This window comes from Heterocephalus glaber, unplaced genomic scaffold (genome assembly GCF_053883595.1).
Source record: "Heterocephalus glaber isolate CG9 unplaced genomic scaffold, H.glaber_assembly_v1.0 deba00001553, whole genome shotgun sequence".
Taxonomy (NCBI): domain Eukaryota; kingdom Metazoa; phylum Chordata; class Mammalia; order Rodentia; family Bathyergidae; genus Heterocephalus; species Heterocephalus glaber.
In genome coordinates, this window is record NW_028258344.1 from 22,209,415 (window position 1) to 22,281,503 (window position 72,089).

A 72,089-nucleotide genomic window follows, 5' to 3' on the forward strand; every position below is an offset into this window, starting at 1 on the left:
AATAATAGATTATTAAAAACTTCTTAAATTATCAGAGTCTATGATGTGCCAGAGTGAATCCCAGTTTAGAAATAGGAAGAAAAAACAATCATTAATATATTCTATTTATTGTACAGTCAAATGTGTAGATAATGTTTAGGGCAGAATTTCAGTAATAAAAATTTAAAACAATTCAAATCCAGTGGTAGAATGATCAGATGCTAGCTGTATTCTGTCATATTTTATAATTATCCTTATAAAATAGAATGGTACCATAGGTTGAGAGAATACTGGCTATTCTTACGGGTGGCTGGTGGGGATAGGAAAAAATTGAGTGAGAAAACGATTGAGAAACAGGTAATTCTATCTTTCATTTTTCCACTTGTTCTTTCTGTCCCCTTCTAGCCACTTACCTCATCTTAAAGTTGGGCGATCAGAAAACTGCAGCCAAAAAACACGATTAGTTATTTGGCATACTAACACTCAAAATTATTGTCTTTATATAACTGTATTTTATCTGTGAGCTTATAACTTTCAAACTGGAAAAACAAATGTAGGAAAATTACTACTACAAATCCCTTGTTAATATTTCTCAAAAGAGGAAGATATGTAAGTAGAGTCAATGTATAAGTTTGTATATTCAATTTAATGAATTATGAATATCTGTCTAGGCAGTTGACAAATATATTCCAGTGATTAGCCTTTTGTCATTAAACAAGTTACATAAATTTTTTGAGTCCAAATTTCTTAATCTATAAAATGAGAGTAATCATCATTCATAAGTTGTTTTGAAGACTGTTACGTGGTTTTACAAATTTATGAATTTAAAGTGGTATGCAGAATGAACTAAATAAGCACTAGCTATTACTATCATAATCTATTTCTTTAATACCCACATTCATGCTAATAAGAATATTTAAGGATAATGTGTATCAAAGTATCCATGATGGTTATGGTGCAATAATTTAAGCAGGCTCAGGTTTTCTCAATCAAATATTTTCTGATTTGAAACTTCATGTCACTATTTTAATTTCTACTTTAGATTTTTCTTTCATAGGGAAATTTGTTTTTGTTCCTTAGCTGTCCCTGTATATTTAAGCAAACAATTCCCATTTTGGAATCACGATGTTTGAGTTGATAGCTAATGTTGTTATTAGCTATTTGGACTTTCTGTATTAATATCACAACCAGTCAAAGCTTTTAAGTTGTTGATAGCAATAACACAACTTATATTTAGTTCTATTTGAACATAACCTCAAAATGAACTGATTTGATCTAGTCCAGGTGATCAATAAAAAGAGCTGGTCTTTCAATGAAGAAATCTAAGTCCACACATAAAATGGTCTTTTAGAGAAAAAATAAAATGCGAGTTTAATTTCTTCCAATCAATCTCCCTTTCACCATTGCCTGCCATAATTCTAGTCACCCAGTTCTGCTTCCTCCAAGCACTTATAAACAAACTCCTCTCATACCATGTGGTGTGACTGATGGTTTCCATATATAATATAAGCTAAGGCACATTTAACATGAACTGGCTTATGTGAAAGAAGTTTGCTGTTCATCTACTATATACTGCCAATCATGTCTTCTAAATTCCAGTGACATCTAATTCCAAAGACAAGAATAATATAGCGTGAACTCCTGATAGATACCCAGATTATAGTAATTTCTTAACAACCATGAATGGAACTGAACATGGACAACCTTCATTGTCTATACAGCCATTTTCTAACTCTGAATGGAATCTTGTGCTGTACGTTGGGTATTCTACCCAAAGACATTCTCTATTTATTAGTTAACTAATGTATTTGTTATGTTTTATTTTGTTGTTCCCTTTGAAAATGAAAATGTGTAACAGCATGATATATCTGGCCTGCTCTGGTTAAAGTTAAATACTGCCTTTTTAATTTCCACTTCTAAAGAAGATATGTGACAAATGACATAGTAATTTTCCTATTTCTTAATGTTCATAAAACATTGATAATATGATTTTTACCTTCCCTTTGTTCTCAATTAAATGAAATGTTCCAATACAATTAACATGCTCTTGCAATTTAGGTTTTCTTTAGAGGTTTCTCTTGTCTCTGATTAACAGCATTTTCCATCCATTCTGAGAACCCCCAACTGCTATTCAGAATGTTCCATTATGCCTGCCAGCTATAAATACAATTGTGAACCAATATCATTTTAATTGTTTCACTAATAACTTGTTTTAAATGATTCAACAGTCATCAGGAAAGATAAGTGCTCTTGTACCCTGCAGGCTTATGGGCATGATGGTATGAGGCAATGTGGAGTGCTGTATCAGAATAATGAAACCGTATGCAGAAGATAATGACAAAGCACTCACATTGCTGTAAAGATAAATGAAAACAGTAGATCTTCTTTGCTCAGTAATATAACATCCATTTCTAGCTCCCATTTCAATCATTAGGCCTTCCAAATAGATTAATGCACAAATACACATAAGCAACATGTCCCATCCTAACAGCCATATGCTCCCATTTTTCCAGGCGGGCTGTGAATGATGGAGTTAACGAGCTTTACAAATGCTCTTGTTAATTAACAAAAATTGTTACTTTCTCATTTGGGGGGGGTTTATAAATTAGACTTAATTACACCAGATAATTGCAACTGCCAGGCACTGAGCAACTCCTCATTCTGCTCTTTCAGTGGCAAATCAACAATTGCAACCCTTGCCTATTTGTGTGGATGAATTTAATAAGCAAACAGCCCTTTTATGTTAATGGTTTACTGGCATTCATGGGCCTGGCAGGAGAAATGTGCTGGGGGAGGGTTTGCTAATGGCAGCACATAATCACATTAATTAAAATATAACTGCCATTTAAAGATTTGTAGTGTGGAATTACAGCATGTTGGGAACCGAGAAAATCAAGCTAGAGTGCATATTAGCACCATTACTCTGTGCTCCCTGCACAGCAGTCAGCAACCTCATGTGTCATAAATGTAATTTATGAGTACTATTTGCTTTGAAATATATGTTTTTAGTTCACTCATTAGAATGTAAAAATTTGTCTGCTTCAGGAGGTTTAAAATAAATTCACTCAAAGCTGAGACCCATGATCTGCTTTTAACAAATCCCTCAGCAATGATTTTTTAATTATGACTTTTATAATTTCTTATAGTAAAACCAACTGTCTCTTTTTCTGAAGACAAATTTAAGACATGGTGCTATAAATTATGGACTTTTAGTTATGCTTATATAATTTCTTCTGATTTTTATTGGGTCTTTAATAAATAGGGTCCTCAGTTTTGTCTCTTTGTTCTTAAGGTTAGTGGAAACTGATAAATGCTTTAAAGTTGGGCACATGCAGAGAAGAGAGTTGAGCAAATGTCTTGTAAAGCTTTTCATTAGCCTGTCTCTGGGATCCACTCATTAGTTTTAAAGCTGTCCTTGATCTAAATCAGTCCCATTTGTATTTCACCTACAAAGAGGCTATGAATGTACCCGGGATAAATTGCCAAGGGACCATGACAAGAGAACAGTTCTTAATTGATTCTTAACAATGTCGAAAGATTCTAGCTTCAGTAACCAGCTGACTGTGACCAAATTTCCCCTTACTTACAATCTTATATCTTTAAAAGTATAAAAATTTACAGTGAACTTTTGTTTTCTTTTGTTCAAGCAATCCATAAGATTCCTCCAAATTCTAGAACCACAATCTTACCCTTAGTAGGTGAAGTTTACTGAAATACAGTGTATATGACTATTTACAGAATATTTGTTATATTTTGTGTAAACTACTAGGACAGCTTTTCAAAGCCAGTATTTTGAGTATGTTACAGCTAAAGAGATGAGCGTTTTATCCAGTCACAGTAATACATTGGCCCAGCCACCCTAATGAGAGAGATTTTCATGTGAAGTAGAGTCATTGCAGGCAGTGTTTCTCAAGCTGACCTTTGTATCACTGATGGAACAGCACTTCTTGAAGCCAAGGATGGCTGCTCTTGTATTTTTAGCCTTGGAAGGTTTCAATAAGCTCCTTGGAAATCAAGATAGGATGCAGGATTTTCTGGCAACTTTACTCATAGATTAGAGAAGATGTTAAAATGCAGAGACTATGATATTGTCCCCATGTTAGTAGTGCTGTGTTGCAAATTTGCATCCACATTTTCTTCTAACTAGTGGCATGTGATATTTTAGTAGATCATTGTGACAAGGAGATGTTTCTGCCTACAATACAGAAGTTTTGCTAGGTTTTGTTTTTATCTTAAGCACAAATCTCTTGATTCAAATATATGGCCTCTAGAAGGAATATATCAAGTGAAGTATCATTTCTGGTGTTCAATGTAGTTATTGTGATAACCGTAGGATTTTATTCCTTGAGTGATATCCCTGGATGATGCAATAGTCATTTAATCAATTATGAAGTTGAGGCCTGCACCAAACCATATGTGAGTAGTCTGAGGTTATGTAGAAAATTAGCACAGTGATGTGGAAAGCCTGGGAGAAGTTCTTAGGTTTTTGATTTCTCATCATTTTTTTCCTCTAAGTTGTTCTCTTGGTCGTTCTAGAAAAACTAAGAATATCTCAGTTTGAGATTTTGTTTTGGTGTGGTAGTGGTGTTTGGTTTCTATGTTTTGCTGGCATTTTACTTTAATTTAATTTAATAAAAATGCATTTTTATGCCCTTGACTATGGATTGAAGGATCTCATTTGTAAAACACAGGGCCCTGTGTTAAAATTGTATAGTTTGCTAGGAAAGAATAAAAACACAAAATCAACATACAAAAGGTAAGATTTTACATTAGCTCCACTCCCATCACTGGAAGCAAAATGCCAGCACCCACAACATAAATGAAGGGAAGATTATTTTGGCTCACAGTTTCAGAGGATTTAGTCCACATGTGGTGCAGTGGCTCTAAGGCAGAACATGAGGGCATGGTGGAGGAAAGCTGCTCAACCAGGAAGCAGAGAACGAAAGAAGGGAGGAGCTGGGGACAAGGATACACCCTTCCAAGTCATGCCCCAAGTGATCCACCTCCAACCAGATCCTATCCCTAATAACACATTCAGGTATGTACTCATCAATGGATTAATCCACAGAAGAGTATAGAATTCCCATGATCTATTTACCTTCCAAAAGCCCCAATTTGAACATATGATATTTGTGAGACATTTTAGATTGAAACCATAACAAATTTATTTTGGCATTTTCAGAGGTTTCAATCATCCATAACTGCCTGACTCCACTATTTCCAGGCACATGGTGAGGTAGAATATCATGTCAAATAGGATGTAGTAGAGAAAAGTGGCTCACCTCACATTGAACAGAAGATAAGGATAGGAGGTAGAAGTAAAACACACAGTTCTAGGCATGCCCTCTGTGATAAACTTCCTCCAACTAGGTCCCACCTTCTGAAGTTTCCCCCACTTCCCAATTATACTACCACCTGGCGTCCAAGCCTTCAACACATGAGTCTTTGGGAAATATTATAGCTCTAAGCTATAACAAGTAGGAAATGCTAAGCTAAAGATGTGTGCTAGGTGTATCAGGAGTATAGAAATATTCTTCTTCAGATCCAAGGAGAAAGAAAGCATATGTGTAGAACATAAAATATATGAAGGAGAATGGTGTATGCCATAAAATACCTGTGTTGTTGTGCCATTGGATATTTCAGAAGAGAACAAAGGCATGGCAGGAACAGGTATAGAGGCTAAATCCCATGACATATATGAGGCATTAGATGATGGAAAATCATCAGCATGTTCTCCATATGAGGGTGACTCAGTTAGATGTGTATATTACATTGATTTCATGTGATAATTCAACAGAGATTTAATGTTATAAAACTTGAAGTAGAAAAATAAGTCAGGAAGCTGTTGACAGGAAAGCAAGAGAATAGACACACAGGAAGAGACATACATGGAAAAAGTGGGAAGAAAATTTTTTAGGACTTGATTACTTACTTACCTGTAAGGAATCAAGGGGGAATAACATGTTCTAATATGTTTCCCGATGCTGCTGATGTAGAGGCAGGCTTTACAGTGTCTCCATCTGCGCCATTCCTATCGGCTTTGATTTCTGCTCTGATTTGAAGATGCAGTAACTTCAGGTTAGATTTAGTGTTTGAATACAGTATAGTCTAAAGTTAAAATAGGCAATTTGGGAGTAAAAGAAACCTGAATTGAGGTGCTCTATAATTTTACTCACTAATTGTGTTATTACTTTATAAACTGGCTATTCTATTTTGGAGAAGATATGAGCTTTCAGATATTGTTTCTAAATACATAAAATTGTGGACTGGGGGGAGCTAATAATGCAATCAAGAAACCAATTTTATAAAATACTTAGCATGGTGCCTGGAATGTAAGTGATCAAAAAGTGGTTATCATTGTTGCTTCTTAAGAAGTGGAACTAAGGGAAACTCACAAGGCAACTGAAGATTTCAGTGTAGGCATCTCCACCTTTGAGATCATGAACATTTCTTTTATCACCCTTCACAAATGGTATCATATTGATATACAGCAGGTACTTAAGAAATATTTATCCAATGCATGCAAAGATGAATGAATGTCTATATCCATCCTCCAGCAGATACAGAGGACTCCAACTTACTGTTACAGTCATGTATTTAAACTGAAAGAAAATTTCACCTGCAACACTGCACGCTCCACTAAATGTTAAATGACAAGGCAGAGTTTCCAGTAATGAGATTGGGGAATGCCATCACTCCACAGGCACTGAAGCCAGGTTCATTGCAATTCAGCAGCATAGCATAGGGACATGAGAGGCTTAATTTAGTGCTATCATTATTGTTTTTATATGAAAAGGGAGTTAGAATTGGAAATAGCCACTCACAAGCTTTCCTGGAGTGCCCTTATTCCAGGAATGGGTAAGTGGTTTCTTTGGGCCCTTCCTGACATCTAGGTCCCATGTACCAATTTTCTGTGTTACAGGAACCTGGCAACCGATTATGCTTGTCAGACTGGTAAAGGTGAGGAGTATTTCCCAATTCTTCATATAAAGGTGAAGCTGAGTCCCTATAAAAGTTTGTCTTCTGCTTAGAAAATACATTTTGAAACTTAAAATAGAAAGTTTCTAGGGATCCTGTTTTATCCACCTTCACATTCTAAAGTGTTTTCAAGTAAATATATTTTTTTACAAAATGTCTCATTGTGGATTAATTGGGTAGTCTTTCTGTGCATAACATGATAACATGGTCAGAAGCACCTATTAGATACTGCATCGTCCATGCTATTATATTAAAACAATGGCAGCACAATAAAGTAATAAAGCATCAGCTGAAAAATGGCAATAACTGAGAAACTTCAGAATACTGGGAAATGATTAAAATAGAGGAGATTATAGTTATAAGCCATATGGTTCTTTACCAAATAGTCTGAACAACAACAACGATGTCTTGAATGACCATCTGGGAATACAAAATGGCAAATGGCAGCAGATTTCGTTGCGATGGCTAAAACAGACTCTCTGACAGGTTCGAGTTATGACACCTCCCAAACTTGGCAGTTATTCCAGAATTCTGATTCAGCTAGAAATAAAATAATCTAGGTGAACACTTGACCCAAGACCATTTGTCAAGAGTGAAAAATAATGTCTAGTGGAGGCACTGTGCCAAATGCTTCTCTACCTACCACTGACACACAAAGACAAGTGTGTGCATTTTGGTGTCCCCTGTGCTTTGATTGCATATTTTTTTGCTAAGTCTATCTTATCAAGGTGTTTTTATGTATATACCTATCTATCTATCTATATATCTGTCTATCTACCTGTCTTTCTATGCTATTTTGTTATGTCCCTGAACATTAGAACATTGGAAGAGTGCTTAAAGCATAATATATACTCTATAAGTAGTACAGAATTTTAGATGGAGGGGATTTCTCTATAGGTGTAAATGTTTTGATCTAAGAAACAGAAAAACAACATAAAATGTTTTTTATGATTTTCCAAAATAAAATAGATACCTGCCCAGAAAACACAACACCCTACGAACAATAAAACTACTGAAGAAGCTTTATTTCGACATTGTGGACTGTATCCATCTTGCTAGCTTTACATGCCTCTTCTAATTCCTTGGAAATGATTGATATACAATTTTTTGAAGCATAACTGCAGAAAAACAAGAAAATTCCCTCTGAGATGATCAAAAATCAAGATGAAAATTCCTACTAGACAAATGGAAGAGAATAGGTTGAAACTTCTGACAGATGTAGCAGAGTATTCAATTTCTTTTTGGTTCAGTTTCAAGTAAGGAATAAAATGAAGAAAATAAGATAATTGTCAACAATACTTATCTTCTCATGTTTAAAGCGCAATGTAAGTTCTTACATGAAGTACACACTAAAAAATGATAAAGCGTGTTCTGCAACCTGTTGCTCCTCACCAGCAATAAGATTTGACGGGCAGGGCCTCTAGAGAGGAAATCTTGAGATATACTCAACAGTGTCCTTTGTGAAAAAAAATCAGGAATTCTAGAAGCAAAACAGTGTACAACAGTTACCCCTAAAGCATGCAAAAAGTTTGATTTTTTGATCTCTGGAATTTTGAAAGTGTGGACAGGTGTTTGACTTTCATGGATGAATTTTAGTAGCATTTTATTGACCTGAGCTGGCAGAAAAAAGAGAAAGAGGCCAATTAAGAGAAAGCTACCTCCATTGGCAACTTGTTTTCCAGGAGATTAGATGTGAACCCATGTGAGAGAGTCTGTCTAGACTCCAGAAAATGCCTCAGAAAAAACCTTAAAAAGGGAGAAGTATCCCTAACTAAATAGACATATGTTGACTGAGAGAGAAAAATCTCTTAAATTGTCATATGAGGGAGATTATCCAATAGCACAGTAGCTGCAGATGAAGACCTCTAATGAAGCTTCAAATATAGACAAGGAAAGAAAGAGTCATATTGGAATTATGTAATACTCAAAAGGCTCCATTGCTAGATCACAATATAATTGCCTTGTAAGACCTGGGACACCACTTCCTTGTAACTCCCTTCCCCTTGGACTTTTACTTGATGGGACCTGAAACAGTGTAGGCTAGAATATGACAGATGAGCTAGATGGAAGAAGCTGTTGGACCTTTTTGAAATTCCACCTGATTTAGTCAACCCAGAAGATCTGAAGGGGGAGCCAATGGGAGAATTTATTAGTTTCTACATCCACCTCATGCTATGAATGGGTAATATGTTTCCAAAAATTGCAAAAAGAGAACTTGCCTAAAGGCAGTGGTATCTAGGCACAATAGGTAGCTCAGGGTCAACTTCAGTGGACAGGCAATACTGTTCTGCAGGCATAGAAAATGGTGTGTGTGTACTTCCACACACTTGTGCACAAGCACACACATGTGACAACAGAACTGATAAGGAAAAATATGCAGGAGAAAGGAAAAACTCATGCCCAAATACTACTATCTAGTTATGTCCCCTCTAATGAATGAAAGAAAGGGAATGTCTTCACGCTCTCTTCTCCATTCTCACAGTAAGAAAGCCAGACTACTCCTCAGGGAAGAACATCAAATTTGTCATCACAGTAATCTTGTATTAAAAGAGCATACTGGAGGGTGTACAAAATCCACATCTATTCTTTAGAAGTATTTCTATTGATGAATTATTAATTTTAATTTTACGAGTTTTATTGTATTAAACAATGAGTACTAAACAGAAAAAATATCAAAAAATAAAGTATTGAATTCTTAATATTTATTATTTTAAAGGCATCAAAATTTTCGTCAACTGTTTTTTGGTTTACAAAGTCTAAAAAATAACAACAGAAGTAACTTCCTATATTAATGACAATAAAAGTACCAGTAGAACTCTACAAGAAAAATAATCTTTACTTCAAACCCAAGGCAGTCTTCACACATGACAATAGCATGTTCAATATGCACATATTGCCTAAGCTGACAGCACATGTGCTTAGCTTTCCTTTCTTTTTTGTAGGACACACTTGACAGCTCATTGGTCTTCCTGGTTTTTCAGGAAGAGTTGACAGGAACATAAAATGTCAATAGCATAAAGTATTAAATTCTTAATATGTATTACTCATTTAGAATAAATACCAACATTTTCACATCAGCTGTGTATCTGCTTACAAAAGCTAAAAGATAATATCAGAAATGAATTCCTATATAAACTACAATGGAAATACTAATAGAACACTACAAGAAAAGTAGTCTTTGCTTTAGTTGTCACACCCAACTCAGTCTTCACACATAAACACTACATGTTCCATGCACATGTCTCCCTTACACTGACAACACATGTTCTTAGCTTTCCTGTCTTTTTTGTAGGACATACTTGACATCTTGCTAGTCTTGCTTTTTTGTCAAGAGCTTTTTACTATATTGTACAATGTGCACTTAGCAAAAAAATAATATATCAATAAAATAAAGTATCAAATATGTAATGAGGGCTTAAATTAGCTATCAACATTTTCACATCAGCTGTGTACCCGCTTACAAAAACCTAAAAGATAGCATCAGAAATAAATACCTATGTGAACTATAACGTAAATACAAGCAAAGGCCTACCACAGAAATAATCTTTGCTTCAAGAGTCAAACCCAAGGCAGTCTTCACACATGAAAAATCACATGTTCCATGCACAAGTATCTCTTACACTGATAGCATGTATATTTTGTTTTCCTGTCTTTTTTTGTAGGGCACAACTGACATCTTTTTTATTTTCCTGTTGTCATAGTAGGTCTTTGTGATGTTGCACTTGCCTGTTCACCTGTGAGCTCACCAGTGTGCTCCACAATTGTTTTGCGTAGTTCCCTGGGCAGAAACTTTTTGTTTGTTCTCTGTTGTAAATGATTTCTTATGAGTTCCAGACCCAGTCCTCTAAGAAAATTTCTCCGTGCTATTTTGCACTTGTTATTTTCTTTGTAAACTATCAAACTATTCATGTCATACGTGTTTAGGATTGAGTAAAACACAACCATTGGACAATGCTTTGTGTTTCAAGTCACATCATAGTTGCTACATAACTCATCTATGACATCTACTCCATCTTTATTTTTGTTGTAAAAAGTTACCATCTTAGGCTTCAGGTTTGTTGCGGTTTCTCTGTCAATTTTTCCAGCACAGTGCAATGTTGACATCAGCAGTGCCAGTTTGTTTTTCCTTGCCATATACAATGCCAATATTATATCTTTCTGAAATCCAAAGAGTGTACTATACAATTCTCTATTTCACAATTGCAACATTTCATTGTGAATTTCTGCTTTGTTCTTCCATATAGTTCCTATGCTGGTCAATTTGTACTCCATTAGCAAATATAACATCAATCTGAAACTGTTAAACCAGTTGTCCAATGGCACATTCTGATTAGTTTGGGAGATGGGAGCCACAAGTCTGTTCACAACATTATTTGGTTCATTATTATATGACTAAAGACCTGGTGGCTGAGTTCCAGGATAAATTTCTAAATTGAAGGTATATGTCTTTGCATCTAGCAGGGCATATATATTTTTACTATATTTTGAAGACTTTCGGGGCATATACTGCCTAAATCTTCAGCAACCAGGTTTTTCATGTGTCGATGTACTGAATTGGGCTACTATTACCCCCCAAAATTCAAAAGAATACTTTTTAGAAAACAAATCCTAAATGCAAGAAATTCAACAATGAGCATTTCATGGGTAAAACCCACCTGTTGCTACTTTGGAGCTCCTGTACACACTTTGTCATTTCTGTTTACCCCAGGCACTGCTACTGTGATCCACACACCGATTCCATTATGGCAGATCAGAATTTTGCAAAACAGAAGAATGGTATGAGTGTATTTTACCACCCATGATACTCAGGGGTACATATACAATACATGGAGCATTATGTGGGTAAAATTTTTATTTTGACACTTTTGCACAGGGGTACACACCTTGCCTTTCATTGTACCAAGTGGATAAACGTAAAGATTTCTTTCTGTATCCCTCAGGTGCAGCTACTGAGATGCATAGCTGGCTACTGTTATGCTAAAGTACGTAATTTCATTAGGAAGGTAAATGCTCCAAGGGTTTATCACAACCTCCAAACAGTCTTCTACAGAATCAAGAGATGGTCAAACATGGACACTGTAGTAAAGATAAAAATATTTAAAGAAAGTGTTTGAGTATAGTGTTTGAGACAATACTACAAAAAAGTTGTATCATTAGACAATAGATGTATTTACCACTAAAAAAATAGTCAGCAGATTCTAAAATGAACATTTATTTTTCTAAGAGAGTATGTATTCACTCAAAAATCAATTAATATAAAAATGCAACTTTATTAATATTGAACACAAAAGAAAGAATTACTAAAGAATTGTTAAATCCAAAGAGAAAATTATTGAGCAGTAAGTTAGGTAGAGATTTTCTAGCATAAAAAGTACATAGAGGTAAACAGATTAAATAAAGAAAATATAGGTAATGGAAAGGATTGATTCAGAAGATCTACTTTCATTAGAGTTAATATTAGGCTGGTTAGGAATATTCTCAAAATTTCAATGGCCTAGCACATTGAGGTTTTCTGTTGCAAAATCACAAATCTACTCTAGGTCCAGGTTATTCTCCAGTGCAACATCCTTCATGTGTCAACTGGGTCTTTCAAATCAATGGAGAGGCACCACCATGGTAGCACTGCACATAACCTGTTCATTGCTTCCACTGTGCAGTTCCTTGTCCAAGCCTACTTTCCAGGAGGAAGAAATGTAGGGCTTGATTGTGCCTAGGAGGAAAGGAATCAACAGAGTCCAGATGGGCAGGAAAGAATATAGACAAGAAGTAACATTCCAAGAAATAATAGGCAATTATTTCTCATAACTACAGACATCTGTCTTCATCGGAGAGGATTCTCTAAAGTACACATTATGCCCTACCACTGTTCATTTTGTATACCAGATGTCAATAGTGTTTCAATACCAGGTGTCAACAGTGTTTCAATAATAAACCAAAGTACCAAAAAGATGGATACATTGACCTTATTACATTCAAGTTATTAAAAAAAGGAGGACAAAACTGATGAACAGTCAACAAGTTTGACCAAGAAAAAAATAAAGTTTATAAACAGAAAAAAAAATTAAATTAAAGTACAACCTCAGAAAAAAAGTTTAAAAATTAATAAGTTTAAGTAATCTGCTTTATCACAGTTTTTATATTTATTTCTATTTTTGTTTATAATTGGCTTTGTTAACAGCTGCTTTTTTTGCAATTTAACTTTAATGTTCTATTGTTTCTTTTTGCCAATAGTACATTTCCTACTTTGTGTCACTTTTCCACACAATTATTTCCCTCCTTTTGTGTTTACAATTTTATTTCCATATCTTTAACTTCATGAATGAAATCTTATTTTCATTGTTTTAAAACTTATTAAATTATTTAAAGTTTTGTATTTCAAAATAAAACACTAAGTGCGTTTTTAAATACTGTGGACTACAGCATGCCTTTTTCCTTCCATTTTTAACCCAGTAATTATTTCGTTGATAATGATTTCACTTTTAGCTTTTAGGTGATATATTTGGTTACATGTGATTTAAAAAAATGGATGTTCTCTTTCTTTCATAGTAGCCAAATAATGTAAAATATAATAATTTCACTTTTTAGACTGAAATGAAGTTGCTGTTATGTCCTGGAAGATAAAAAATTTTGCGAAAGAAGTGTAGATGATGAAAATCATTATCCTCAGACTGTTGCATACGAAATTTTATACATTAAAAGCATTAATTCAACCCAATCTCTAGCTCGCATTTTTTGTCTAGTTGAACTGTTAGAACCAAAAGAAGAATTAACTTCCAATAGACTATTTACGTAAAATTCTGCTTTCCTAATAGATACTATCTGTTACATAAAGTCATTACTATTTTCTTTAGTATCTACATCTTTTTAACATAAAGTTTGTTGTTTACTTTTATTTCATTCATTTTACCTTAGGTTTTGTCATTTTAGACAACACTTTTTTACATTTCTACAGTTATAACTGTTCTTTGTCTTTTCATAAAAAGGTAGAAATACTTAAATTTCTCTCAAACAGACAAAAGTAGGAGAATTATAAGGATACATGTTCATTGAAATCCTAAATGAGAACACTTTAGAATAGAGGTACGGTTCAATATTAAATTTATCATAATATGTATATGCTTACATTAGAGAGAAAGCAATTTTCAAAAGCTTCAAAATAGTGTCAAATGAATTATTTTGTAACAAAGATTGACTAAGGCAAAGAATAATTTTTTTCTGAGAAAATAACATTTCACTAAATTAAGATTCAGAGTTAGTGTTCCTTGTCATCAAAATTAATTGCTAACTTCAAATGTTTATCTATTAATAATGATGTTACGTTTACCTATCTCATCTTTCAACATGAAATACATACATGCACCCTTTCACACAGCATTGCTTAAAACACTAGTTTAATTACATCATTTTGATTTGCACTCAGAAGGCACCCATGCAAGGTGATGTGATCACCACAGACCAGCTGTAGCAAATATCTGCTGCCTCTGCCATGGTGGCGTGGAAACAAGCACAGACAATCCATTAAGGAACGAGTGTGCCATGTCCTAAGGGCTTTATGTATGGAAGTGGAAATTTTTTATTACTACTAAACATTTTTAGCATTTTGTTTTTCTAAATAATTTAACCTGTACAAGTCTATGAGCAGTAAAAAAATAGGAAAAGGGCTCTATTCAGCCTGTGGGCTGCAAATTGCTGACCACTGCTTTGGAGCCCAAGGTGTTCCTAATGAATGCCTACTTTTTCGATTTTCATGGCCTATTTACTACTTTTCTAATGAATTTCTGCTTCTCTAATTTTCACTTCTAATACGATCGACTTGTGAGATTCTTCACTTTCTCATCAAATTACCTTTTCTCTTTATAATCACTTCTTTCTTAAATTTCTTATTTTTTGCTTCTTCATGTTGTTTATGTTTTCTATATAACCATCCTTTTACTCTTCTTCATAGAATTTATTTGGTGCCAGTTGCTACCCTGCACTTCCCCATTAACTCAGTGGTATACCCTAATTCTAATTACCAAGAGAGAAGGGATTTGATTGATCATATCCATTATCTTATCATATTGATGTGATATATAAATCACAGTTTTCCCCAGTATTTGATTTTCCTTGAGTCCAGAGTACAATTTCCATCTGACCAGCCATGTGGATATCATACAGACCTAAGTGTAGTCAGGTCCTCCATAGCGACTGTGTGGCAGACACGTCTGCTTTGAAGAAACCTCCAAGTGAGACTGGTGTTTTAAGGCTCTGTTTGCATGTTACATTTCTGTAAGTGTTTCTAATCCCATCTTTTAATATTACTTTTTTTTAGTATTACCTGAATTATTAGACTAACAATCTTTGATCATTTTGTAATTTCTAACATAAAGGGATTCAGTCTGTCAATTGTTAAGGCCTACATTTGTGAATGTTAAGGGTCCTCACAATCAGTTTTTAACGTTTAACTCAAACCAGTTTCCTATGACCATATGTCAAGACATTTTTAATTGTTTTTGTTTTGTTTTGTTTTGTTTCATTCATGGTACTGAGGATTGAACCCAAGGCCTCACACGTTAGGTAATCACAATACCAATGGACTACATCTGCTGGCCCTCCATTGTTTATGATGCTTTTAAACCAGCATCCGTAAGATAGCTGTCCCCTGTCTCTTAATGGTTTGGTAAAAATCACCTGAAATACTGTCCAGGTTCATTTTTGCTGCATATTTTCCAAGCTGTATCACTTGGCCACAATTCTTAAGTTTCCATGTTTAAAGTTTTCCTAAGTTTAAAGATCTCTCATTATTCCATAGTTTTTTTGAGATGTACACTTAAGAAAGTCATGTGAAATTTTTTGGGAGAAATTTATCTTAAATTATCTAATCATATTTATAATTTAAAAAACTGTTTGATGACAAACAATGATAAAATCTTGCTCTTGAATCTGTGTTGGACTGGAATATACACAAGCGACCTCTATGCAAGATGCTTTATACTGAGGACAGAACACATTATCCTTGACAGGCCAACTTATCCCCAGTCCCTGCACACAATCTTTTCTGAAATGTATAAGCTAATATCCCATGCAAACTCCATATTGGACTAGATTCAGAGGCTTCACTGACAATTATTTCCCTATTTCTGATATTGATATGAACCTCATTTTTTTTGACTTTCTTGATACTCTGCAACACCCCACAATTTCTACGTATGTACTAAAGAAGCTTTGTTAAAATTATCTTTTGTGACTTTTCATGTAAGGTTTATGTGATGGAGTGAAAAAGAAAGGGATCTAGGAATGGGTATTAAAGCCTTCACAAGGAATGGAACCAGACTCCAGAAAGATTGTTTCTCAATTATGCCAAAATATTTCACATTGGAAAAAATCCAGCTGCTCTGATTCTTCACACAGGAGCCTATACAATAATCTGGTGTGATATAAAAATATGGTAAATATTTAAATTTAAAACAGAAAATTATTACAGAAAAATACACATTACCATTAGTCCCCCTCAAAATACCCTTCCCTTTTTGAGTACACATATAAGACATTGAGGAAAGAGGACTTCCAGAACTGCTTCAAAAATGTCAAAACTTAGATAAGTGTGTTTGAAGTAAGAGGGAATATTTTGAAGGGGATTAATACAAATGTTTCTTTAATTATAAAATTTGTTTAAACATTTACTGTATATACCTCTTATAAATCTGATATTTGCTAAAAAATATTGTTATTAATGAAACTGGAAATTCTTCGTGACTACTAGTATGTTTCCATCAAGAAAACACTATTATTATACAGCATTGTCATTTCTGCTAGTATGCATGTTACATAGCTTTGTTTAACTGCTTAGATGATGTGACTAGTTTGTTATATGGAATATGGAGATTTTTGTTTATATTTTGTTGAATTTGAATCTTGTTATGTTAAAAATAGTCAATATTAACTATTTTTATATTTTATTTAAACAAGATTCAAAATATAGTTAATAAAATAGGAGGATAAACACAGATATTATGTTTATAAAAGGTGCTTTTAAAATGCCAAGTTTGAAGAAATTTTTATTTATACTGATTCTAGAAAATGTGCTAGTTATTTAAAACTTACACTTGAAGGGCTTTTAAAAAACCTACTGCACATTTACAGAAAGAATAGTAAGAATGAGATTAAAAATTGCATGCTATTAAAAAGAAAATGTTAAATAAGCATGTGTGTTAAAAACCTAATTGTGAAACTGAAATTCTTAAAATATTTCTGGATTTATTTGCCTAAAATATTATTTGGTAGTCATCTTCATCACACTCTAAGTGAAGGTTTGTCTTAGAGCTCTTTCCCTTTATATTTTTAGCCTTTACTTGTCTTTGGAAAAATTCCAGATCTTTCCTGACACTTAATGTAAGTGTTATTCCCCAATTCATAATAACTTTTTATAGTCCCAATCCACTGTTCCAATCAATGACATAAGTTTATACTGATACTTCTCTCACATCATTGAAGAACAGAGTTGGCTCTAAATGTTGACATTTACTGTATAAATAAAAAAGGAAGGGAAACAGATGGGATCCTGGGAGTAAAAAATAATTAAAATATGCTTATATCCACACAATAAATTATTTTTTTATAATAAAATTTAGAATTTTTTCCACATTTATTGCTCATATATTCATTTGTGAACAAAATAAAAGACCACTCATCCCTACTTGTCCTGAATATTTGTAATTTTATGTTGCCTTACTATTCATTTTGAACAATAGTTGGAGTTTTCCCTATGGAATCATAGTTCATTCCCCTTCACCCAGTTTCCAATTCTACACCTCCTCCATCTCCTCTTTTAGCAAGTCCAGTTACCTGCCTTATCACACTGCCTTCTGGTGCCCACCTGTCTATGGGATGTGTAGATTTAGCTTATATGACTGGCCTTACCTGTTCTCACACTCTTCATGGACTGTGAACTCCTGGAACTCATGCCTCTTGCTTTCAAACCCACCAATTAAAACTCCTTACAGAAAACCTATTTAAAAAACTTCCTGGGCCTAATAACAGCACTAACCCATGGATCTATCTGTTCTTCCTCTGCCTGCAATCCTTGACCAGTGTGTGCATGGTCTGTAAGAAGGTTATGTAACCCCCACCCAGAATCTGTAAGTATTAAAGAGTTTTAAACTTTTTCATTATGGCTGTTGGTGTGTAGCTCAATCCCCAACATCAAGGCCAACCAGAAGGAACCTGTGCAGGTGGATCTTCAGCAGATACTTTTACCCGGGCCTCAAGTAGCTGCTGGGGATAGTAGCTCCCAGCCAGGTCGAGAGAGAAACTTGAAGAGTTTCATACTAACCCTGCCATACCATGTTTAATCTCACTATAGTTGAATATTCACTTAGCAGTGAAGCAAGATGGTAGCATGACCATTGATATAACACAGATATGATAATTACTGTGACTAAAATGTACTTAAGTGTTAATATTTTAAATCTGTATGGTGCACTGTGCATATTAATAAGGAAACAAAATTGACAAATTATATTTTTCAGTATTAAATTCTAGTGATTATGAGGAAAAATCACTAAATATTATATTGTTAAATGAGAGAAAATAATACAGTCATCAAGAAAGTAGAAAAAATGTAAAAGCCATCAAATCATACTCCCCCAAGTCAGTGACAGGAATATGGAAGAATTATAATAGCCAATCTCTCTCTTCTCTTTTTACATTAATATTTTGTTTGAAATATATGTAAAGAATGAAAGAAAACAAAAGATAGCCATTTAAGATTATGGGTGAAACACAGAAAAGTGACCTTTCTCCCATGGACGGATGCTAAGTGTGTGTGAGACCAACAAAGATTCTCATGTCCAAAAATTTTTCTTATGATCAATTTTCCTTTAAAAATAGACATATCTAATTTGTTAAAGCTTTATGTAATTAAGAAGTCATCATTTTGCATTTTTACAAGCTGGATGATAAATTCTTGCCTTTTGATTTGTTACAACAAAGAGGATGTTTACCTAAACCATTTCACAGTAGAAGTCAATCATTGAAATAAAACATGTTTTAGGCAAACTATTGACTTAAATCAATTATGAGAAATCCAATTATTTTTTAAAGTAATAGAATTTTTAGTAAAACAACAGTAAAGATCCCTGGTAAGTAGTTTGGATATCACTTGAATGAAATGTTTATGTGTCCTCAGAGCACTTCTAGAATAGGACTTTTACCTTGTTCAAGTTTACCATCCTTATTAGTGCTCTATATGTTTGCAATCTTTCTGTATATAAAGGATAAATTTTTAAAATGGTAAGTAAGCAATCAAATTATGAAAAACCTGTTTCCAAATTTTAATTTAATATGCACACAGTTGAAGTACAAAGAGCAACAGTTCATGGTTTTAGGTAATTAAGGGAGAAGAAAAATCATGAGCTTAAAATAAGTAAAACTTTAATATATGGCAGTGCAGCCCTTGAAATGTTTCCAGGAGAAAGTAGAGATCAATGGTACGTTTGAAATAAAAACATGTATATAGCCCCACGTTTCATCAACTCCCCTTCTTTGTGTGCTGCTTCACTGTCCTCTGGCGGGTACCTCCCCACAATCATCTGTCTTTCAGGACCTCATATATGCACCTAAGAGCCCAATGACAGCTTGAAACAATCACATTGCAAGGATGAAGCTTGAAGCACTTCCACTGCAGCAGCTGGAGAGTGTGACAGCATTGATCTTGCTCCTGGAAACAAAAAGCCAACTAGTAAATACTTCCTGGGCTTGGGTAGGTCTGAGCTCATTCTCAGAAAGAATACAATCTGACTAAGCAAAAAAAAAAAAAAAAATGATGACGTGGCTCATCACTAATTGTCCTAACAATTTGCATATTTATCATAAAATAGATTTAGAGGTCATGGCCATGGCTTAAGCCTCTTTCATAACTAAAATAAGTCACTACTTGATAAACTTTTGCAGTTTCAAAAGAACATTCACATAGGTCATAGTTATTAGTACTCCCAAAACTTGTTGCTGGAGTTTTGCCTTAGCCAGTGAAAGTAAGAGCAGTTAAAATAATGCATGCTTAAGCAATGGAGACTCTATTGTACCTAATGTGACCAGATTTGTTACCTGATTACCACATCTCTGGTCCACTGGTCGATGCCACAGGCAAGAAATTTAGATTCAGATAAAACCTGGTCCCTATCTTTGAAGGGCTTACAGCCCCCCAGGAAGAAAGACTGCATGGTTTATATGAAACTTGCCCTGACATGGTACTTTCTTAGTCACTATCTTAGGACATGCGTTACTCACTGGTGTGTGTTTCTTTGGGCAAGGGCTTTCATGGGGTGTGATGCCTGACTTGAGTATTAAAAATAATTAAGAATAGGTGAATAAAAAGTAAATGACAGGGCATGGAGTTGACAGACTTATTAAAAATGAATAATTAAAAGCAAGATTATATACATGTATGGAGGGAAAAACACAAATTTTTTTTTTTTTTACAAGAAAAGTACAAAGTAATAGAGGTTCAGGATGAAATTGGAGAAACAGGAAGAAGTAGAATCACCGACAGTCCTATCATTACTATCAGGGAAGGCAGATGTTGCTCAGTATGAACAGACTGTTTATCATAGATGTACTCTCCACAGTTTAAAAGGAGAATGTATTTTGTGAAGAAAGACTCTTCATGAGCCCATAGTAAACTTTCTTATTAAAGGTACTACAGGAGATAAAAAAGAAATAACTTCCAGGTCTCAAAAATATATATTTGATAAAAAATAATTTAATTAAATGTATTTGCACAGGTAAACACACAGCCTAGTTACAACAAAGTACAACATGAATTATATATCTACTTGCCTGCTTTTAAGCTTTGTCTGAAATCTTTAAAGCTAGCTTCACAGAGGAGTTCAGATATGAAAAGCTGCTAGGTTGTCCTTAAGGAAAGGTAGATGAAAAAATGCTTCAGGAAGCAGAATGGAATGTACAAGTGGAATGGAAAAATAGAAAATAGACTATTGTGTTTGAGAAAACAAAAAGTCAGTATAGCTGAAAAGATGGGTAGCAGATAGTTGCCGACCTTGCTATTTTTTTTTTTTTTTTTTTTTTTTTTTTTTTTTTTGTACCAGGGATCGAACTTGGGACCTTGTGCTTGGGAGGCAGACAAGTTTGGCACCACTGAGTTAAATCTCCCGCCCCCCCCCCGTTATGTTGTTAATGCAAACAGGCAAACAATACCCTGTCTTTTCACTAACTGAAATAAGACTGTTAGCCTCTCTGTGAGAAAGTCATTTGTTTCTTCAATATCTCATGCGAACCTTATGAAAGATACTTTTAGCAATAATTCTTAGGAATCAAAATTACTGGCACTTGGAAACAGAAAGATAAGGAGAGTTAAAAGTAACAATGAAGACAATCCCAGAGTTAATTGATGTTGGTAAACTCTGAGAGAGTTGAAGATTCTCTCAGAATTATTGGAAATGGGAATAGGCTAATGTTAGACAAAGATGCTTCTTCAGATTCCCTTTGCGTTCGAACTGACAGCTTCTCCACTGTGAAGACAATGTTTCCATGCAAAGTGAGAAGTCATCCTGAAGGTCTGTGCCTTGAATTGTGCCTGTTCAGCTTGATATATGCGTTCTCACTCTGAGGGTGCATTAGGGTCAGTACGGATGGCTGAATGGAGGAACTGAAATGTCCCTGATTCTTTGATTGAAAGGTTTTGAGTTTGGTTTCTCTTAAGGAATTGTTTTGCTAGAAGTCTGTTTTTCTGGCATTTTGATTAATGTAGCATGGTATTCATCAGAGAATTGTTATCAGATTTAAATACTGACTATAAAGTTTTCTGTGTAAATAATGCTGTTTAACTGTTTATGACGCATAAAAATCAGTTTATTTGGAGGGAAGAGTCACAAAGAATAAATTCATAATTTTCTCTTACTGACATCAGTGGAAATAGCTTCCTGCTTAGATCAATGCTTGAAAGAACATAGTTTTAATATCTTTTTGGTACCTTAGTGTTAATATCTGTATGTTTGGAAATGAGTGTTGTAAGCCTTAGGACTTTACAAATGAAAGAAAAAAATTACTTAATTATAAGTAGTGTATGCGGCATTATGATTATTATTTCTAGTGATAATAGCAGTAAGAGATGATCCAATAACAAATGAATATATATTTTTTTCAATTTATATATTGATAAAGTCACTTAAGTGAATTAAAACCTGGTATTCCCTACAGAACAGTCCATTATCCTCTATACACACATAACTATGAAATAAGTCAATTGTCAGAATTTATAAAGTGTAGCATTCTACCTTCTATCTATCATGCAATGAAGCACTAAAAGGCAACTTAGGGAGTAAAGAATATTTTAAATTATTGAGTTATAAATACTTTGTAAATCAGTTCTTTGATGAACTTATTTCCTGATCAGAGCAATGCTGTATAAATTTTGATCATTGTATATTTTTTCCATCTGTACTTCTTTCAAGTTCAAGTCTGGAGATCTTGAGTTTGTTGTTTTTCCCCCATTAAATTGCATGAACCCTATCTCAAAGCCTGAACCATGCTTATGTTACATAACACCCAAGGGGAAACTTGTTTCCTGCAGGGACTCAGTTAAAAAGATGCCGTTTCCACATAAAGATCTTTAATATTTCTGAATACGCACTTTTTTCTGAATGCTAAAATCTGCTTTTCATTACAGTGTAATGGTACAGTTTTTGCTTGGGTATCTGTAATCCGAAACTTACCTCAGCAGGGTCATTTCATAGTCTTTCAAAGGAAACTGTAAGAGCAACACTTAGGAGGCACCATGCACCAAGCTCAAGTTCAACTGAGGCAGGAATGGGGCAGTGTGCTCAGAGCTGAATCACATCCATCAATCGACACAGGGCCACTCACTGGGCTGGGCACTTATTATTTAATTGTTTTTAATTAAGTCTACATTGCTAAAGACAACAAAGTGAAACATTTATATTTTAGAAGGTTAAAAAAGGAAAAGAGCAAATAGCAAATATACTTAATGTTTACACTCAACTATCTACAAAATTTTCATCTAAATTACAAAATGTTGTTCTGGCATTTTTCTTTGGTATTATTTCTTACTTAAGTCCAGGACACCTAGTTGGTTTGGGGAACTAACTGCCATGGAGGTTCTCTCTGTTTAAATGGTTGGCACCTTAACTTCCTATGGTGACAATTTTATGTTGAGAACTCCAATGTTTCAGTGTTGACGTTTTCTAAAGGCTGCTTGATTGGGCTCCTGAATCCAATGAGGCTCCAAGGCACAGACAGGTGGAACCACTTCCTCTTGGCTAATTTTAGCAGTTTGTAGTACAGATAGGACCACTGAGAAAGAGAATATTTAAACTCATTAGTATGCTGCTATGAGGTTTGCTACTAGGTAATTATAATTAAAATGAACAACTCTGTGGCCTTGTGAAAACCGTTTAATGAAGCTTGCAAGTAGAAATTTCTTTCTTCTATTTACTTCCAAATATCAAAACCATACCTTCTTAAATAAGGCAATAACTTTAGTCCAAAGAAAATGTACCATAATACAATCATGTATATGAAAAGTTTAAACACATGCAAAAATCAGAAAGACAATACTGGTTTGATTCTAACAGGAATGGATATCCGTTCTTCTATAATCTTTCTATGACCAAAAAAAAGCCATTATGCAAAGGATACATTCACAAGTTTTAATTTTAATACCTCTTCATCATTAAGTGGAAAGGTGATTAAATATTTAGCACTCACAGCTCTCTATGGAGTAGTTATTATCATCCCCATTATAAGATGAGGAAAAAACAGTAAGAAGGATTAAATAAATTGCCTAAGAACACATAGTCAGAAGTGGACCAAATAGGGTTCAAATTTATCTGTGACTTAAAACATATTGTCTTTTCCTTCTCTTTGATTTCTCCCACTAAATAATTTTAAGATTGTATTATATGATAGATACTGCAAAGAAGCTATACAGACTGCAAATAAACATATGGCACATTATTCTATGGGTTAATTGATACGGCAAATTTACAGATACAATCTATGCATATGCAGTATGTACATGTGGAAGAGGAACTGACTAATAAGACTACTACTTTCCAGGAAAAAATTTCAAATGATTCTTAGAAAGCTGCAGACTAGGAACTCCTGGCTGGAAAGACAGCATACTTTAGACTGAAGTAGGAAGGAAGGGTCTTACATTAAAATTCTTTGAATCATCATGGGCACATAAGACAAGACCTCTTGTCTTGGATAATAATTGTTGCATTAGTGAGCATGAAGAATAATTAAAACTAATTTGACAGAATGAATCTTATATATGAAAACAGTAAGATAAAATTGAGCCAACAAATAAAAGGGGACTTTGCAGAGTGATCCCACTGCATGACTGTAGGGCTTGAACTATAACCTAGACGAAATGGGGAAGGCCATGTAAGTTAGATGAGAAAAGGGCAAGCAATGCAGAGATAGATGAGAGAACCTCAGGAACCTAGGTTTGAGATAATAAGCATTTGGTCTGATAGCACTGAGAATGAAAGGGAATACCTTTGTTCAAGGAGCATAGGAAATCTACATCAAGAGTGAGTATAGCAATTATATTTGAATAAAAGGAATATATTCCCATTAGCAAATATCTTTCACAATTAAAACATGGAAACTAATATTAGTATTAAAATGAATTTATTTAAATTTAAGAAATAAATGCTATCGCAGGGGTTTTTTTGCAAAAAAATGTCTTGTATTTACCATCAATGACACCTTATTTTCTTTCTCATCTACACTAATGTGTGTGATCGGCTGACAAAACCTTACAGTCTACATGAAAGTGTTTTCAGTCATTTAGCAAAGCATTTATTTATCTTATTTGAATCACAAAAAAAACATAATAAGAAAACCTTAGGGAAAAAAGATAATTTCCTAACTCAGCATAAAATGAAAAGTTAAAAAATAAATAATGAAGTCTTTAGGCTTTTTCTAATTTCTTTTTACTGTCAAAAATAAACATGATAAAAGTTTAAAATTATAAGATCAACTGTTATTTGGAAGGACTAAATTCAGACCTTTAGGTATTTATTTTATTCTTGACATCTTACTATAATCAAAATAAGGTAAGCTGGTTATATGCCACAAGGCAAGTCTAACAACATAATACAAGTGCAGGGCGACTATCCTCAAGCCTCTGACAAGACAACCAGGGTAAAGAAACACCCAAAAGTCATCCAGAGTTGCCCTTCAAAATCACTTGCAGGTATTTGTCATTTAATCTCCACAACAACGCATTTGTGACACAGGTCAGTCTCTTTGTAGTCAGCCAGGTGGCTGAGTCAAGTCACAGGAAAAGCAGGCTTTTAGGGCTTCATTCAGCTGCTCAATTTTCATTTCTCTGTTTATTAAACCAAAGTATGTAATAAGACCTAACTCAACTATGTATTCAAAATCCATGATCATAAAAGATAGATGTCTTGGCTGCAATAAAAATTTTAAACCAAAAAATAAATAAAAAGATGTTTCATACAGCTGTAGAGTTTGAGTTTGCAGACTAATTCTTGTTAACATAGTAACAATCTCAGCATTAAGAGCTTATGTTTCTTAAAACAGAAGAGTTCAGAATATTCACTAATACACTGTGGCATATGGAATATAAATCGCTCTACTTACTACTTTGTTCAGATTTTTGTTTTAAACTTACGTTTCAGTCCACAAAGGAAGCCAAGAGAAGTATTTTTATGGGAACAGCATAAAAGCAGAGCTAACAATACAAAAATAAAGACTGGTAAAAGAACCAGCGCCAAACTAATGGGAAATGAATTGCTGTCAGAAAAATAAGGAAAAAGTCTGCATTTGTCCACTTTTTTTTTTAACTCATTAAGTTTATTGGTGCACAATATGATGGCATTCATCACTGGGAATTTGTACCTTTACAAGGTTCTTATTTTTTCCCCATTTCCCTGCCCTCCCTATTTACAAAGACTTTGTTTTCCTCTTTTCCTTTTCTCATATTTATTCCTTTTCCTTCTTTCCTTCCTCCTACCCCTTCCACTTCCCTTTCCCCTACCCCTTTGGACCTTTTCTTTCTATTTCACATTATCTATTATACATTTTGATCCTCATTTACACCTTCAGTTTCTCATACCAGAGAAACTATTCGATATTTACATGTGTCCTATTTATTTCACTTAAGAGTATGACCTCAATGTGCATTCAATGTGAAAGGAAAACAGTACTCATCTTTCTCTTGAACTTTACCTCTCACCAGACATGTAAATTCTTAGTTTTGCTATTAAATATCTGCCAATGTATTAGGGCTAATGAGATCTATCTTTCTACCCAAATACGTACCTATCTAAATAAACAGTTTAAAATTCATAATATGCTATCATGTTTTGTGGTCATTTCTTAAGATTCCAGTGTTTCATTTTTAAAATATAGAGATGGGGAAAAATTAAGGGAATAAAAAGAAGGGTCAAGAACAATATAACACAATAATAGTGACACAAAGGACACCAGGGAGCCATATAGAGCTTTATGTATCTGGGAAAAGACTACAGCTTAGTTATTTAAGATAGATGCATGCCTCTGCTCTCTCTATGCACATAGACAAGAAAGGAATACAAACATCAAGTTATTAATGTTATTTAATAAGAATATACATTTTGCATAGCTACAAGACATTTCTCCATCTCAGTTTAGTCATATGGAAAATCAATTTTATTGTACTTTAATTCCTTTAGTTTCTTTTATCTCTAAAAGTCAAGAAATACAAACTAAAATTAAAGATAATTTATTTTCTTAAATTGAATGCAAGGACTTTTGACTTAACTAATACATACATTATTCCAGAAAAAGAAGTAAAGTTTCAATATCAACTGTGCTGTTCATCCAAGTGTATGAGTCAAAGTATTTCTAAGGAGACAAATGCAAGTGCATGTCTGTTGTGTTTTTATGTATGGTATTAGTTCAAAATGATGTGCACATGCAAGTGCAAACTAAAGAGATAGCATGTGAATACTATATGAATGGAAAACCTGTGCTTTCCCATAAATATTCAGCAACCTTAATTCTATGCAATATTCTACTGGGCTTGTAAAACATAAAAGACATAAATTCTTGAGGTCATTTACCTGCAACAGTTATAGCTGTAAGTTGGTTAAAATCACACATGAAAAATTGTCATGGTCTTATTCTACAATAGATGGGTTCAATAAAAACATTAGGTTTATAGAATAATTTTATAGCAATATTTATTGAAAATAATGCATTGTTAAAGTTTACTCTCCATGACTTGGTATGTGTTGAGTACACAGCAGAAAAATATACAGAAAATACCCCATGATCTATTGTGAGTTATGCAGGGCTACAGAATCTTGAATCAAGTGGCAGTCATAATAATTTCAGAATTCAATACTTGGGTTTGAAAGTCCAGCAATTTCTTCAATCAGGAGTGAGATATGTATAGGTCCTCTGGACCGCAACAGCACTATAGTTGATACATTCTAGCATGTAAGAGGAGATATCCTGGGACAGCTTGACTTAATTTGAACCCCGTATGGAATATTTTCTCACTAAAAATCTAGAACAAGCTACATAATTTCTCTCTACCTTAATATTACCATTTTTGAAAAGGGAGTGACCGTATTCTGCACCTTATAAAGTAGAATCTACTGTGTGCTTAGAAAAGTGGCTAGCACAGAGAGAGTGTGTGATAAACATCTGATGTCTGTATTTCCATTTAGTGTCCAGCATCACGCTCTATCGAGTCCTGAGAGCTCTTGTTTTTACAGTTTTCTTTATGGAATCTTTACCTATTCACTATCTCCCCTTACTCTATAGCTTACGATGATGCAGTAACACTTGACAATATTTCCACTCCTGTATTTTTTCACTTGTAATTAAAAAATTAATTCATTCAACAAATAGGTATTGATTAAATATTATGTGCCTCATAGTATTCTAGACACTGAGGACACATGAATGCTGTATTAGATGAAGATTCACACAGTAGAGAAAAAAATAATATAGAACTATGGATTGTCAGTTATTCAGTAAGTTGACAGCTAAGCAGAAACCTATAGAAGAAAGTCAGTAATGAAGGTTGATGAATTCTTAGGGGGAAATAGCAGAAAGTACAAATACTCTTTAGCAGGATTTTGTTGTGTGTTTAGAACATCACAGAATCCATAATGCCCCATTGATTATGCCCAAAGCAAGCTATAAGCAGTGCAGGCTGTGAAGGAAGAGACAAAGCATTCTTGTGTTGGGCTGGGAATGGAATTTGGGTAAGAGGCATTCTGACCTTGGCTGTGTGTTATCTCATATTAACCCCTATAGCTTCACAGGTCATTTCTCTGGTCCCTGCCATGACCGTTGGGAGGAGGGGGCTGATATTGGCCTGTGAGCCACAATGCCCCTATGAGTCATGTAAGCTTTGATTGGACTCACTTCTTAAGACATGCCAATTGTGGGGTTAACTCTTATATTATAGCCTGCACTGCTCACAGCCTGCTTTGGGCATAATCTATGGGGTGGTTCCCCCGCAATGATGAGGCTCCAGGAGATGACATCATACTAAGTTTCAAAAGAAATTTGAAAGTTATGGCAATGTAAAATGATTGAAGAGTTTGAGCAAAGAAGAGGCATGATTAAATATGGTAAAACAAAACAATAAGACTTTTGACACATGCTAAGGCACATGCTAAGGTTACTGTAGTTATCTTGATGAGAAATGATAGTATTTTGGACAGCGGAAGCAATGATGAAGATGGAAAAAGAATTTGGATTCTGTGTTTACAGCATTTGAGAACAGAACCAACATGCTCAGGGTGAATAAGGGTTCACAGATTAGATGTAAGAAAGAGATGTTAATAACCTCAATGACTTTGATATCTGAAGGGATAGAATTTATTTTTAATGAGATTGGAAATTTTTTAAGTTATACAGAGTTTGAGTAATCAGGCAGAATCAGTAGAGTGTGGATGTGAATTTGTTTAGATTACAAATGATTTATATTTATGTGGAAAAATCAAATGGGTTTAAGAGTAGAATGTTTAGATATAGTTACTATATGTTGGGCTTACACATATTTTGGATAAGATCATTATTTTCTTGCACTGACTCCATATTTACAGTCATTTCTCTCATTACACTATGCAATTAGTAAGACAAACAATAAGAATGCCTTCTTTTCCACCCCATCCACCAAGGTACTGGTAGAGATACAAGTGGCTACCTCTGTAATCAGGACACATGGATACATGACATGAATCTAAGGGATTGTCTGACCAGTTTCTGATTTTTTTTTTTGCCACCTTTCTGCATTTAGCCATTATTTGCCTTACATAATATCTCTGGATCCACACCTCACTGAACTTCAATCTCATGCACAGCAAGATGTATGGGGTGATTATTGACTCTAAACAGAAGAAAAAAGATGAAACAAAATAATTGACTAGTTTTGACTATCCAATTTAGTCAGAATAGTAATCCTGCAGATGAAAGTAAGCATTTTAAATCATGTCCATTCCATCAGTCTCACTGTAAGTGCCTTTTCCCTCCCATTCATTACCAGTTCTCACATTTTCTCTCAGACCTACCTTCTTTTAATGTCTTTCTGGTGTGTTCTAACTATATTTAACAACAGGAAAATGGAATTGTATTTACTCTTGAGGATTCTAATGACTCATTAGCTGGGATGATTTGGTAGGCTTCATTAATGTGTTTGTCATGACACACTATAAGATAAAAGGAGTTTTTATTTAAATATTTCATATATATATATATATATATATATGTATGTTATAAGGATTAGAATTGCCCACTTTGTATTTCGTATCTTTTCTTTTCTTCCTGTACCTGTTCTTACTCTCATTACTTTATAACATTAATTTTTAATTAAATATAATAATTTCTCAACAGAGTTTCTACTTTTGCTCTCTCATATTGCCTCTAAACTCTTAAAATGTTCAAAATCCACTAAATATTCACCAATACAATGAAAGCCATCCTTTGGAATGTCTCAGACACAATGCATGTTCTGTGCACCAAATCAAAATATGTATACTAGTATACTTGTATTTCTAAAGCTGTTTCTGATTACTGATTTAAAATTCCCCTGTTCTTCATTAAAGACTGAGATTCTTTTAAAATGCTTATTTACGGCTGCATGGTCCTCAGGGGCAAACTGTGGATTTAATCGCCTACAGCACCAAATCTCTTTTAACATTTGGCCAACTGAGCATTGGGTAACTTGTTGGCTAAAGGGTAACACATTTCTACTCAGTGTATGGATAAGGTAGCTACAATCTGATATGCTTCATTTACTTCCAAGTATTATTAACACTAATGAACATTATATCTACATACCAAGAAACGTTACAGAATAGAGCCACTACTTCTTGGACTTCATTAAATGTGGTATTAGGCAAGACTAATTTTAGAATGTTCTTTAGAGATAGATGAAAACAAGTACTCTGTAATTAATAAAAAGGATTGCTTCTGTGTTTAATAGGTACCATGTATTCAGAAAAAACTGTGAGTGTAAAAAAGATACTTCCTGAGGATGATGGAAGATAATTAGTATACTATAACAAAGTGATTCATCAAATTTCAATAAATTTTATTTCTACTGATATAAGTAAAACAGACAAGTGTTCATGTTAATTTAGTCCCTGCTTTTATGAATGTGATCTATAATACGTTTCTCATTCAAATTTAATTTTGTGATGTGATTAATGTCATGTTATTTATTGTGTATGTTTATAAGCTTTTAGCTGTCTGCCTGCAATATGAAATTAAAAGAAATCTTTCTTCTTGGAAATGTCTTTATTATGTTTATTTATTTATTTTTGTGCTTTAAAGCCAGGGTACATTTTCAAGGTCTCTCCTCAAACGATAACCTTCACGAATCACAGGAATTTAAGAATATCTCCAGATTAGTCTGGCTTCAATGAGGTTAAAGGCAGCAACAGAATTCCCACAAAGAGAAATGATAAGCAGTTATAATAGGTATCACTCAACACAGTACCAAATATAAATCAAAATTAACAAACACCCTCCCCCACACATCCTCTCAAGTTAAGTTCCTTGAATTTAATTTTTACAGCAAATGGTAATATAACAAGGGTGTCTACTGTCAAGGAAGAATGTTTAAAACAGATGTGAACCATACAAAGCATATGTAAAACACATGTGATCCACAGCAAGGTCACAGGACCCATTGAAAGAGCACATGTGGGGTTCATGAACCACATGTGGACACATGTTGCAAAATCACGTGTTTCTGTTCACTGCCAAGACTCAGATCATATTCTAAAGAAATCAGGGGCTCTTAAATAAACTTTGTACTTCTTAAGGTAAGTGGATACCTTTTTGTTTAAAATCTCTTAGTGGAAGCAGACAAGGGTCCTCAAATCTAACTCTGTGCTTGAAAATGCTCAAACCCATGTTTCACTCCTGTTTTCCTATCCCAGAATAATTCAGTTGCTTATTCTAAGGGAGTGAAAGTTTCTTTCTCTCACATAGCTAATTCTTTGAGGATGCCATGGCTTATAAAGAAACCTAAGTAAACAAGGACTAAGTGTGAGAATTAGGAGAAAGTATGGCTTGAATTGGGCTCTTTCTTTTTTAAAACAATCAAGCTAGCCAGGCACCTATGGCTCATCTTATATATTTGGAATAAAATTAAGCACTTCATTCATAGGAAACAGGAAAACTGAAAAAAATCAGAGTAGAATGTTCAATTTATAATTTGTAAATAAGATATTTATATAATTTGAAATGAATATTAAAAAGATATTTATTGGCCGGGGATTTAGCTCAGTGGTTCTGCTGCCTGCCTCACAAGCACAAGTTCTTGAGTTTGATCCCCGGTACAAAAAAAAAAAAAAGATAATTATTACACAAATATAGGCAGAAATACATTAAATGTATTTCACCCTTATTTTCTACACAATAATAAATAACAGCCCCTTATGCACATGCATTGATTTATTTAGAATTTAAGTATATTATGTCATTTATCACTCCCACAAAATTATAACATATGTAGTAAAACCAGAAATAGACATGACAATTACATGTTCTTGTACAAAAAACTTAGTAAATCAAAACAAAGAGAGGAGTTATAGTTTGGCTCCTTTAGCTATAGACAGTGCTTCAGGGAAACTATGGGCTTTGTTTCTGTCTCAGTTTTCATGAAAACAAAATGTGGACTATATAACTGTTTAATATGCTTGCACATTTCATGAAATGTTATGTGCAAAATCACATAGTAAATAGCAAACCTTTTATCTTTATCTATAAATTGTTTTCACCCATGATTTGCATATGAAAAACCCTGAGATTCAGAAAAATAAGCCATTATCACATGAACAGTAATTAGTTGGACGAAGGTAGAATACAGGTATTTTTTCTTAAAGTGTCCTTATTCTCTTTTAAAAAACAAAGTTAAACAGAATAATTCTTATTACCAGGACTTTCAGTTATACTTAATTAGACAGACATTTATTGGTATCACAGAAAATCCTGAAAATAACGTCACATTCCCATTCATACCATTTTATAATTTTTGGAGACAGGCTTTCACTAAGTAATTCAGGTTGGCCTTGAACTCACCATTTAACCCAAGTTGGCCTGGAACTCATGACAACCATTCTGTCTCTGCTTCCCCAGTGCTGGGATTACAGGTGTGGGCCACCACACCCAGCCTTGCATTATACATTTTCTAAGGGAAAGAAGACTCACAGAGCATCTGCATTTCCCACTTTATAGATACAGCAGACAAGCAGGGAGTATTGTCCTCTTTCTATAGATTAGTATTCCAGTGTTGTGAGAACATAACAGATAGGTTACTTAAATAAATCCAAGAATTTAAAATACAAACTAAGAATAAAATTTAGAATATGAAATTCAAAATTCAGTAATTACTTTCCACTAAGCCAATATATTGAAACATAAGGCTGTCAAGGGCCGGGATTTAGCTCAGTGGTTCCACTGTCGGCCTCTCAAGTGCAAGAATCCCTGTTCGATCCCGGGTACCACAAAAAAAAAAAAAAAAAAAAAAGAAAGACTGGCAGGCTTTTAGTATTGTATATCTGCATACTTGTTTGCAAAATATTGTTTCTGATGATGGTGTTATTAATGATGAAGATTTGATGGGAAAAAAAGCAATCAAGTAGAGAAAATAACTTGGCACCAAATGGACACAAGATTTTCCTTTCTTCTCACTGTTTCTGGCAAAATACATTGACTGTCCAACATTTTCTGAAAAGACAGATAATTCAAGTTGTTCACTGCACTTCAGATGTATCAGTTAGTATCTATTATTTCTTTTGCTTTTGAAAGTTTTAGTCTGTTGTATCTAAAGATTACAAATTCAGTCTTCTCAGATACATAATTTTGAACTATAATGTCTTTGTTAGCATGACTTTCTCTTGTAAATCTGACTCACTGCTATTTAAGCTTCAAGACAAAGCACTGATATCACCTCAGTGAATCCTTCCTGGATTATTCTACACAGTTGTTTCCATCTGTCCATGATATTTGTCTCATTTTATTATCATTTATCTATTTGCCTGTCTATATTTTATCTCTATTTGTCTGAAAATTCCTCAAGGGCAGAGTTATTTCATTAACTTTGTGTCCAAAAAGTTATCTAAAAAGACCAATTATGAGAAAATATTATAAATAGTTATATTGAATAAATATATTGCTGAATAATAATGAATAAATGTATTGCTGCTTTTCCTTCCTGATATCAATTGATTTAGAAGTTCCTATACTCAATTCCAGTATAATTTAGTAACAAGTCCTTTTTGGTACTAAACTATCTTCTACCCAAAAGAAAATAATTCAAGTTACTAGGCTACTGGATTTGGTTCGTTTGTGCTAAGTTGTTTAGTTTATGAAACATCCTGTTAAATAAGTTCCCAGAGAAGTTGTCTGTCTCTTCTTTTTTTTCGTGAGGAAACTCATCCCTCAACACCATGAAACTGGAAAGAATATTTGTATCACCTGAACACTGGTGTCAGGATGGCCAAGTGGTCTAAGGTGCCAGACTTGTAGAGAATATCATTGCATTAGATCTGGATTTGTTCTTTGGATTTTGAAAACTAGATTACCATATGTACACACTTTTACTATCCACTATCTCCTCTGGAAGTGAGCAGAAGATTAAGATTTTGTCATTCCAATTTGCCGAAACCCATTGAGATTTCTGTACTAAAGATGTGGAATTGAAAATGTGAGTCTCACTCATTTTTATCTCATCTTAAGGAGCCATGAGGAATTTTCCCTATATGTATTTTACCATGTCCAAGGCAGACACAGCATTACCCAGCCTTCCAGAAGGTCTTCTGATCTTACATGCTTTCACATTTGATCAATGTAAATTTGATAGTCTGCTGTTTAGTTTCTTCTAAGGTTGGGTCTTCTACATTAAAACAGGAATAAAGTTTCCAACTCTATCAGAACTGATTGGCCTAGCCTTCTTCTCCTGTCTAAGAGTCTCTCCAACTCAATCTGTGTATATCCCTATGACCACAATTATGATCAATATGTCTTGAAACCTTATAGGGGATGTGGGGTGAGGTATAATCTACTTTGTACACATGATGGGTTTATTCAAATTAAATTCAGTCTATATCATCGTGGTTACCTTTAACCATTTTTTCTGTCTTCACTTATTCTTCTTTATGGTCTAGCTATATAAAGGTCTTGAGGCTTTGAAAAATAATTTTCTGTGATTTGACTGGTGGCTCCTACCACCATTCCTGCCTATAACAATCACTATACCTTGATGATTAACTGAAAGATCTACTGTATGAATCTTCTCAATGCTTTTGGAGTATTTTTAGTATTTTTATGGAAAAAAATCATCACAAAGTCATAACATTATTTACATATACATTCTTCCTTGTGCTAGATTAGAGAATTTAGCATGAAAAAGAATTATATTTTATTCATATTATATATACTCCTGCACTACCAGTGATTTCAAAGGTGAAAGTAGCTTACAGTATACTAGGAGGAGCACTTAATACACATCTCAGAATTTGCTTTAGATGAGATTTAAAATTTTCTCATTCTTAATCCATGTTCATTTTCTGCTGAGAATACCTCTGAAGTTAAAGTAAATCCTTTAGATTCTGAACATGTTTGTTTTCATGTCTATGAAAAATTGAGGGCACTTTTCAGGCACAGAACAATTCTTAACTTTGTTTAAGTCATAATATCAGATTTCAATATTGAATCAACTGTGAAGAATAAATGTAGCTGCATTGATCTTTTTTCTTTGTGTAGACCTCCATCAAAACTGATTTACCACTTCATTATTTCACCCTGAAGACAATCATGAGTGTGACCCTTATGAACTTATCTTGAGACTATATCAGCCAAACAAAACATGACTTGTTAGAATATGCAAGGTGTCCCGGTTAAAAAGCAAAAAACAACTCAATTGTGAGATTCTGTTAGTAGGTGTAACTGTTAATTCTGATATATCAAATTCATTAGGTTAAGAAATGCTTAGCAGATTATTAGAGCATACTCCTGGGTATTTCTCTGCGCATGATGGAGGCATGAGCTTGGGCAATATATGTGATTCCTAACCTGGTCTTCACTGCCACTATTCCCCTACATTCTTCCCCAGCCATCATGAACTAAGCAGTGTGGCTCCACCCTTCCTTTTTTGCCATGATGTTCCTATCTCGGCACCAGCTCATAATAGATTACAAACATGTGCTGATTAAATCTTTCATCCTTTAAGTTGTGAGTGTCAGGTATTTTGTCCAATAAAAGGAATGTTGACTAATATAGAAAATGAGTGCCAGGAAATTAAGGTTGTTACTATGATTGTACCTGACTATGTGATTTAGAAGCGTTTGGGTCTGTTTTGCAGCAGGACTTTGAGAAGGTTCAGAGATGTGGCCTAGAAAACCCCCCCGAATTTTGTACAAAGACCTTGATAAATACTTCTTGCCAGAGCCCAAAACACATGCTGATAGGAATGTGGACATAAAAGTCCAGGCTCAAGTTTTCAATTGAGAAGAAGGACTCCATTGGCATTTGTATTAGAGGCAATCTGTGTTACACTCTGTCAGAAAATTTGTCTGCATTTTATTCTGCAATAAATAAATTCTTAATCTCGTGTCCTGAGATATTGCAGGAGACTGAGATTAAGTGCAATGGACTAATGAATCTGGCAAAGGAAATTACAAGACATCCCAACATTTAGTCTGTGGCATGGGTACTGATGGCTGCTTTTAGACAGATTTATAATGACAAACAGGGACAAAATGCAGAGCAGAAAAATTTGAAAAGTCCTTAATACTGAGCCAGAAGTAATCACAAGTATAGTTGGGACCGAGGCAAATGTGGTTGGTGAAGAGATTAGTGCAGTTGAAAAAAAAAGTATTTTGTATAGAGAATAAAGATATCTGAAGGCTTCTCAGAAATCAGCAAGGCTCCAGCTATTAACAGTTCAAACTTGCAGAAGTATAAATTTTTTCATTTGAGAAGAAAGCCCCTGAGTCCCCTGTTTAAGAAGATTACTCTACGGGATTGGTAATTCTTTTCACTTTGCTGAGCCACCAGACATTCAAAGGCTGTTGCGTCCGCAGTCCAAGGGAACCAGGCAACTCTTTCCACTGACAGCACATCAGTGTCATCTGGTCATCTGTATGATTCTGATTTTACTGGCATGAGAATGCAAGATATATGGCACCATAGAGACTTCTACCCAAATTTCAAAGGAAACTAGTCAAGGAGCTCCTGGCAGGGTAAATTGTAAAGCTATAAGAATGAAGCCTAAGCTAAAGTGGAGACCTCAGGAAGTTGGAGATGCTAGAAATGTGAAAAGTTTTCTGAGGAAAGCTCCAAGCCTGAATGGAGCAAGCCCAACAGAGAGGATATAAGAGTTGTAACCAAGCTCATAGTGGTGGAGCATTTGAGAACTCACATTTTATCACCATGTGTCTCAGGTGGCAGCTATAGAACTGTAAGACTTAGTGTTTGTTCTGCTGGGTCTTAGTCTTGCCTTTGTCCAGCTCATTCCTCTATTTCTGCCATTTGGAATGGAAATATTTAATCTGTGTCATTACACTTTGGGGTTATGTGACTCAGTTTTTTCAGAGGTTTACATCTAAGTGTTTACCTTGAGTGTTTGAAGAGACTTCGACTTGAACTTTTGAAAAATCCTGGAGCTGTTGAGACTTGGGGAAAGTACTCTTATGTTTCTAGCTATATATGGGACAGTTGTACTATGTTAGTAAAATTATGAATTTCCTAGTTGTCTTTATTTGGAGATTAAATATGGCTCAAGGAGATGTATTTAGGTATAATGAAGGGTTGATTGTGTCTTTCATCCTGATATGTCAAGTGCGTTTGATTAAGAAATGACTAGATTAATAGGCCATGCCCCTAGATGTAACCAGGTGGGTCATGGGGGCGGGTGGCCTTAGGTACTCACACATTCCTCTCTGTTACTGTTCTTCTCATTTACTCCCTGGTGTCCTTTAACTAAGCAGCTTTGCTCTTCCTTGCCTTTCCGTCATGATATTCCTGCCTTGGAGCCAGTTGACAATGTACTGAATCCACCCAAACTGTGAACTAAATTTAATCTTTGTTCCTGTAAATTATGAATGTTAGGTGTCATATCCAGGAATGGAAATATTGACTAATACACCAGGTATGACACACTTTGACTTGCATGGATTGCTTTAAATGAAGAGGAATCATATTGGGCCACATATAAAATACATAATATAGTGAATGTATATAAGTAACAACTTTTTCTTTTCCATATTTTTATTATAACACATGAATATTCAACCCACAGCTGGAAGGCGGACATTCCTGTGACCTAGTAGGTAAAAAAGATATCCACAAGAATGTTTATAGATAACTATTTGTTTTGTTAGTTTCTGATGATGCAAATGCTGAATAGTGTAAATGTAAAGGACTTTTGATATCAGTAACTCCCAGTGAAAAGATTCTCCTCCTAAATAGACAGAATAGTGTGAAGTCCTCAGAATGTGTGTTATTCCCCAAGGAAACTCTTCACTGTGTTCACTGTCCCCAAAATAGCCTGTGCTCTCTCTCTCTCTCTCTCTCTCTCTCTCTCTCTGAATATTTACTTTATTTCTGAGATTCACACTGAATATTTTTAAGTCAAATATACTAAGTGCATTTTTAAAACATCAAAGACTTATGAGAGAACTGACTTTTAATCCATGGAAGTTTGAAATAATTTGTTTTCCAGAGAATACTTGCTGTGGAACAGTGATAAGAGAGTGCATGATATAAACAGGTGGGACAAAGAATGTGTACCTCATGTGAACCAAAAACACTTCACCTTTGCTACAGATTAGTCATTTGTGAAGCTTTACCCTTCTCCCTCTAGAATTATCAACCCTGACAATTAATAGGAGCATGGACAACATCCAGCCTAAAGCCTTTCTCTCCAAATCCTCTCAGCAGGAAGCTGTGGAACAACAGTTTTAGCTTAGGACCTACAGGAACCAAGATTGCTACTTCTGTCAGTTTATGCTCTTCTCTCCTATGTCTACTAACTTTTTCTTTTCTGGACTAACAAAAACTATTTTATGGTCCTTTAATTTCAAACACACAGATTTTATTCAAAGATTATATTAAAATATCTGCTAATATTTATATGTGGAAGTCCACTGTGTGTCCCAGTACAGTGGAATTTTCATTTTATGTCAAGTAAAGTGTATTGGCAAGTGACAAAAGATGTATTTCTCATTATTACATATAAAATAATTTATTATTAATAATCACACAGTATAGGACAAAGATCAAGGAAGAATTATTAAAGAGATAATATGTTTGATTTAAAATTTTTGTGTTAATTGACTTTTTCTGATAAGGCAATTTATTGATGGAGATCTAAATGTTTATGTAAAGATTTTAGTTGACTATCATTCTAATACTGAAGGTAGTATTATTCTTATTCACTTATTCACAATTTCTTTAAGATAGTAAGCATGGGAATACATTGTTTTAAATCAATTTGTGACAGAAGTCTCTGTGTCTATATTCAATAAGTTTGGTCTATTTTCTCTGCCTCTTTCACTTTTTTGAGGAAGTATATATAAACTGTGTTCAGAAATTACATTGGGTTGAAGTTTTGTAATTTTCTTTTAAAATCATCTACAAAAATCTTCATATATTTTAATTTTACTTGAGTTGATTTAAAAAAAAATCAGAGATTCCTTAAAACAAGTCCAAACTCTCCTCTCCCCATCACACACACACACACACACACACACACACACACACACGTATTTACATGCACAAAAGACGGATAATATAAACATATTGATTTTAAAATTTAATCTGTTATAAAAAAGCAAAAGTGCAGTGAATTGTACACTGAAATATACATGTGTTCTTAATTGTGCCTGAAATCTGAGACTTGCTTTTTCCTAAAGCAGGCTGCATTATACTGTGAAATATATAAACAAAACTTTTAAATCATTTATACCATATCTGGCTTTATATCTATGATTGCAAATAATATTTCAACACACATTCATAAACCAGGAAGGTTTTTAATTTGTGAAAATACTGGTTATTGTACTCATCACTAATGAGTAACCTGAAGTTTTACATTGGGTCAAAAACTAAGGTTTACTCTCTTGAAATACACTGGGGTGCTCCTGATGGTAGTATACATATTGAAACCTTTATAATGTTAAAATGATTCCCACATAAACAATAGGAAGAAGGTTTATCTCAATATCATTTTATGCTACCATGGCTTGTTTGAAAACATTCTTATAAAAGGACCTGAAAAAAATATTTTCAGGACAATGTATGAGAATAAGGAACATAATTCTGACTACAATAATGGGAGTGGTGAGTTTAATTCCATGCACACATCCTTATTAACTCAAAGCATTATTTCCAAGCTGAGAGACTTTAAACTCCTGGTTCCAGCAGCAATGCTGTTTGCCAATATCACATAAAGCTTTATTTCCCTCAAGGTTTCCATGATATAGCACTTCCTTCTTACCTTTTCCTGTGTATATTCATTTGTGTTTTTATTGTTCTCTTAATTATCTGCACATAGATATTAATTCCAGAATGTACAGAGAATCTCCATTGTGATTTCTCCACCACTCTTTATATGATAACATCACTTATGAATGCTAGTTACAAGTTTCCAGGCAGACATGTGGTTGATCTAAATTTGTGGAACAACAGCATTCAGATATCTGCTTTCAATTTGTGTGCACATTTTTCTGTGTTATTTTCTCTCTTTTTATGGCTGTATTAATTTTAACCAGAAGTCTCTATGAAATGACTGAGCAACTCAACAATGGAATGTAGCAAATTAGAAGTTACTGTTTTACCCCATCTGAGAAACTGTCATTGCAGCCTAATCCTGATGGCTTGAGAACATTCATGGAATGCTGCACCACACGATTCTCGGCATGTGGGTACTACCTGACCAATGGGACATGAACTGTCCAAATGCTGATGCTTTTTTATTTTCATTGACCCATTTGACACTGATGATACTTGCAGAAATGATGAAGGGAAAACAAACCCATCACTACAGGAAAGAGAACTTATGGGAATTGGTGTGTTGCAGCTCATTAAGCCTTAGAGAACTAAGGTTAAGGATAATCCAAAGTCTATAGCTAGCATCAAAACCATATACTAGCAGCATGTCTCAGTGACTTAGCAACAGCATGGCAAGCAAAGGTCTCTGTGGCCTAATCCCTAAGCATGAATCTACTATTTGGCTACGTTTTGTTTTGAATGTGCTTTTGACACAATGTAATATTTTCTTTCATTAAAAATTAGCAATAATACTATAAATAATATTACTGGTCACTTGAGGTTATAATTTTTAAATGAAATTTATAAAAAATATATCTTGCAATGTATGTCCCTTGCATGGAGATAGACTGGAAGACACTAGCAAAGATAAAATAGGGTAAACATCAAGGTATGGGATGGAGTCAATTAAACAGTATAGCATGGATACTCAGATTGAGATGAAGGTATAATTTGATTTAGTAAATCAAGAAACAACATGACAATGAGGTACCTCAGAGCCATCTCTAGTGTAATGTAATTACTATTGTCACCTCAGCAAACAGTTCAAGGGAACACAATTATCTATTAATTTAAAAAAGAAGTAATAAAGTTCTCTCCTTCAGTTCTCTCCCTCCCTCTCTTACATTGTGTGTGTGTGTGTGTGTGTGTGTGTGTAGCTACCAATTGTTTTAAATTCTGGTTGAATTTTAGAAACATCAATATACCTTTTACAAATATCAATGACTTTACTCTATCCAAACCAATTAACCCTTAAATATTATAATCTTATTGGGTGGGACCCAGCATTTTTAAAAACAACCTAAGTAAAGTAAATGAACAGAGAACAAAGAAAACATTTTTGAGGTTCTAATCAACAGCTTTCTGGTTGTGAAAGGCAGCACATAATTGGTATAGTCCATCTATGAGCAATTCTCAGAGTAGATTACAAGCTCCCAAGTACCAGTGTGTTCCATGGTCATCTTCAACAGTTGATGTCACGTGCTTACTAATAACACTATACTTGACTGAAATTTTGGGACTGGATTTCCCTCTTTCCCTTTTCCTTTGACCATACCAGAGCAGAAATGCTCCTGTCTTTAAAAATCTTTCTTGACTGACAATCCTAATGTGCAAATTTCTTTGAAAAGGAAATGTTTCTCTAGTGTGTTTCCAGGTAACAAATAGAGATATATGGCATGAGACAAACTCTTTTTGTCCTTTCATAAGATACAAATCTCAAAACCCAGCTACAGTCAACTGTTATTTTCACTCATTCTTAAAATTGAGTCCAATCTTTCCATCCACATTGCTGAAAATGGAAGGATTTCATTCTTTTTATGGCTGAAAGTACTTTATTGTGTATATGCACTACATTTTTTTTAGCCATTTGTCTATTCATGGACAATTATATTGACCCCTGTGTTGGCTGTTGTGGACTGGGCTTTCATAAACATGGGTACTAATGTCTTCTTGACATATACTGACGTCCTTTCCTTTGGCTATAGACACAATATTGGGGTCACTGGATCATATACTATAGCTCTATTTTTAGTGTTTTGAGAAACCTTCAAATTGTTTTCCATAATGGCTAAACTAATTTTATTCTTTCCTCTGTCCAATACAAGATATTAGCTAGCTATATTCACCTAGTACCAAAGATGGAAATATGATAACACAGTGCTGTGCTCTGAATGTTTGTGTATCCTTATAATTCATAGGCTGAAATCCTAACTCCCAACCAGACAATGTTATAAAAGGTATGGTCTTTGAGAAGATGATTAGCTCATGAGGATAGGTCCCTATGGATGACATTAGTGCCCTTTCAAGATTGATCCAAAGGCACTAATTTCTCTCATCCACTGTGTGAAGATACATCAATAAGTTGATATCTGTGAGCCAAATAGTAAACCCTCACTAGACATAGAATCTGCCACTGCTCTGATCTTAGATTCCCAGATTTTATAAATGTGAGAGATAATTTGCTATTGCTTATAAGCTGCTCAGTTAATGATATTTTGTTTTACAAGTCCTGATGAATTAAATCATGGGATAAGTAGAAATTAAAGTTTGTGGCTAGTTTTGGTCTTCATATGAATTCCAACAAATGTTCATCTAAGAAATATTTCCTGAATGCCAATTGTGTGCATAAGAGAAGACCATTCTGGGGTGTTTTAAGAAGTCCCATGAAGTTTACACTGAGTTTTTCTGGATCCATAGAGAAGTATATGGCAAGCCAATGTTAGATTTGCAAAAAATTTTTTAGGGCAAGGAGCATAGGAAAGTGTGTAAAACCTTCAGAACACAAGGTTTATAAAGGAAAGCAACAATGAAGAAAAATAGAAGAAAAGATTTCATTTTGAAGCATAAAAAAGTTCTCTCTTTCCTACTTGAATTGTAATCAAATGACTCAGTGAAAGATAAGAAAGACACCTTTCAATTTATCGCAAGACAATATAAACAAACACCTCAGCAGCAACACACAATATCTAATGGTCTAGGCATATTTGTTAGTCATATATCATTAACAAATGGGGAAAAAAGGACTAAGATATATTATGTAAAGGTACAAATTTCCAATGATGAATATATACCTAAAATGTACCAATAAAATTAATTTTTTAAAAAACAAATATCATTACCAAGATTTTCAATAAGCTATTCAGAAAGCTCTGAATTTGAGAAACAAGAAAATATTTCATCAAACCTTGTTTCTCACTTGTACTTCAGAAGATAAAATAGTTATACATTCACTCCTGAGGAAGGAGTGACAAAAGGAAACATGTCCTTAGTGCCACTGCAATAGAGAAACCAGAAGGGCAGCAAGTGGGGCCTGTACTCTACTCCTCTGAGCTAACTATCTGAGCAGAACATTTTTATATCTCCCTTCTGTCCCATTTCTGCATGTATGTCTGAGTAAATTGTACTGAGATTACTTTTTTCAAAACCAATGAAAGAAACTCAGAAGGTGTCACATAGAACAGACACTGATATATAGATTGTCAGAGATACTTCATGGGAAGTTAAATCTAGATCACTACATTGTAATGCAGGAACAGTTATCTGTAGCCAGATATGAGTCTGGGGATGTTATTGTAACATTAGTTACATTAACAAATTCTCTTTATGATTCACACACATACATATTCACCCAAGCATAGACACACATACATACACTTGCATATATAAATATACATATTTCTAAGAAATCATTGATAAGCTATATTTAAAACAAAGACATTAATTCATGAAATCCTGAAAAATATATTTAAACTGTTTATAATACAATAACCCTTTCAATATTAGAAATAGAAGTGCAAGTGCCACATTTGAAAGTTTCAGGTATGTAAATGAAAATAGCCAAGCTAAAAGAAAAAAAGAAAGAGAAAGAAAACCAGTTAAATGTATTATCTCAAACCTTCTAGGGTGCCCTGGGATAAATCATGTAGAAAGCCACGATCAGAGAAGATCTCTGAAAGTGGATCAACTTTAATCAAAGCTATTGCTTGGTCTATGAATGGAATTAAAGACATAGTTTAATAAATGCAGAAATAATGAGGCTTTTAAGTTACTAACCTAGGCACCAAAAGACACACTCTCATCAAAAATTTCAAAGCATGGGAGTTCACAACTGAAACTTCACCGTGGCTACATAGAATTTCTGCATTCAATTGGCAGGATTTGTAAAAGCAAAGATTTCACTTGCTGCCTCTGCATTTCTGTAATGAGAAGAAAATATATGCTAGATCTAATCTATAACAAGTTTGCAAATGCTTCTTTATACTGCCTGATCAAGGAAGTTTGTTTATTCTATGGGAAACTAAACTCATTACTATTACTGTACATTCTCAAGATACTAAAGTTCAAAATACTAGCAACAGACACTAACAACTAAATTTCAAAGTTTCAGGCTGAAGCTGTTATTTGGTTAATACTAACATTTTACCATGACACATAAGCATTCCAGAAATAATAAAAATGGAGAAAAGTTTCTTTCTCCCCCCATTTCTTTTTTATGAGATTTTGTTATAACAGCACAAAATGAAATAAGACAAGGTCCAATCATGGGCTCAGTATTGATCTGTCTGTTAACAACCTTGACACTTAGCATTGAATGCAGGTAGGTCAGAAGTCCACATTGCTGAGACAATGTATAATTCCCTTCTTTGCTTGACAAGGTCTTCTGTCCATGATTAATAGAGCAGTGTATGGAAAAAAATGACTTGGTAATATCCAAATCATACATAATATTTTCTACTTGATTATTGAGAGCCTTTTCTACATTGGGAGCCATTTAATACCAACACATATGAAACACCAGTACCACTATCCAGTCTGCCCTTCCTAAAAATCCACCAACAAACTCTTCCATAAAACCCCTTTCAATTGGTCTCCCAACTAGTCACTGCTCACAAATTCATGTATATCCTTAAATCTGACAATTTCTTCTTGCATTGTCAACAGTTGATTAGGCATACAACTTGGAAGAATTCTTTATCACATATTCCTGAGAAAGAGAACTGTATAAATAAGTGTCCAAGTATCCATTAGAGTCCAGTTGTAGTTGGCACCAATACATCTCCTGTAACTAATTATAAATTAAGTCCAATTTTTAAAAATTTCCTGAGTAATTTACTAGAAGAAACTCTCCCATAAAGACATAATAGCTGTTTAAGGAGAAAAGGGAAATAAAGTACACACAGAAAAATCCAAAAGTTCTATTGTGAATGTAGAGCTTCTACATCCAAAATATGGCTTTGCTTATCCAACTTTAAGGTTTTGTAGATCAAGCAATCTCTTTTTCATGAAAAGTACCTTGGACCAATTGAGATTCATATAGGGTATTTAATTTTACTCAGGCCAAACAGAAATTTAGGATAGTAGTTACTTGTAGAGAGTAATACATTGCTGTGAACTTTTGTAGTTTATCTTTATCTCAGAGTGCTTATCAGAAGCTCCAGGCTATGTCCCTGTCTGCCATATAAACTCCCAATATCATTGCATTTACTAGTGTATTAAGGGAGTGGCAAGACAGTTTGTACAAGAACATATACTGTGATGAGGAAAAACTAAATGAATAAGCTGTACTTGCTATCGTTGAGTTTAAAAAATCACTATTTTTGGAGGTCATGCTACTGAGCAGTATATTATTAGTCTCCCATTCACATTACTGCAGAGGAGACCTCTGATCGAAGCCACATAATTCATTAAAATTCCTCCTCTATGAAAGTTGCATTTCACTATCTTGTCCAATAAAAGTGGCCTTTTCTATATCTTCTCAGTTCTCCAGGGGACAGTAGCTTTTCATTCTCTTCTCCTGTTCACTAATGAAAGATGCCTTTTGAATTCTAATGATTAACAGAGGGTCAGCTGTTCCTGGGACAGGGAACTAAAAAGACATGCATAAAACTTTCTAATCAGTAAATTTGCTTTAGATTTATGGGACCTAGAATCTCTGGTGACCTCAGCTAACAGCAGACCATGCATCAGAAAAGTAGATCACCCCAAGTTTAACTGTTCTAAAACTTGCCTGATATGTTTTTTTCCAAATCTCTATAAAAGTGTCTGCAAAGCCTGAAATGGCTTTTTAAGAATAAGATTCCCCATCTTCCAATTTGCCAGTTTGCTACCAATAAAGCTTTTTCTTTCTCTATCACTCTGTTGGAAATGTCTGGCTTCATGGGAAGCAGTTACAGTATCATCTGTATAGAATGGTCTTGTTTTTGTCCTCACTCAAAAGTGGCAGCTTGAGTGACAACTTGGTAAAGGATCTTGGCAGGACACTCGAATATTGCATATTGTGCCTCTAAATTTCAGAGGCAAGTCAAATGCTGAGGCTAAATCTTCAGCAGAAGAGGTAAGCCAACTGGTGTTGGAATTGCTGCTCTTTGGCTTTGAGCAACATATGCCTATATAATCAATACATTCTCTAGGAACATTCCAGAGGATGTAGATGCCTGAATAACTCTGGCATTCATCTTACTCTATCACAAATGGTCCTTACCTGTGAATCTAAAATATATACTGTTTACTGTTGCCAGGCCAAAGCTACCAATGTCATGAAAATGGTAAATTATGTTTTCTGAAATTAGGTAGTGGCAAAAACAAGAGAATGAATGTGGGAACAAATCTGTCTAGTACAATGCTTCTGTTCAGGTTTCTGTACATCAGAGCAAAATTTTGTATTTAAATTCTACTAAACAAGCAATGATCTTTAGGTGTCAGTTCATTTGTCCTAAGAATGCTGTTTTAATTTCTAATCTGTTGCTGTTCATTTTGGTAAAATGACTCTTTTTCTGATAGTCAGTGCCATGCTGCAAGTTCTACCGTTCCAGAAGGATTGCCACCTAGGGAGTTGATGTGAATGTGGAGATATGATCAAGTTACAAAGGGAGTGTTCCCTGATCCAGGCAGGAAGCAACAGTTGCTATAAATGGCATTTATATGTGGCTATAAATGACTCTTACAAGTGCAAATCCACCCAAACATTCCTATATTTTCTAGCCTTTAATTCATTCCTCCACAATACATCAGAAAAAGGCTTTATCTCCCAAAGCACTTAAGGTAGGTTATATTGTACCTAAATGCTACTCAAATAGAGCAAAGATACATCATTGTTACATCCATTAATTTACATCTATTAGTTATGGATTCTAATATAATTCAGAATCTCTCATAATTACACCAAGATTGATAAATTAAACTTGATCAACTTACATTATTTCTGTCTTGATGTACTTGTCAAACGATCAATACATATGGACATTTTTCAGGTTTCTGTTTTAAAAAAAGATATCACACAATTTTCTCAATGAATAAATTGTGCAATATTGACATCTTTGAATAATGCCGGATGTAACTCTAACTATGAGCCTAGAGTCCATAGTGCAATAGAATAATGGTGATTCTTGAAGAAACTTAGAATAATGAAGCCAGGGTACACAGGTTTCTTAAAGTAGAAATTGAAAAGCTGATTATTTATTGAAAAGAGAGTTTCATTGCAATTCAAAGGGGAGAGGATCAAGACTGTTTTATATCCCAAACTGAAGATGCAAACCTTTTTGAAACAATGCTCCAATTTGCACCATAATTCAGAAACACACAGGATCAAACTTTGAACCTATATTCTGTTTATATTGGGCCTTTGGAAAAGAAAGTTACAAGTTTTGGGGGAAGGCTAATCATAGATAGAAGTTCTTTGCCTCTTTGAACATCCCTTAAACTAAGAGATTAGACAAGATCGGGCGTGTTCAGGGTGGTATGGCCATAGACTAAGCTAAGAGATTATAAGTCTTCAAATGGCCAGCTTTTATACAATGAATTCTTCAGTGCTAAAAGTAGCTAGCCTACACTCAGTTCTTATTTCTATTATAACATTCTATGCTGATGCCACTTGGTCTATCAAACACTGCATCTGAATGACACTTTACTATAGGTAATTGCTGCAGATCATTTAGGAACGTATGTTACTACTGCACAACACAGAACTGCCAGCTTTCCTATTTCCTACTAGCAATGACACCCACCATCTCTGTTTCTAATGCAACTACATCACATAATAAATCCCAGCATTCTATCTCTATAGTTTGCTTCACGGAGTCACTTCTGGAAATCAAATTTTTACTATGTGTTTGGCAACCATTATAATTACTCCAAATATTTTAAGTAAAAGGAGTTTTAATTAAAGTGGAGCAGTTATTTTTATGAAACCAGTGAAAAATCTAGAACTTTCCAGATTCAGAAAAACAAATAGGGCTCAGATTCACCATGAATATCTGAGACAAACATAATGTTGTCACAATCACAAGAAACTTACATGCTTATGTATACATGAGTGAAAAAAAGAAAGCATAATACTCCATGTCAATCAAAAATACTACTTTTCTTAGTTTTATAGAAAAAAACTATTTATAGATGTGTTTCTATTTTAATCCAAATATTAAATAATAATGCATAATGAAAGGCTGATGAATTATTATGAATATATTATTATGAAATAGATTTGCCTAGGATATGTGAACCAAATTTTCTACGTGTATTTCCTTTGTACATTGATATTTAGAGAAAAAAAATCAGGTAAGTGACTGAAAATAAGATGTGTTTACTAGTGTGAGGTCATAGCAAACTCAAAGACTAAAAGCTGATTCAAAGTGCCAGTGGATTAGATTCAGTTTTATTTCATTCAACTCAGATTAATTCTCAGTTCAGATCATTGCAGCACCTTGGACTAAACATCTACCAAGAGAAAGCAACTTTGTTATGCACTGTAGGAGATACATATATAAAAAGCTTTCTATAAACAGATAGTTACATTGGTGAAGCATATTTTTTTCATTAAGTTTATTGGTACATTTTAGGTATACAATACAATTCATCATTGGGATCTTGTACCTTTACATGATGTATCTTGGTTCTTATTTTTTCCCCATTCCCCTGCTCTCCCTTCACCCCCTCCACCCTTCCCTATTTACAAAGACTTTGCTTCCATTTTTTTCCTTTTCTCATATTTTTTTCTTTTTCCTCCTTTCCCTTATCCCTCCCATTTCCCCTACTCCTTTAGATCTTTTCCAGTGAAGCATATTGAAATAGAGAATATAATTTGGGATTTATAGCTCTGGGTTGTTTTGAACATCTGACACTTAAAGATTAACATTATGTCAAATAGATCATTAATAAATTCAACCAATAGCTGGTCAAGTTATGAGCTTTGAAATTATGCCTTTAATACTGCAATGAGCACATTATTAAGAAATATATTTTATAGTCTATACATGTATATAAGACATATACAAAGTGTTGCATATACAAAGTGTTGCAATTAACCTAGAGCAAAATATATTTTATACTAGAATTGTGACAAAGCAAACTGAGCAATGACTTTTACAGTAATGTACCTGCTTCCAGTTGTTTTAATGAGACCTTCAGAGAACTTCAAACTCTATGATCTTCTAGCAAGAAACCCAGTAGTTGTGGCCAAGGCAATAATTTTGGCAGTGGTGGTGCCCAGGTGACATCCTCTGAAGTATGTCCTCTGGACACACAACAGCAGCAACACCTAGATCACTTTCTACACTGGAGACTCCCTTGATTTTATTACATATATGTAACTGTAGAGCCATCTCTCATGCTTTATTTAAGTCTGGGAAATGTATTGTAAAACAAAGATATTCCTGTGAAATCCTCTCATTATAAAAGTCTTTGCAACATGTGTTTGTATGTGTATGAATGTATCATCATATTGTGTATTTTGTGAACATAATTTGTTTAGAAAAAGAAAAATTAATCATACTGCATGTCTTATATGCATATATACATGCATATCATCTACAATCGAATATGGATATATATATACATATATATATAAGTTTTTTAGTATTTGAGAGTTTTGTTTCCTATGTAATATGACTATTACCTTTAACTTGGTACACAGATACTGTGCATTTATTACCAAATTCTTGATGCTTTGAAGAAGTACCTTGTGGAGCCCGCTGCAGCCAGGCAGGTCTGCGGACGCAGTCCCGAGGTCACCAGTCACACAGAAAACACCGAATAAGCCTGCTGCAGACAGGCAGGTCTGTGGATGAAGTCCCAAGGTTGCCAGTCCTATGGAAAACACCGAATCAGCCCAGGCCACAGCAGCAATCAATTGGAACCACTCCGCCACCCTGCTCCTGCTCCTTTGGGCTCTTCTCTGTACAGCCACCTGGTTCCACACCACAAAGACGCAGAGGAGACCAGACCACCAGACCACTGTACTGGAGCTCGTCAAGTTCTCAGCTTTTGAAGAATTCCTGCACAGAGGTAGGGGCTTCTGAGCCACTGTCCCACTGCTCCTTGTCCAGAGGAAGGGGCTGCCTGGCCACCATCTGTCATGCCACTCCCAGGCCAGAGGAAAGGGCTTTTGGGCTGCCTCCATTCCGGCACTCCTGGCCCAGAGGTAGGGGCTTCTGAGCCAACATCCCACTGCTCCTGGTACAGAGGAAGGGGCTTCCGGGCTGCCAAACGTCCTGCCACTCCCAGTCCAGAGGAATGGGCTTTTGGGCCACTTTCCCTACCACCGCTCCCAGCCCCTGGCCCACCTCTCCCAGGTCAGAGGAGGTGAGCCCTGCGGACACCAATAGCACCCACCCCGTGCCCCCTGTTGAAATGAGAAAACACATAAATAAGTCTCAAAACCAGACTTCCAGATCACCTACAGCAACCCCAAAGGGAAATGAAATGGAATACTCTGATACTCAACCACCTAGACCCACTGAACTGGCAACAAAAGGGGATCTGGAAAAAATGAAATCAGAAATAATTTCTCAGATAACAAGAGAAATTGTGCTCTTAGTGCAAGACATGATTAATAAATCTAGAGAAGAGCTGAGGAACATCATGGAATCCCAACATAAGAAACAAATGGAATCCATAAAACAGATGCAAATAGATTTCCAGAAGATGAAAAACTCCACTGAAAGTCTACACAGCAGAATGAGCCAATGTGAGGACAGAATTTCAGATATAGAAGATAAGATTGTAATTAGTGACCAGGAAAAGAAAAATTGCTTCAAAATTATAAGGGAACATGAGAAATGAATTCAGCACCTGCTAGACGATGCAAAGAAGAATAACATAAGACTGATTGGAGTCAATGAAGAAATAGGAGAGAGTGCAGATGACATAAAAAAACTCTTCACAGGCTGGGGATTTAGCTCAGTGGTTCCGGCACCTGCCTCACAAGTGCAAGGTCCCAAGTTCGATCCCCGGTACAAAAAAAAAAAAAATTAATTCTGGAAAAAAACTTTTTACAGAAGTAATGGCAGAAAACTTCCCAAGCAGGGGAAAAGAACTTGACATACAGATAAGTGAGGCATATAGGACTCCCAATAGCCTTGATCAAAAAAAATCTACACTTAGGCATATAATTGTTAAGATTCCAGAAACTCAATAGAAGAACAAAGTTCTACAAGCAGTTAGAGAAAAGAAACAAATCACATACAAAGGAAAGCCTATCAGAATCACAGCAGACTTCTCAACACAAACCATCAAGGCAAGAAGAGCTTGGAGTGATGTATTCCAAGCCCTAAAAGAAAACAGCCTCCAACTCAGATTGATGTACTCTGCAAAACTATCTTTCAAAATTGATGGAGAAATAAAATACTTTCATGACAAAGAGCACCTTAGGAACTTTGTGAATAACAAACCAGAACTCCAAAGAATATTACACAATATCCTAGGGACAGACATTGAGGATCACAACCCCAGGAAACAAAACAGAATGAACCCATCTGGCATGACAAAAAATTAAATGTCAAGGAGGAGAACCCAACAAAAAGAAAAAGTCATGGCAATGATAAGTCAATACATTTCAGTTATAACCATCAATGTTAAAGTTCTTAATTAACCAATCAAAAGAAACAGACTGGCAGAATGGGTCAAGAAGCAAAATCCAACAATATGCTGCATACAAGAAACGCACTTAATTCAAAAGGAAACTCATAGACTGAAAGTTAAAGGGTGGAAAGCAATACTGCATGCAATGGGAGCCCCCAAAAAACCAGGAGTAGCTATTCTCTTTGCAGATCAAGTAGATTTCAAACCAGCACTGATTAAGAGAGAAGAAGAAGGACACTACATCCTTGTAAAGGGAACAATCCAAGAGGAAGAGATGACAATCATAAATATCTATGCACCAAAAACTAGTGCGCCCAACTATATAAAACAAATAATAATAGACACGAAGTCATATATGCACTAATAAAATTGTAGTGGGGGACTTCAACACCCCACTATCACAAATAGATAGATCAACTAGAATAAAAATAATTAATGAAATACTAGAACTCAATTGAATTCTTGAACAAATGACCTTAACAGATGTTCACAGAGTCTTCCACCCCACAAAATCAGAACACACATTCTTCTCAGCTGCACATGGGTCATTCTCAAAAATAGACCACATACACACACATAGAACATGTTTAAGTCAGTGCAAAGGAATTGAAGTTATCCCCTGTATATTATCAGGCCATAGTGTGATGAAATTGGAGATCTATAGCAAAAGAAACTTGAAAACTTTCATAAACATGTGGAAATTGAACAACACACTTCTGAATAACCAATGGGTCACAGAGGAAATTAAAGAAGAAATCAGACAGTTCCTTCAATTAAATGACAATGACAATACAACATATCAGAATCTATGGGACACAATGAAAGCAGTCTTACAAGGGAAATTCATAGCAGTGAGTACATATATTAGGAAAACAGAAAGAATCCAAATAAACTACCTGATGCTAAACTGCAAACTTCTAGAAAAAGTAGAGCAGTACAACCCCAGAGCTCATACAAGGGAGGAAATTATAAAGATCAGAGGAGAAATCAATGCAATGGAGACTAAGAGAATGATACAAAAAATCAATGAAGCCAAGAGTTGGTTTTTGAAAGAATCAACAAAATTGATAAACCTTTAGTCAACCTTATGAGAAAAAGGACAGAAAAGGCCCAAATCCATGCAATTAGGAATGAAAAGTGTGAAACTACAACAGACCCAGCAGAAATCCAGAGGATCATCAATACCTACTTCCAGAACCTATACGCCAATAAGATGGACAACACAGAAGAAATGGACAGATTCCTAGATACATATGAATTACCAAAGTTGAACAAAGAAGACCTAAAAATTCTGAACAACCCAATATCAACCAATGAAATTGAAAATGTAATTAAGAACTTATCACCTAAGAAAAGCCTGGGCCCTGATGGCTTCAGTGCTGAATTCTACAAGACATTTAGAGAGGAACTGCTGCCACTACTGTTTAAACTACAATGTACCAATAAAAGCATTTAATACAAAAAATAAAAATTAAAAAAATAAAATAAAATAAAATGTATTATAAGGACCTCATGTTGAACAAGGGAAATTTGCTCACTAAGGCCCTCTTCAGTCTCTCCTAAGTGTATGAATAGCAGAGTATATGCTATAACCTTACATTCATGATTTGAGCAAAGCCAGCTTTTACTATATTATTTCCCAGATCTCCTTATTAAATTTCTGCTTCATCTTCTGATCTGTACCTTACCCTTGCTCTCAAAAGCACAGCCTTACTGGATGTTGGCTAGCTCTGACTTTTTGGCAATAACCTGGGTAAGGCACTTTCAGCATTTTCCTCCAAATAATGCTAGGCTGTTCCTATTTTCCTGGCCCAATTTCTTTGCCAAGTTATTGAGGTAGTGGGAGGGAAATAGAACTAGACTCACCTTAAACAGTTCTTACTGAGGTTCAATAGATTTTCTTAAAGAAGTTATTCACATTTTCCTACATGACTTTGGCCAATTTCAGATTTTCTAAATGGCTATTTCTGAAAATTTTACCTGATGTCATATTTCACATTGGGAAGAGGATTTCTGAGGTTCCCAAACTTTCTGGAAGTCTTAACTTCTTCATTTCACTTGTTTTTTTGTTTTTTCCTGTATCTCCTTCCTGTCATCTTTGGAGTTAGCAGAATCTGTTTTAGTGTAGCTACTTTCATTGTCATTATGTCATTGTAGATGTGACTTGGTGGTTGTTCTTTAGATTGTAATATAGTCCTCTACCTTTCAGAGTGTATTTAGAGTTGTCTTGCTACCTCAAGTAAAATATATAAAGCTTACTGTTATATAGATTTAAACTTCTCATCTATGTGTTACTTGTGTTATGTACATTATTACATTTATATAAATGGAATTCCATCAGACAATTTTGTAGGCTTTGCTCTCAACCATAAAACAATTTTTGAACATTAAAAACAGAAAGAGAGCTCCATTATATTTATTCAGATATATACTTTTTTATTGCCTTTTTTCCTTCCCTATGTACAAAGTTTCTTTTGATACAATTTCCTTCCTGATTGAAAACTTACTTTAATAAGGTTTAGGGTTTTTTTAGTTTTAATTATTCAAGAGCATGTCTGTTGGCAACAAATTCTCCACTTTATTTTAGTTTAGAATGTCTGTGATTTTTCTTCATTCTTGAAAGATAATGTGTCTAAATACAGAATTCTGGATTGGCATTCTTTTATCATTTGGCATATAGTAATACACTTACTTATGGTCTCTGAGGTTTCTGATAAGAAATAGACTACCATCCCTATCATTTTTTTTCAGGAATGAGATGCCATTTTTTTCTCAAGATACTTTGAAGACATTTTCCTTATATTCTGCTTTTATCATTTTAACTATGATGTAACTGGATTTTTAAATCATTTTAAAGACTGTAAGCTTCTTGAATCTGTAGATGTATGTCTTTCAATAAGATTTCAGCTTTTTAAATTTTTTCCTACACATTTTCTTCTTTTCTTCTGAAACTGTGAATTATCTCAAATGTCTCTGAAGACTTTATAATTTTTAAAAATCTTTCCTTTATAATTTAACATTTTTGGATGATTTTTATTCATTTACCCTCAAGTTCTCTGACTCCTTGTTCATCACCATTTGGCTATTATTCCAAATGATTAGTATTTGTTTAAGTTAATATCTATCAGTAGTTATAGTTTAACATTTTCAATTGATGTCAACCTATACTTCCATTTCTTTGCTAATATTTCTACACCTCAATTCAGTCCAAGATATAAACCCTTTTTGTTGGAAGATTTTTATAATAACTGTTTAAATCTATTCTAGACTGACAACATCTTAGTCATTTTACTGTTGGTGTTACTCTGTTGTCAAATTAATTGAGATTTTCCTAGTTTTCACTGAACTAAATAATTTGGATGTTATCCTGGATATACTATTCTTGAATAGTATAAGGGAGACACTGGGTTTCATTTAAATTCTATGAAGAGTATTGACATTTATTTTAGTAGGTAATTGGGTCTAGATAGCAATTTCAAGTTGCTTTTTTTTTAATGTGTTGAAATGTCAATGTCTACAATGCTCTTCAGATCAATCATACATATGAAACCTCAAGAGACAGTAGTTTTATTTAAGTCTAGTTTTCAAAGTCCATGATATGTTATTTAGGGTCATATCCATGTATGCACAAAACAGCATAAGTACAGAATTATATAAGTAACTAAGTTGGTGACTTTCTAAAGGTATCTATTTTGACAGCCTCTCTGCTGTATTCTGGTTCTCTGGACTAAATTCATTGGTTCTCTGGCCATAGAGAGGGAGCTTTTCCCTGTTCTGCTGTGTACATCCTACAACTGTCGGACAAGCAGTAAAAGATCAGACAGAAACAACACAACATAAATATGTACCACACTCTTGAATCAGGGCTGAAAAATTTAAAAAGAAGGCTTCTATCGTTCAAGAGTATAGGATCTTGCAAGTCTATATGATGACAGGGCCATGGGAAACATGTACTAACTAACAAATGAAAGAATAGAGGAAATAAACAATGTCAATGTCCACTTTCTCTTTGAATATCAAGAAATTCCCTTCCCATTGCATGTAGTGGAATTACAGCAGATCTGTTGAAGATTTGTTTTTCATTACTAAAACCCATTTCTGATTTTCCAGCCATGTTGAATCCAGCCTTGATAATATTGGAAGAAAATAATGGTAAATTTTTACCAGTTTGTTATAACTTTGATTTATACTTTACTTTTACAGTCTGCTGGTGATAATTTGCTTTTCACACTCCTCAAATACTTTTCTTTAGGTTTCAGTGCAGATTTATACTTGTATTCTGAGGCAAAGGTAAAGGAATTCTTTTTTTTTTTGTACCAGGGATGGAACTTGGGTCCTTGCACTTGCACAGCAGGTGGCAAAATCATTGAGCTAAATCCCCGGCCCAAGGTAAGGGAATTCTTATTCCATCCTTGTCCAAGATATTTGAAACTCAATTCATATGCTCACCGAGAACTCTTGAGTTGAGAATCATGCCTGGTGTTGCTTGTCTTTCAGTACACTGTCACCATTGCTGTAGAAATACTATTAATTCAGTCCTGGATACATGCCAACAAAGGTGAACACAAAATATCCATAAATAATTGTTAATCACTAGAGAAAAATATGAATCTAAGTAAACCATTTTCACTTATAAGAAAGCTTGACAGATAGTGATTTTTCACTCCTACTTGTCTGCATACATGTAGATTTTTATTGGAATTAGTACCAATTTAATCATAAAAGGCTAACTATAGGAATCTTTCCTCTCAATTCCTATGGTAAAAAGTATTGGTTCTAAATTATGATATTCCTGAAAGAAAATACATGTTTTGAGCTATAAATGTGCAAAATGTATGATTGTATCCTGCAAGTTGAATGTGTCTTCTTTCTGCCTAGGTATTTTACAAATTAATCTTTGTGGAAAGTTTACTGAAGGACTAGAATGCTGTTTTTTTCTTGGAGGCTATTCAAATCTGAAGGGAATCTTTGGAATTTTTTTCAGTCACAAAGATACTTTATTTATTTATTTGTTTATTTTTATTTTTATTTTTGGTACCGGGGATCGAACTCAGGTCTTTGTGCTTGAAAGACAGGCGGCAGAACCACTGAGCTAAATCCCTGGCCCTCACAAAAATACTTTAAATAGATGATCAGATTATTTTAAGAACAGATTATTTTAATTATTTAAGAACTAAACAATGACCCTATCAACAAATACATGCCATATCAACTGGCCACTTTTATCCAGAATATTTTTAGAGTTTTTTTTTTTTTTTTTTTTGGTACCTGGGATCGAACTCGGATTCTTGCACTTGCAAGACAGGCTGCAGAATCACTGAGCTCAACCCCCAGCCCATTTTTAGTATTTTTTAAAAGAACATGGAATATATAAGATCTTTCTGTTAATGTTACTTTCAAATTTTTCTACCAAGTTATAGTATTTTCAAGATATTTGAAAACGTTTATAGCTCAAATTTTTACATCTCAAATTAACGTAGTAGCCAAAACAAAAAACACAGTTTTTGTCTCACACACACACACAGGCACACAGACATACTCAAAAACCAATGGTGTTACATGTACCATTTTCTTTCTTCATTGAATGAGAAAACATAGAAATTATAGGATCATTTTCATCCATTTACATAAAAGGTTTTGGACTGTCAAGTTTGTGAACAGTTAGTAGTTAGACTTTACACACAAACATGTTGTGATCATAGCCTACTAACAGTTTGCCAATAATAAAAAATATTATTTGGATTTCATAATCTAATAAAGATAGAAAATAAGGCTGATAGAAAGAGTATAAAATATTTTAGAATAATAAATAATATTTAAAATTGTGGTTACAGATGTGATATTATAGTCAAATTTAAAATTTAAATCTATTTATTATTGATATATATATATTTTAAATTTTGTGCTGAATCTTATCGGGAAACGGAGAGATGTAACACTGATTTTTAGTTGTTCTTTTATTACCCACTGTCATGGTACTTTTTTTATTATAGCTTCCTGAAATTTCTGGAGAATGTAGTGAATTCAGCTAAAATATTCCACAACGAGTGTTCTGTGAAAACTCCTAACTGTCTTTGATGACAAGTTCCTTCTTTGACTTTTCCTGTTTTCTCCCTTAATTCCAAAGGGATTATAGACATAAATACAGAAGTCCAACAATCAGCTTGGGAACATGTAGAGAGCTTGCAGACAGAAACCACAGAATAAGAACAACGGAAGAAAAAATTCTAAGAGTTGAGGTCAGTGAAGTCCTGTGACACTACAACACCATGCCAGGATGCTTATCATAATTTTATTATGAGGAAGAGAAAATAATCTTATTTTATTTAAATTATTGTCACTTAGAGTCTGTGACCAGCAAATGAAATTCCCTAGTAGATACAAGATATACAATGGTATGCAATTTATCTTTCTGCAAGAGCAATTTTATTTTTATGGAAAAACTTTCTTCCATTATACACAACTCCAATAAGAATTATCATTTTTTCATATTGCTATTCTCTAATAACTTTGTTATGAAATTTTGTGGTGTTTCCCATAGAAGTAAAAAGAATCTTGTTTCTTTCCATTATTGATTGTTTCACAGTGGGCACCTGAACCAAATCGTGCAGAACAGCAAAATCTGTCCTTAATCCCATTGTGAGCTGTTGACTGGTCTCACAGTGAGCATGTATCTTAAATTGCACCTGTGGAGAGGCTCCCGGGATGTCTGAAGTGCTGTGTGTGCATGTGGTGGGGGGAGGGGGAATCCCACAAGTGGTGATTTAATGAGATAAAGAGAGATGGACCCGGATCTATTTGAAATTCTATAGCCTAACCAAAAGATGACCTGGCAGGGAGCAACCTTCAGCTAAATGAGACTTAAGAAGCTTGAAGATAGACTACAGTTCTGGAGAAACTGAGTCACATTTCTGTTTATCACAGGGAGCTACAATGCATTGCATTTCACTTTTGACCTCAGCTACTGAGAATGAATGTGTCCAAGGGTGGAGATTTTGGAAGATGATTGGATCATGAGGACATTATAATCACCACCACCATGGATTGATCTGTTGACCTCACAGCCAAATGTGCTGTTAGGAGGTAAAGCCTGGGTGGAAGAGCTGTGTCACTGGAGCCATCCTTTGGGAGGGAACATCGCCCTCCCTAGCTCCTGCCGTTTCTGTGTTTCCTGGCTTCTGTGAGTTGAGCAGATTTCCTCTGCCATCCTTTTTCACTATTCTATTTCTATGTTGGACCCATCTGAATGTGGACTGAAACCTCAAAACCATGAGCCAAATTAAAGCTTTCCTTTAAGTTGTTGGTGTTAGGTAATTTGTCCCAATGTTGGGAAAGCTAACTAGTACTGGAAAGCTGGCATTGTTGTTGTGACTGTGCCTGACAATATAGTTGAGAAGCCTTTGGAAAGATTTGGAGATGAGGGTTACAGAAGCCCTAGAGTATTATAAAGAGAGCTTGTTACATGATTCTCCTCGGTATTCAAAAGACCAGAATGCTGACAGAAATGCAGACAATAAAAGTCATTCTCAGGAGTCTTCAGTTGGCAACAAGAATTCCACTGGGAGTTGGACAAAAAGCCATGTGTGTTCACTCTGGCAGAAAATTTGTTATATTTTGTCTATATTCTGAGACTTTGCAGGAGGCTGAGATAAAGGGGTGTACACTAAATTAATCTGGTGGAGGAAATAACCAGAAAGCTCAAATTGAAGCTGTGGCATTAGTACTGATGGCTGCTGGTAACAAGATTTACAGTGAGAATTAGGGACAAAAGTCACAGCATAAAAATTTGAACAATTTAAATTTTGGTCCAGAAGAAACCACTTGTGAGCTCAAGACTAAAAGAGGTAAGGAGCTGAAGAGCTTAGTACCAACTAAAAGCTGCCAAGCAAATTTGTATGGAGGCACTAGGAAAGAGGTTTTGAGGCCATCTCTGGAAATAGCTAGAACCCATTCATCATAGCAGTAGGATATAAAACTATAATCTGTTTGAAAGACTTTCCTTTGAGGAGAAGGGGCCTAAGTACCCTGCTCATCCAGAGAAAACTAGAGAAGTGCTTCCCTACATTCAAATATTGAGGTGTTCAGAAGCCTCTGTAGCTGTGGTCCAACAACAGCCAGCTACTGCTTGAGCTGGGGGCAGGTCATCACATTATCCACATGGACCTGTTTTTTAGGCATGTAGAATGCAAGAGTTATAGGGTAATCGAGGCTTCTGCCCATATTTCAACAAAGACCTGGGAGACCAGTAAAAATGCCTTAAATTGGTAATACATGAACCTGTGAGACTGAAACCTTAGGTGTAGTGAAGACATTAGGAAGCTGGAGATGCCAGGAATATGTATTGTCTGCTGAGGAAAGGCATAGGCAGTGAAAGGAGGCAGCCCAACAAAGAGGCTTTGTAAGCTGCTACCAGCAAGGCCATAGAGAGAGGACTGTCCAAGCCTTTTGAAGTTCACATCCACAACTAGTACTGCATCCTGGACATGAAGGTCAGGCTTCAATGTTTGCCCTGCTATGATTCCTTCTTGCTTTGGTCTGATTCTTTTCTATCTCCCTATTTCTCCCTTTTAGAATGGAAATGATTACCCTGTGCTATTGATATATTTAAAGGAAATGATGTACTCTGTGTACATAAATTTTTATTTTGAAAGGGGCTCACAGCTGAGAATTTGCTTTGAATTTCAGAGGAAACTTCAACTTGGACTTTTTTTGTACAACTGAAAGAAACTGTTAAGTCTTTGCTAACTCTTACAGACCGACTGAGTATGTTTCACATAATGAAATGGACCTGATCCTTTTCATAACCAGTGGTGGAATGCTATGGTGTAGATCTAAAATATTCCCCAAAGGTCTCATGGGTTCACAGGGGTAGCTTCTTGTGGATCATGAGGGTGCTATAGTCATCAGTGGATTAAAATATTGAGTTCATACCTAAATGTGCTGCTAGAAGTTGGGGCCTGGTAGCAAGAAGTGTATCACTTAGAAAGCTAACACAATCTATTTGACCAATTTGATTTGGGAAACTTTGCCAATATGAAGAAGTTATATTACAATTTCATATCTAGTGATTTTGACATTATATATTTCAATAAGGTGATTTTCACTGTATAAAAGTTCAACCATATTATACTTTTTGGTGAACTATGACTTGTACTAATTACTCTGATGTATCATTGATATATTAATCAATATTCTTCAACAGTGAATATAGTTGCATTTCTTTCCATATGAGTGGGTTGTTTTTCATGTTCTTTGAATTGTTTATTCACTTTGGTCTATTTTCCTATGGATTTGTCCTTTGTTATATTGTAACAGAAATACTTTCTATATTATAAATGCATGTTTTTGTCATTTACAAATGTTACAAATATTTTTCCCAAATTTTAAAATTTTGTATTATATTTCTATTAAATATTTTGATTAATAGAGAAGAATAATGCAATTATTAGTTTAAAAAGAGGTACTGAGGGGCCAGGGATTTAGCTTAGTGGTTTTGCTGCCTGTTGCGCAAATGCAAGGACCCGAGTTCGATTCCCAGTACCAAAAAAAAAAAAAAGAGGTACCGAATCTTAGTCAAATTGAAATAGTCTATTAGAACATGTTTTCAAATTCATTTTTATATTCTTATAATTGATACTTATCCAGTTTCTTTTTATACTGCTTTTTGAGCCAATGTTCATGTATTTTAAATTTTTAAATCTTAATCAAGGGACCAGAAGACCTACACATTAGAGAGGGGAGGAAAGAAGGAAAGCTAGATAAATTAGCTTTTCCACTGCTGGGGCAAGACACAAAAAGCCCACAATATAATAGAGGAGAAATTTAATTTGGTTTGTGGTTTTGAGGAATTCAGTCCATGGCTGGCTGGCTCCAATGCAGAAACATCATGGTGAAAGGGTATGGTGGAGGGAATCTGCTCAACTCATGGCAGCTTGGAAGCAGAGAGGGAAGGGAGGAGCAGAGAGTGAGATATACTCTCTAAATACATGCCCCCAGTGATATACCTCTATCAACCAGACCCCACTCCCTAACAGCACATGTAGCTATGAGTTCATCAGTGTATGAAACGAATGAAAATTATAACATCCCTATAATCCAATTACTTTCCAAACACATGACACCCACCTCTGAACACACGAGAGGTTGGAAGTATTCTAAATTTAAACCATTACAGAGATAAATAAATATTTAGAACAGCATTTCTCAATTTTAGCTACAAATCAAATGGGAATTTTAAAAAATATTGTACTTAGGCCCTCCTCACTTAAGTTGCATCAGACTCTATAAGCCGCTCATTTCCTGTAATATTTTACTCTTTAATGTGTGGCTTCCAAAATAGGAACAAGAAAAAAAGAAAAAAGGATGGTGATGAAACTAGATCAAACTGAAGTCACTTCTGTTGGAAGGGGACATGCTTGTTTCTACACAGGAATTGGGGGAGTAGTTAAATTTTTTAAATACTTTCTTTAGTTGGTAAACAAAGCATATATGTCCACTTATGTCAATTTTTTAATTATCTAAAAATAATTTGTGTATTATAGTAAATACAGTTTTTGTTAAAATTATTCTTAGACATTTAATTTTAAATATATTCTAAATTTTGCTTAGTGACTCCTTAATATGTACTTTTTCCAGCTAATATATTGAAATGGTGTGACCTTTAATCCTGATTTTTCAGGTTCATTAGGTGAAGAAATGCCTAGATTAGCAAGCACACTTGGATACGTTTCAGACACATGACCTTGGGTACTGTCTATGGTTCCTGGCCCATTTCCTTCAGGATGGTTCCCCAGCTCTGCTTCTTGGCTGCCATAAACTAAGCAGTTTTGCTCCACTGCTTTTCTGCCATGATATTTCTGCCTTTCAGTTCGATGACAATCTTTTGTAATTGCAAGCCAAATTAAACTATTTTCCCTTTAAGTTCTTTCCCTTCCTCAGTGAAGGGAAATCTAACAATATGAAAAGTGGTACTAGAAGCCAGGCCTGACTATACATGACCATGTGTCTGAGAATTTTTGGAAATGGTTTTCTGGAGTAGTTTGAAAAGTTTGGAGAAGCAGGCTAGAGAAGCCTTAAAATGCAGTAAGAAAAACACAATGGGTAATTCTCATCAGAGTTCAGAAGACTGAAATCCTGATATAAATGTAAATTAAAAAGCCCAGGCTTAGAAGGTTTCATTTGAGAATAATAAGGACATCACTGACAGTTGGACTAGAAGTCATATGTGTTACACTCTGGCAGAAAATTTGTCTATACTTTGCCCCTTTCCTTAGACTTTGGAGGAGAATGAGATAAAAGGCATTGAACTAATTAATCTGGCACAAGAAATTTCAAGACAGAATTAAATTCAGTTGGTGACATGGTTATTGCTGGCTATATTTAGCCAGACTTATAATGATAATCTAGGACAAAGGCAGAACAGAAAAATTTGAAACACTTAAATTTTGGCCCAGAAGAAACCACAAGGAAAGCTGGGGCCAAAAGAAGTGTAGCTTCTAAAGAATTTAGAAGCACTAAAAAGAAAGAAAATGCTTTGTACAGGGTGAGAAGTACGATGACTTGATAAAATCCCATGAAATCAGCAGGACCCCACCAAACACAGGCTCAGAAGTGAAAATGTTCATTTGAAAAGAGAATTCTAGGATGCCTCCACAAAAAGGCCTCCTAGGAAATTGGTTCATTGGAATTCATTTCACTGAACTCACATATGTAGGCACTAAGAAGATGCTACAGTCATAATCCAATGGGACATAGCTACTGCTCACGATGGCACCTGACCTTGACACTATCCATATGATGTTGGTTTTACTGGCATGCAGAATGTAAGGATTTTAGATTCAATAAAACTTTCATCAAGATTTCAAAGGAAAGTGGAGGTGGTCAGACACTGAGCCCCTGAGAAGACTGTGAGTAAAGTTGTGGGAATGAAGCCAATAGTGCAGTGAAGACCCTGGGAATTTAGAGATGCCGAGAACTTACACTACAGTTTAAGAGTGGAGATGGTCCAATGTAAAGATCATGTGGGCAGAAACCAGCAAGGCCATAGCAGATGGTGTTTCCCAAACCTTCTGGAATTCATATTTTACCACTGTGTGCCCTGGTTGGCATGGGGCTATAATGTTTGTCCTGTTGGGTTTTAGCTGTGCCTTGGTCTCATTCTTTTCTGTCTCCCTATTTCTCCCTTTGAAATGGAAATGTTTAACCTGTGTCATTGTACCTTGGATTATGTAACATTTTTTTATTTTTACAAAGGTTCACAGCTAAGAGTTTACCTAGGTTCAGAAAAGATTTGAACTTTTGAAAAATGCTAGAATTGCTCAAACCTTGGGGAATAGATTATTAAATCTCCATTTGTATGTGGGATAGTTGTAGTATGTTAGGTTGATTGATGAACTTACTGTTGTCTTCATTTAGAGATTACATATGGTTAGTGATATGTATTGGGATGAGAAGTTGACAAGGGGTGTATTGTAACTGTTCATGCAGATTTGTTAACTTCACTAGATTAACAAATGCCTAGATTACTAAAGCATGCTTCTTAAAGATTACTAAATAACAAATGACTTGATTACTAAAGCACGCTTCTGTTAGTCAATTTAAAATTGACATTTTAAATTTTTAGACTTCACATTTGAACTATTCAGTTGGCCAACTATAATAACTAAGATTTATTTTTCCAGAGAGAAACTAATTTATGTCTGCATTGTCTTATTCTTTTTAATCCTATGCAAATTTCATTCAGCAAATAAATTATACTTTTATTTCTACATGTTCAATTTCGGTCATATTTCTGTTTTCTATAGCTCTTTTTAGGACTTTTTTTTACTGTTTTGAATCTATAAAAATCAGTTACAATACCCCTTTAAACTGCTTTGCTTAATGATTATACTATTTTTATTATTTTTCTCTTTCTTTTCTCTTATTGACCAAGGTTTCTTTTTCCTATAGGTTAAAATTTTCTTTTTCTTTACATCCTTGGTAAATTTAGATCACATGTCTGATGTGAAATTCACTTTGTTACTTACTGTAGACTGTTGTATTACTTTAAATATTTTTGATCTTTGTTGTGGGGTATAGTTAAGAGATAATTTGATCCTTTTGAGGCTTTCTTGTAACTTTATTAGATGTAACAAAAATAGAATTTAATCTATGAATAATTTGACTCTACTGCTAACGATATATTTAGGAACATCCTAGCCCATGTTGTATGCATTAAATTATATCAGATTATATTTGTATACTCTTTGAAGTGATAAATGCAACTTTTGTAAAAGTATGCTTTCTCTAAGTAATTGTAGTATTATAGCATACAAAAATTTCATCCATATGAAATTCATCTCATTAGTAAGTAACAAAAAAGAATCAGATTTATTTTTTACACATGACCAGGGACTTGTTTTAACCCAACATTTTACTAGATTATATGCAGATATCATGGTCCTGGCTTTTGGAGGTTATGGTTATAGTTGATAGCCTTATAAAATTCATTGCCCTTTTCTACTTTTTGTCTGTTTAAATTACTACTTAAGATATTTGATCTATTTGGTTGTTCAAGGCAAGAGGGTAAAGCTAATACTTGTTATTGAATATTAGCAAGAAGCAGAAGTCTAAGGGAAATTTAATACCAATGAAACAGTTCTAAATTTTACTAGCCACTGACTGTTGCCATACCTTCCCACACTGGGTCCCTTAAATAATTCTTATTAATTATTAAAGTTTACAATAAGGAAACTTTTACCACTGTGATTTGAAGCATATGAGTATATGGATATAAATGCTCTGAGGCTTTTTTCATTTGTAAGTATTGGTTTCTGTATTTTTCAAATAGTTCCTCAAAATACATATTAGAAACAATAGACATAACAATAAAATTATCTTTGGGTAAAAAATTTATATCATATTACCAAGTTTTTGTTTTTCTCTGTAAAAAATCTACAAAATACTACTATGATTTATTATCAACATCAGTAGAATGAAAGCAGGGCAATTTAATTTCAAAATTAAATAATTTAATAACGTTAACTCTATAATTTCTCATAGCCTCATCTTTAATTTCCTCAGTGTAACCTCTACTTTATAATTATTGCTTTCATCTATTTGAAGCCAGGGTCTATGTTACTCATCTCTGTAACCCATGCATACTGCTAAGCAATCAGAAGATTTTCAAACATTGGTTTAATATATGAAAGAACACATGACCAGAAAACTCTAACTTACTACTCATTAATTTTAAGAGAAAAATCAGGCAAGTATTATAAAGTACTTGTTTTAGTTACTTTTCTCATTGCTGAGACAAAGTACCTTGCATTTAAAGTTAAAGAAGGGAAGGTTTATTTGGCTCACAGTTCGTAGAAGTTTCAGTCCATAGCTGGCTGACTCCAAGGCAGGTGGCATGGCAGAGGGGCAATGCAGAGGAGAAATAGTTCACAGAAAACAGTCAAGTGAAAGCACATCAGTCCTCTTTCTGTCCCTTATATTTTATGCAGGCTCCCTGCCTGAGAGTCAGTGTAGCACTCACACCCTTAATCCTAGCCAGAACTATGCCAAACCTATCCATGGACTGATTTAATAATTACACACCCTTGATCCCAGCATCACATATGCTAGAACCAGCCTCCTCTGAAAAGCTCCCCCTGTGACTGCTTGAGGCTTTGGGGAGACATCTAGACACAAGCCATAACAGTACTTTACAAAACTGGGTAAGGAACCAGGCTTCATTTCTTCATCTGAGAGAAGTATAAGGCTCTAAATCCCTTCTAGCCGCACATATTTCTGTGTCAGTGATATGTGAATTATTTTATTTCTTAAATTCTTTTATTGGTACATTTTAGGTATACAATACATTTACATTGATCATTGGGTGCTTGTACCTGTACATGATGTATCTTCCTTCTTATTTTTTCCCCATTACCTGTGCGCCCTTCACCTCCTCCTCCCTTCCCTATTTACATAGACTTCGAAAGTGTAAATAAGGATTAAAATGATTACAATGAGTAACTGATAATTTGAAATAGGAAGAAAAGGTCCAAAGGGGGGGGGGGAAGGGGAAAGGAAAGAAGGGAAAGGAAAAATTATGAAAAAAAAAAGTGGAAATGAAGTCTATGTGAATCATTATTTTAATTCTTATTTTCAAGATATGCTAAACTATTGGAAGTAATCAGTTCTCTCACTGCAATAACAGAGTTTTTATACAATGTTGTGTATATTAAAATAACTTACTGACAAAGGATAATACCCATAGCATTAATTTAATCTGATTTCCATAAAATGAACAAGAATCATAACTTCCAAGGTGTTAATGCATCTAATAGGATTTACACAATGCTACTTTAATTTTTTCTTAGTGTTTTAAGAGTTTTCCTGGAGAATAATTGACAGAAAGATAAAAGAAAAATATAGTTTATGATTAATTTAAATCCAAAATATTAGGGGATGCCACATGTAAGTTATTTTGGAAAACTAATTCACTATTATAGATTCAAATATTTGGTTGCATATATGCAATCTCTCTAATGTAAAAGAATCATAAGAAGCAGTTTTTCCAACAGAGCGACTATTCTACATTTCACCTATGAGAAAAATGTAAAACGTTAGTTCATTGAAAATTTGCCTCATTGCCTTCTGATAATTTGTGCCTGCCTAGTCCATAGGCTCCAGCTAAGAACTATTCCATCATCTACACATCAGAAAAGAAAGTGTCTGTGTGCTATGTTGATAGTCACTCTAAACAAATATTTATACAGTTGAGATCAGAGATAGAAAATGTCAGTCCCAAATCCACCCATGATGGCACATATACCGGACAGATGACAAAGTCTGGCTCAGGTTATAAAAGCTTCTGAAATACTTGAATCATATTTTGCAACCCTTGAAAGAATTCAACTTGGAGATTAGCAGAAACCAGGCTCAGTTCTGTCCATAATCCCCTTTATCTGTCTTCTAGCCAAGAAAATGAAAACCTTAAAGCCAAACTGACAAATAGAGTGTGAAGGGCCTTCTATTGCATTTAAGAAAAACCTGAGAGTGCTGTATGTTGAAAATTCTCTTATGTTACTGTTATTTTTGTTGTCATTAACTTTAGAAATAATGAAATAAATCACTAAAGATAATATTTCATTGTATTATTTATTAGCTACAATCTTCAGTAGGTTAATCCTTTAATGTTACTTACACTGGCCATATAGCACAAAACTTGTGGAAATAGTATAAATTAGTGTGAAAACAAATGCATCTGTAATCTAGAAGTTTATTAAAGTACAGACAATTTGATCCATTTGAATTAAAAGTATTTAGCATGGTCCTCCTGCAAGTAAAATGGAAAAGTCAATAGGAAGAGAGCAGGTACTGGTTAGGGGTAGGTATATTATCATTCTGTGCAGGAGAGATGACCTGGAATTTTGTGAAGCTGCATGTACAGAGAGCAGTGCAGGGAATGATCACACTGTGTTCTATTCTAACAGACAGGTGAAGAGTATATTAAACATTAAGCTCATAGACTCATACATTTAAATTAATTCCTTAGAAAGAAAGAGAGAGAGGCAAAGGGAGGGAGGGAAGGAAGGAGAGAGTGGGAGGGAGGAAGAAAGGGAAGGAGGAAGGAAAGAAGAAAGGAAGGGAGGGAGGGAGAGAAGCAGGGAGGGAGAGCTCTCAGTAAATAGAAATGATTTAGCTGACATTAGGAACCCCCTCCCAATCTGAACATACAATCTTGGTGACCAAAGTGTAGCAACAAGTAAAAAGTGATTGGACAGACAATAAATCAACCAACCTTATTACAATGAAATAAGATAAGCCGAGCTTGGTAGCACAAGATTATAATTCCATCCCATGCTGAGGCTAAGGCAGGAGGATAGAAGTTCAACCCCAGCAAGGGTTAACTCAGCACCTTGGTGAGAACCTATCTCAAATAATAGAAAAAGATGGGAGAAAAGTCTCTGGGTATAATCCCTAGTGCCACTGAAATAAATAAATAAGTAAATAAATAAACAGGCAGAGTAAACAGTGATAAAGAAATGAGCAATTTGGGTATATTTAAATAACAGTTGAATATAAGAAATAATATTAAATAAGGAACAAGTGAAATAAGTACTAAACGAGTAGATACATAGTAGAAGATTGAAAATCAGACTGAAAATTTGTTTGGGTTCATGCAACATTTAGGGAAAAGATGAAATAATGATCGATTTTAGACTTTATAAAGTTAGGAATGCAAAAAGTTAGGAATTCAAATCTTCAGAGACTGCCAAAATCTCTGTTGCCTACATGATTCGTTGAAAAAGTACTGCAGATCAAGAAAAGGAGAATAATTTTTCATTCTCATGAAAAGAGAATGAAAATGTGATGTAACAAGTAGAACATATATAAGAGTAAAGCAAACAAAAATAAAGGCGAGATAATGATCAATACATTTTATTATAGACAATAAAAATAGGTTTAACTGTTGCATGCTGTGCACAGAAGACACATATAAACTATTTATAAGATACAACACAATATATAAAATAATTATGTATATGATAAATGTTTTTCAGAATTATATATTTCACCTGATGCCCTGTATGTGAAATTTAAAGATGCAAAGCAATCTTACACTGCAGACATTTCCATTTAAATACTGTAATTATATTTCAATATGGTTTGAAAGTTTCAGGCAAAATTCATAATACCAGTTACTGAAGAAAACAAAAAATGGGAGTGAAATGCAGGAGAGAAAAAAACATGACAAGTTCATCTATGATAGTTTATTTCATATGTTGTGTGTATGGATGTGCACACATACACACTACATTCAATAAGGTAACTTGAAACAGGAACTTGAGAAGTGATCCTAGTGTAAATATGTCTTTCTTATTTTGCTGTTCATTCCAAAATAGAATTTTTGTTTTCATGACTAAATTTTGTGCTGTGATTTTGAGATGCTCACACTTAAATAACTTGACAAATGGTTATTCATCATATTGCCTAATTTCTGTAATCTTTCATTGCTTCTCTCACAGCATAATTCACTGTATATCACAATGTTAATAAGATTTCAAACAATATGAGCATTGATTCAGAAATTATAATTGTCTCATGAATACTTCTATTGTGCAATAAGCTCACCTTACTGTTTCTATGCATTCTTCAGTTAGAATCTAGATGGGCCCTTATAGTTTAGTTAGTGAGCCAATTATTTTCATAGAACATGCTAATTATGTGCAGCTCTTCTTTTCTTAATTATATTTAAAAATAACAGAAATTCATTTCACATATTTAATTGATGATTGTCACAACCAGTTTGAAAATACTTCTTACTAGATTTAAAAAACATTTGTTGAATCACTGGAATCACCTTTTGAGAACTCAACTCGAAATACAATGTATTTGTAACTTTCTACCAAAAATGGCATTTGTGTTTTTAGCCTTCCTAAAAAAAAGATACAGTCTGCAAATTAAATTACTTGTATTAAAGTTATTCTTAACATTAAGATAGTCAATATTTATGGAAACAAGTTTTCTCATCAAAAATTTAGTATCTAGCATAAAAGAAAACAAGCTATACTTTTATATAACACCAATTTGAAGAATAGAAAACAAAATCAAAATTCCACATGAATGAAAGAGATAATCATTACAGAGAAAAAGTTAAAGTGTTAACATTATTAAATATATCTTTTTGAAGTATGTAATATAGTAAGTTGTAATTTCCATTGTTTCACTACTTTAAGCTCACTATAATTAGACTTCATTGCAAATATTCAACAAGTCATCTGTTGTTTATTAGAAAGCACCTATATTGGTAGAAGTGGTAGAATTTTTAGAGAATGTGTTATAATGGCACTTAGAATAGACTTAGGAAGACATAACCTTCGTCTTTGTCATTAAAAGTTTGAAAATCAGTCACAGGAATATATATTCCCTGCAAATTTTAAGTTAATGCTAATTTTATACATATGTACATGCATCTTATAACATTGATTATTTAATATTTTCTTCTATAAGTCAAGTAAAGTCCCTTGAAATATAGAACAGGTTTAAAAATGAAAATAAACAATGTTTTATGCCTGTGGCCAAACTAGAAAATAAAAATAAATTTTATTTGTTATTTTCCTTTAGAATCTTTACTTCCTGAGCTCAAAGAGAAGGTCTTGGGCTCAATACCCAGTGGGGGAAAAATATATTCATGAAATATTCTTAGGAAGCAATGGATGTCATGATGTCATGACAACAGAGATTGATGAACTCTTGTATCAGAGTGTATGTTTCATAGACCTACACATTTGAACATGCATGGAGGAGCACTACTAGTTCAGAATTTTAAAACTGAGTAGATGCTGGTGAGCTCCTTTGATTACTCACCCATTTTGTTCTAAATGTGTTGTTCTTAGAATTCAGAGGGGCCTTACCTGTAGTTGTTCTTCTGTTGACTACTTAGAAACTGCTATTCATGATAAGCACTGAGGATTTAGTTCATTTATCTTTAAGGAGTATACAACCAGGTGAGGGGAAGAGGAGAAGCAGAAATGTAAGTAGGTAAATGCACAAATAGATGAAAGAACATCTTGTTCATTTGTTCTCATTTTTTATTCATCTTGTCCATTGTGAGAAAGAAGCCCCACAAGCAAGCAAGAAGTAAAACTATTTCATTTTATGGGCATGGATTTTTGGTTAAAAATGTACAAGCATATTTATCCCATTATCCTTCAAAGAGTATAACATACTCCAATCACAGAGCCTCCTCCATGGCATAGCAGCTAGAGAAGGAATATTGCACAAGGCTTCCATATTCAGACAGTAAGAAAGTCAGACAGTGGGACACTATAGGAAAAGAAAGAAATATGTCATTAGATTAAAGATTTACTTTCTATTCTTATCATTTAATCTATTTTGATAAGTAGCATTCATTAATATTAGAATTTTTCATCCATAATTTGAAATATGTTACATATTAATATTATAAAAGCATGAATAATTGGATTCATTCACAAATTGATACAGATGGATCAGTGCCTTAGACCTATTTGACAGAAACTATGTAGGACCATCTAAGTCATTAATTATTCTTTGTCACCAAGGTGGGCAGAAGTTTTATTATGCAGAGGTCAATCCTGGGCCAGAGGCTATTTATTATTTTCATCAATGAATTGGATGATAGAAAAGTCTGTGAACTTAGTAATTTACAGTTCTCTTTATTAAGAAAGACTGATTAACACTTTGAATGCAAAGATCAAAATTCAATATGACCA